The sequence below is a fragment of the Choristoneura fumiferana genome, chromosome 11 (genome assembly GCF_025370935.1).
Source record: "Choristoneura fumiferana chromosome 11, NRCan_CFum_1, whole genome shotgun sequence".
Lineage (NCBI taxonomy): Eukaryota > Metazoa > Arthropoda > Insecta > Lepidoptera > Tortricidae > Choristoneura > Choristoneura fumiferana.
Genome location: NC_133482.1, coordinates 7,970,540 through 8,042,628, shown reverse-complemented (window position 1 = coordinate 8,042,628; position 72,089 = coordinate 7,970,540). Strand labels below are relative to the sequence as shown.

Below are 72,089 nucleotides of genomic sequence, written 5' to 3'. Positions count from 1 at the left end.
TAAACACAAATAAACAAAACAACGCCTTATTTATTCTGACATCGAAGTCCATTATTAAATCCAAAATTCCCAAATGCCGCCTAATGAGTCCGAGATTCGAGCGAGCGTGAACGGCGCGGGAAAAACGGCCTTACACTTTAAGTTATAAGGTCGAGTTGGAGCGGCTGAGGTCGCCTGCGTCAGTGGATGTCAAAGAGCAGAGGCAGAGAGATAAAGCGGAGGAAAACACCGGCCGATACCGCGGAGACGCGCGAATTATGAAACGGAGCGTGGCCGAGTCGGTCTTGTCAATATCATCGCGAAAGACGAGCTCGTCTCCATTAGACGATCACGATATACGGGCGACCACTTAACACCGTGTCAACATTGGTATAGGATACACACGTATGGTCTATTCTGTACTGTGATCTTAGAACTAGGTTACGATTTTAATTAGGAGACTGATCAACGCGGGAAATAGACTAGTCCACTCGCAGAACAAGCTGCGACGTGGCACATTAAAATAATAAAAATAACATGATTGGCAAGATTTTTTCATCATCATCATCCCAGCCATCATCATCACTGCTGGGCACAGGCCTCCTCTCAGATCAAGAGGGCTTGGGCTATAGTTCCCACGCGGGCCCAGTGCGGATTGGGAACTTCACACGCACCATTGAATTGCTTCGCAAGTTTGTGCAGGTTTCCTCACGATGTTTTCCTTCACCGCAAAGGTCGTGGTAAATTTCAAATGTAATTCCACACATGAATTTCGAAAAACTCAGAGGCGCGAGCCGGGGTTTGAACCCACGACCAAGATTTTTTAATAATTAGCAATTTTTTTGGTAGCTGATAACTTATATAAGTCTATATTGTATGTATTCGTCAATATCTCACATGAGTGTATCGATGTTCAATTGACAATAGTAATTTTCCCGCCTGGCGGGGATTTCCCGCATACGCTTTGCTTCTATAGTCGGTAGGTAGGTATCGCGATATCATTCAGGCCCTATACCACGAAGTGCAAAATTCGAACTTCGTATCTTGCCGTCCCGCCGACGCTTATATTATTTTAAACGAGAGTGAGAGGGACGGTAGGGTAAGACACGAACTTCTAATTTCGTAGTTGCCCCCCAGTTCAGTATCGCCAGTAGTATTGTGGTATTGCGTATGTTTAAAACTGATTACTTTAAATAGGTGAAAATGCCTACCTATTTTTTTTTCTAATATTATGGGCTCTTTATAATTCATGTCCAGTCCAGCATTGAACAATGAAGCTAGTATTAGCATGTTGTGCTAGCCGTCTTGACTTGAGCCATACCTATTCGTCTCTATTGTAGGGACTACAAGAATCTTGGCTACAAAAAACATTGTAAAGCTAAATCATGCAAGTGTGAGTGAAAGCGACCGATCAAGTTAGTTCAAATTCACATATCGCTTCTTCATTTATTACAATGTCTTTAATGTCGCACTTTGATTATTCGATTCTGGATTAGGGTGATGGCAAGAACCAATAATGTTTTCTTTTCGTTAACTCAATTTTTAAGAAACAGAACCTACTTTTTTATACTATATAATTACACTAATGTTCAGGTAACCGATGACCATAACTAGCTAAGTTCATGAATGATGATGAGCTATAAGGCATTGTCCTTGTTGTACATTACTGAGTAATACAATGTCCACGATGGTGCCGTCATCTAGTCCGGATCACTCTTTTTCAACCTACGTACGTTGCAGGTGGTAGGACCTTGTGCAAGGTCCGCCCGGATTGCTACCACCATCTTGCTCGCTAATCCTGCCGTGAAGCAGCAGTGCTTGCACTGTAGTGTTTCGGCGTGGAGAGTAAGACAGCCGGTGAAATTACTGGCACTTGAGGTATCCCATCTTAGGCCTCTAGGTTGGCGACGCATCTGCAATCCCCTTGGTGCAGTTGCAGGTGTCTATGGGCAGTGGTGATTTCTTACCATCAGGAGACCCACTTGCTCGTTTGCCTTCCAGTCGAATAAAAAAACCCTCAGCTTTGAACCAAAACCAAATGGTGCAGATGACAGTGTATTTATTTGCTTGCAGTTAGGTACGTATGGCTCATGAGAAGGCTAAGGTTTTTTCGTTGTTGTTGTTGTCATCGTTGATAATTGAAATGGTTTAATAATCTAAACATACGGTTTAATGGTAAACCAAATAGTAATCATGCCTGACTGCCATTGTCATACCCTTAAAATATACCATTATTGATCAAAATAGGTACACCCTAAATATTCTAACAAGCCTAAACGCAGCTACAGATTACTTTGTTCTACTATTTAGATTACTTGGAATTCCAGCTCTACTACTCCCTCATCAGACCCAGAATACCATTGTTGGTGAAAGTATACCTTAAGATTATTCTTCCAAGCTCAGACACGGCTAGGTTACGTTGCTATATCTTATAGTTTCAGTCCCTATATTCCAGCTCTATCATAAAATCAGCTCAATGGTACTATATTATTCAATTGTCATCAGAACTACACATAGTTGTCAAGTTCAATACGACAGTGAGAGGTAAGTAATTGACGGCTCTGAGTCTAGATTTGCCAAAGTTTTATCTCCGCTTAACATTTTTCTCGACAGCTACCTTCCTTTTTCTCTTTAGTCGTTAGCGCTGATGTCTCATAGAAATCATTGAATCATATGCTATCGTCATACGAAGCTTTACTTGTCCAAACGGTACGATTAAGCAAAGTATTTTGTCTTTATGTTCCAATTTGACATAGCTTTTGTTAAAAGTAAACTATGAGTATAAGTCACCCCTGGTTATAAAATAGGACCCATCTCTTCTCATAGGAATCGTAAGAAGTGCCTAAAAGATTTGGTGTGAAACTTCGACACCATCACTCCATCACTACCATCACTTTACACCATCGAGCTGGTTAAACAAAGATACATTTACGGGTATTTTAACTTCTGAGCTCAATAGTTAGAGTAAAAATGACTCCAGAAATCAGGATACGAGTAAGAGGGCATATTGCAATAATACATCTAAGGCGTGATTCCTCAAAACGCAATCGCATTTACCAATCTCTTTCTACTGTCTTCATGTAACCATGTGATTGTAATTCGGAGTGATGTTCAAGTGGATATACATATTTAAAACCCAAAATCTATCAAGCATTATGCGTCGGAATTTAGCTCTACCTCCATTTAGCTAAGAACAACAATTTAATAATAGCATTAATTATAGCATTATTGCAGTGCCCTTACAGGGTTTGATTCAGTATTTTGTACTGTTTCAAAGCAAATAAATGAGTTTGAGTTTGAGTTTGAACAGTTTCGAAGCGGCAAAACTGGTGTCGCAAGTTAATACTGGCTGCTTTTTTAACCTATAGTTAGAAGTTCTAATAATTATAACAATAACTATATATATGAACTATATATCTTTGGATTCAGATGATATTTGATTGAAGCGACAATTGTATGTATTCTTCTAGATAGTTTCTTTGAAATTGTTAAATTGTTGTCACTCTACCTCTGTCACTTCCAAGAATATCTCATGAGCACTGGACATAGCCGAATAGTCATATTATATGTAAATATGATAGATCCGTTACTCAAGCTGGAAATATTTAAGAGATGATATTTCATATAAATATTCTCAGTTCCAACTGTCCTATATGAAACCGTGCCTTAGAAACCAGGGTTAATGATTTAATTTGCTAATCCTAGACGGAGCAAGTGGTTTTAAGTACACAACCATTGGTTAAGTAGGTACCAAGTCCTATTTTATTATGTAGGTGAACCTAGTATAGTTGAGTTAATATTTCTTGTGTTCGGTCGTCCAGCTTTATGACCAACTTCGTGCCATAAACTTTCTCAGAGTATTTATGTAGAATGAAACTGTGGGTAAGACAATATTAAAATTTCAGTTTCCGCTCGATTGCTTGTATTTTTTTAATTTATGCATTGTTCGTCTTTAGATGATTACATTGTATAATATATGCAAGGGCGGACCTCAGGACATTGTTCTTTGTCCACAAATGACAAACCACCAAAACAACATCGAGTCTCCTTTTCAACCTAAGTCAAAAAAGGAGTATTTTATTTTTTTACGCTTGTTACCTAAGAACTTCGTTTCAATCAAAGTCAAAGTCAAAGTCAAACACGGGTTGCGATTAAACTAAGAACTCTAATACAGTTGCGAAGCAATTTATATTACTAATGGTCAAGCACGTGAAAGACGGTATTTTTGTGTACCTACTGTGGAGATTCTTTACTTAGAAGCAAATCAAATTATCAGAGTTGTTAAAATATATTAATAAAATAACAGAAAAAATATTTTTTCTGTTGTTTATCAAGTTTGTTTCTAACAGTTATTGTTGATTTTTTTGTCTGCCTGTCCGCACCTTGTGCCCCTCCCAGAAAAAAAAACCTGGATCCGCCCCTGTCCTCTAGAATTAACGTATCTGTCTCGGGTTTTTTTTTCAAATTTCCGGGAGATTTTGTAAAAGATGACCTGCAGTTAACATTAAGCTATGGTAACTTAGATTAATTATTACATAAAAGGGAGATTCTTTATTAATACTTAAATAGAATCGATTCAAAACATTTATAAAAATAACTTTAAAAAAACTAAAATATGTTTCTATGTGTGCTTCCTTTTGATGTGTTTGATTGAAGTCGGTGCCTCAGCACGGGCCCGCAGGAGTGGATCTAATCAGACGTAACCTACATACTACCTATCTATTGGGCTCAGCACCAACTTAAAGCAGATCAGTAGGAATCGCACGTAGAAACATATTTTAGTTATTTTCTTTTTTTAGTTATTTTTGTGGATTTTTGGAGTCTGTTTAAATTTTTGTTAAGGAAGTATTTACTTTTATATTTTAAAATCAGTTTTAGAGGTAATTTAAGTAGCGTACCCACGTAGTCCGACTATAATTGAATTCAATAAAAAAAAAGATTTAAAAAAATCCTAAAAATTAACTAAAAACGTTATCAAAAACTACCATAGAAAATATCATCATCATCATTTAAGATAGTTCCATAGCTTAGCTTCCATACCTTGCCAGAGGAAGGTGCAGTAGCAAGGAACAGAACCAGGAATGGCGACATTTGCGACCATTTATAACTCTAGGCCACGCTAATCAACGCAATCAGCGGTGATGACAATGACGAAGTTGCCTTAACGCTGGCATGGTGAAGTAAGCGACCAATCAGGAACTACTGCTATGTTTCATCATCATCATCATCATCATCATCATCCTAGCCTAATTATATCTTACTGTTGGGTACAGGCCTTTCCGAAGAGAGGGCTTGGGTTGGGCCGTAGTTCGCAGGAGGTCCGGAGGTCCGAGGAGTGCGGAGTGGAACTTAAGGCGTCATGCGGTCAGTACGAACAGGCTGGAGCTTTAGGTTACGTTGACGGTACGCGTGGGTACGCAAACGATACGTTCAAAAATCCCTAATTAGTTTTATTTTAGTTTTTTGTATGTTTTTCTTATTTTTGTATTTTTTGTATATAATTTTAATTTTACAGTGCATTAGTTTTCTATCTGTAATGGTGTAATTTTTTATTGATAAATAAATAATTGACTACGGTGCAGTATTTGATTGTTTTTTTATATTAATAAATAAAGCTCGATTATGCGTGGTATCAATTGAAAAACTAATTTAAGCTATCTTTGCACTTGTATAACAGACTTATGATGTGTTGAAATTCAAGATTAGAGAGAGAAAGCAATACAATGATAGTATTGTTTTGTAGCGTCACACGCAAGTACTGTCATAATTACCGAATACTGAAAACCATTTGAGAAAGAGACTGAGTATGTAAATTTTACAAAATATCAATCATCATCATCATATCAGCCGTAGGAAGCCCACTGTTGGACGTAAGCATTCCCCATATACTTATCTCCAGTTGCTTCGGTTGGAAGCTGCCTGCATCCAACGTGAACCGCCTTCCGTCCATCTCGTTGGTGGATTGAACATTGCGAGGTCGGGAACGAGTTTGAAGTGGTGTATCGAGCGCAGCATGTTACTAAGTTTCTTCCACGATTATTATGGCAGGTATAAACTGGGCTTTAAAAGTGGGGGTGGAAATGTGACGGTGGTTACTACCACTGGTTTTGGTTTTACCAACCCTATACAACGAGAAATATCAGAAAATTACTTAGAGTATTGGTTTGGAGCAAACATATGGATTTATCTAACCCTCAAATGTACCACAGACTCTTCTTCCGACGTAATAAAGCCATGGTAACATATTTTTGAGTGGTTCGAATAGATAAATATTTTTGCTTGACTGTACATAAAATTCATTTGGTCAAATTTGATAAACATCAAAATGGATGCCAGCATCAGTAGTTGGGGTAGTTTAATCGCAGCAGTGGCCATATTGTCTAACGCGCGGGCGCTCTCGATCGCATTCACTATCCCTTTCTACTTTCCTAAACCACGAGACAGAAACAAGTGGTTAAAACGATTGTGATTCCGAGTACTTTAAACACTAAGGCCTCAGCTCTCTTCTGTCAAAATTCACCAAAATTTAAGAAAACAAAACAATCAAGTTCGCATGACGTCAACGGAGCAGTGCAATCTGCAGTTGAATTAGCGATAATAATATGCATCCAGTACAATGGCTGACGCAGCGGTCATTGTCAGTCGGAAATGACGAACGCTTAATAATGTTCCGTAATAACTAAAACCCTGAAAATTTGGTTTCAGTCGCGGGATAAAGCCCTTTGATTGAACACTAGACTACGCAAACGCAACGCATTCGATCCGCGACGGTGGTCAATTTGGTCTCAAGTCGACCAAGAAATTGCTTTACCATCCTAAGGTTTAATGCCATTTTTAGTGCTTATAACGTCAAAGCCTATTTCCACTCACAAGTCAAAAATAATAATCAGCCTTATTGTTTTATTTTTGAAGTAGTAACGGTCATTAAAATTGGTAAAGCACTTTCTTGGTTGACCATACCTACGATCAGCTCGAAGTCAGCGATGTCTGTCAACTTTTAAATAATGTCAACTGAATATTTCGCTAAAATCGAAGTTTTAAGTTGACAGACACGACATTATTGTCTTATGACATGCAAACGATAATGTACTTTAGGGTGGTAGACCACAATTTTGTCTGATGGTATAGAAGGCCTATAAGTGTACAGTCGCCGATAAAATCACACCGGTTTTTGGCGGATTTGTTTATATTGTTATTTTTCCTATGAAATTCCATCAATTATTATCATTTAAAAAGCTGTTTTGGATCAATTTTCAAGTATATTCACACATTTTTTTTCCATTTTCAAATTAAATTTAAAACGCGATTACAATTTACATCGAAATTACTATAGCAGGATGGTCAACAATTTCGATTACCAGGCAACCGTAGAACCCTACCACTTATTTATGACGTTGACAGTACCAACGTTGTAAGAGGTTTAGGTATTTAAGCGAAATCGCTGCTACGTCACAGTCGAGCGATACGAGTGGAGCGGCCTCGACCTAAGCCTACGGAAGCGTTTGCCGCATACGGCATCAGTAAGTATCGCGTGTGGTACGTGGGGTGCTCATTTTTTCACATAACTTGTTGAGTCCTATTATCGGAAGTCCGAAAATGTTTCTCATACCATTTTACATCATAATGATCACTCTTCATATTTTTTAATACTAACTATCGAAACTCATAATCATCGGAATTCATAATATATCTATTCATACACCTTGTTCATACTAATATTGGTTTTCATATATTTCTTAATCATAAGTGTTATATGGTGTTATTTATCCGCATTATTGAAATTCATAATGCCAATAATCATACATCTGCTTTATACATATTTATCGTCATATACCTTTAAATCCTTAGTGTAAATGAAATTGGATAGGTAACAACAAAAAATAGGCAAGAGTAACGGATGCTCGCAGGAGACAGGAGTGTGTACTCTCTTTTCGGCGAAATATGTTTCACCAAATTGTCAATTAACATTTGGCCAATTTTTATATTGGAAAGTTTTACTTCAAAGTTTGTGCGAGCGGGCGAAGCGAGCGAGCAAGACGGTTCGGAGTAGAAGTGAGTGGATAGTTTAGGTTCAGAAGGCTAAGGCGGGAGCGAAGCGGAGCGTAGCTATAATGACACTTGAACTATAGCCACCCTCGCTCTGCTCAGGTGGCTAAACATCCCGTGTCATTATGGCTTGTATTAGTCCCTTGTTGAACAATCTACTATTTTGACAAATTCAAAGCTGTCAACCACTTAAGTGACAAAACAGTCAAAGCATTGTCACTAGTGCATTTTGAAAATTTTATAAAAAGGTCCAGAAACAAAGTGACAGCGACAAGGTAGTTAAGGTCTCTTTCCATTACACCGTATCATACTATGACCGTAACAGCAACGTGTTGGGCAAAAAACAGGGAGGCAGATATGTTAGAGCCATATTCCCAAACATTAGTGAACTTGTGCGTGCGACTCTACAAGTACGATTTTTTTGCCTTTTCTTTAGCGAATATACACATTTTTCAAAATGAACATACGTTTTTTTACATTTATACTCACAGAATAATAATCACAGGTGCGGCCCTGGCTTGAAACCGCGACCCAGGGTCAAGCCAAGCCAAGCGATGTTTTGTTTTTATTTCGGATTCAACAAAAATCTGAATTTTATAGGACCCGAAAACCTATGAAGAATACCGATATTGTTTCAGGATATTTTAAATGTTATGCAAAGAAACCTACTTATTAAAGTTTAGATTATTTTTTCACTAGCCTCTAACCGCGGCTTCGCTTGGCTGCTTAATGTCTTAGATCTGGCAGTCATTGAAATTCTAGGATTTAACTACTAAATTCCCATTGGAATCCCTAAAAATTACATCGCGGACGTCATTTTTGTTTTATGACGAACACTAGGGTAAATTTTAATGTTCCTAGACTAAGCAGTTAAAATTTTAGAATTTTAAATGGAATCAGTGGGAAAATCGGGATCAGAAATATGTTATTCCCGACGTCCAAGTATATCCATACCAAATTGTGATACACGTGTAAAAAGTGATACATTTACGCACGCATAAGGTAAAGGTACGAGTGCTCGTCACTGTCCTATAGTTGGCATCTCTAATCTTATGTCATTAGCAATAGCGGTGATAGCAGAGTGTCGTCTATTGTGTTAAATAATTTAGCGTGTCGAGCACACGGACGTTTACCTTACAATAATATCGAAATGTACTTGTAATTTATTTATTACTTTCGCTTATGGTCTAGTTGCATTGTTTACGAAATATAATGTACTTACCATCAGCCAAATAAGTGGTCTATCAATTTTTAAACAAGTTCCTATTCAAATGAATATGTCGCTAAAGCCGAACTTTCAACTTGACAGACACGTCTATTGGCATTATTGTTTTATGATATCCAAACGATTATCAACTTTAGGGTGGTAGACCACATATTTGGCTGATGGTACATTTACATTATCAAAAATTAAATTGTATTCTCGGTCGTATGATTAACGATACGTTTCATATCATTAGAATTAACGATTGCATTTTCTGGATTTTGTACATAAGTAGGTTTACATTCCAATCTTGTGGCAATATAGGGACAAAAATAAACTATGGGACTATGGTCCAAATCCAAATTTCATCTTAATCCTTTCAGTTGTTTTAAGATGAAAAAGTAACTCAAGTTTAAAGTATCAACGGGCTGCGGGCCCAGCTTCAATCTAAGCTAAAAATAAAAGAGAATTAAAAATAATAGTTGTCTTTTGATATTTTGTGCTTTAAATTTTAGGAGTATATAAAAAAAATTGCTGAAAAGTTATTTAATTGCAACTTAGGATTTGTTACCATAATAGTATATTACTGTAGAGGGCGGGAAAAGTCATTTCGTGGATGAGTATGATTTTGAAGGACGAGGCGTAGCATATTATAGGTATTTATTCGACACAACATGTTTATATAACAATCTACCTACAATCTACACAAAATGAACACTTTAATAATAGTAATAAAAATAAACCTTACTGATAAGAGATGCTGCCCTACGAGTTAGGAGTTTGTGGTGTGCCCATTAGGATATTTTTATCACTACTTGTAGAACTAATTTTATTTTCGTAAAAATAACACGGCAGAAAATCTTTCACAAAATGAAATTCACGTTCCCGCCTCAATTTCGATATTAAAGATTTGGGTCCGAATCGTATATTTGGTTATAGGATTAGTAAATATAAATATTATACATTTTTACTTTTAGTTAAAGCGGCAATTCCTAAACGCACAACATTAAAAAAACATACCTGTGTTACATAATATTTAGCAGTCCGAGAAGATAATTAAGTCTAAATACACCTTATTATGATTTGGACACAATCATTATTGGCATTAGCAAAAACGCACAAAAAAAAAGTTTTTTTTAAATTCCGGATTTTGTACGTGATTATTGGACAATGAGGGCTATCGCGTATGAATTCGCCGCTAGAGGCGCTAGTGTAGCGTGAGGTCTCCGAAATGTCAAATCTCATAGTTTTTGGGTGAGCTTTGCGGGTTTATTTATAAATAGAATAATTTTGTGAATATTTGGCATTACCTGAAATTAATTATGGCAATTATGCGATAGGGGCAATGAATGTCTGTGTTTTGAGACAGTTTTGTCTTTCAAAAACTTTTGTCCTCCCTTTTTTCCGAACAAAACGGAACTACGCAAGACTGGTTGCTCGATATTTTTATGGTACGGTTTTAAGATGTATTAAATATGATTTTAATCTAAACTTTGTTTTCACGCCCGTAATAACAGACTTTGAAAGCCACACTTAAAAACCTCACGCAACAGTGGCGCTATTTAGAAAGACAAAAAACGATAGCCCTCATTGGCTGGCTGTTTAGTGAATTTTCGGTTTTGGATGAAATTAAAAGTAAAAAAACCTGCACAAAAATACATTTAAAATAACACATAATAAATTTAAAAATACTTTTATTTAAATTTATTGTCGCATCAACGCATATAACGATGGACTTCCCGGTCGATTTTTCCAACATTAATGAGAACATTTCCCAGCAAGTTTGAGAAAAATATTTTTCTGTGTGTATCTATATCGTGATGGATACTTTTTTGTATTACAAGGTAGGTATTAGGTATAGAGTGGTCGTCTGGACTAATATAAATGATGTGGGACAAATACCTAATCAATATGATTGCAGTATACTTAAAAAAAGAATGTTTTTTTTATTTCATAGAATTACAGTTTATTTCATAGAACCACGGTACTTCCTGTGGTCGTCTACGGCAAGATCGTGGATTTCGTCGAGGAAATGGATCGATCTAGCAAATATTCGATCCAGTAAACAGTCGAGCTAACGAACACTCGACAGAATGATATTCCGCAAACTCGAATTCGAGGTTATAAACTTATGATTGTAGGTATAAAAAACTTACACTAAGGATTCAACAGTCATTTAATCCCTCCTTATAAAATTTGGTAGGGATATAGTTCGAGACCCTGGAAAGAACATTTGCGACTGTTTATCCAGGAAAGTTGCGTAGTTCCTGCGGATACTGATAAATTAATTCTTAGCAGATGCAGTCGCGGGTAAAAGCTAGAGGTATATAATAAGAATAAGAATAAGATATAACTAGTACATAACTTGCCCGGGAGTAACCAATTATTTTAATCTGGAATAACCATGGTGAAAGGACTTTTAAAATTGCCCCTGTCTTATCACAGTTTATACTCCTACATGCAAAGAAACACACAAAGTTCTCGTTAGTATTGATTGATAATTGGTTGGTTGGTATTGAGTGAGGTGCGACTTAGGTATAAGTCACAAATATCAAATTGAAGTGCGATTCTTTTACTGATATATACCTACCTTACATGGCCTGATTCTTCGTAAGGCGACACCGCAAGGCGTCAGCGCCGTTCCTGCCAACTGCAGCGAAATGCTGCCCCTCGCCTTACTGCAGCCGATGCACTTGTGAATAGGGTTGCCAACCTTAAATGTATGCAACAGCTGGAGTTATATGGTGAGCTAGGTTCTGCCCGCGAGTCTGTTAGCGTTATGTAACTCGCTGAATATTTTATCAGAATACATTGTTGCCTATGGTCATGATAATGAGGTTGATGCCTATGGGCCAATCTTAGCCGAAGTGGTTTGACAGATCAATATCCACTAATATTATAAATCCGAAAGTTTGTAAGTCTGTTTGTTTGTTACTTCATCACGTCTAAACCGCTGAACCAATTTAGATGAAATTCGGTATACAGATAGTTTGAGTCCCGGGAAAGGACATAGGATAATTTTTAACCCGGAAAATTGCATAGTTCTTGCGGGATAGCGATAATCGACTTCGACGCGAAGTAGTCGCGGGTAACGACTAGTGCAAAAATATAGCTAAAGTTCAAACAGTCTAGTTCATATTGATGTAAAAATAAATTGGTAACCGTGGTTTAGCTTATAAAATACTATAGTGGTGTGCTTCAAAATTGAACCAATTTTTTTTAAACAAACTATGAATAGGAAACAACTGATTATTCTGGTTACAAAAGAATATTGAGCGTGTACGTGGGTTAGTTTTCACGTACCTAACTTTCACAACGTATAAGTATTATTTGAATGAGGCAACGTTTTCTGTCGATTGTCTAGGTACATTTAGTTCATCATTCGACCGTTTTCTACACTTAATTGTTATATACTGAGTTAAACAAATAATACTTCATCCATATTTACCTATATTTACCTGTGACTATAAATACTATTTTTTCTTACGTCTGGCAACACTTTCATCTGTCAAACTTTAGTTCGGTTAATTTTGGCGGCGACTTTTAGTGCTTCTGCACTTGAATATGAGCTGACGTAGCACCCGCGCGTGGGTGCGAGAAGCGACAGGATTCACTTGCTTTTGGTGACTTTTTGCAGACGGTCTAATATCCAATAATATACATAATTCGATCTAGAGTCTCTTATATCCAATTATTTTTTCTATTAAACCTTAAGGCGCGCTTATAGAAGAATTTTCGGTATTTGAGGGGGTGAAGCAGACGACGCGGCGGAGGCGAATGCGGGGCGTCCAGCGCAACGCACCGCGCGTCTGTCACGCAGCCCGTTGACGGCCTTATTCTGTTCGTATCCGTATTCTGGTTAATGTGAGTTCCGGATTTTTCGTAAAAATTATAATTACACAATTTTCGGTTTAATTAAGAAATTATTCGTTTAATGTAAATAGTCTTGGTAATAAAGAAATAATTTATGCCTCTTCATGCCCACAGTTTAATTTGTAATGTAGGTAATGGATAGACATTAAGACTGAATAGGTAGACAGACGAAATGAAAATACATAGGTAAATCAATACAAAAAAAAAAAAAATATTTTAATCTGAAAATCTAGATTACAAGCTAGGCAAATCTATACATATAATAAAACAGTAAAGAAAAAGTTGTCTGTTCACTTTTAACAAATCAAATCAAATCGTTTATTCAGTAAATAGGCCGCAATGGGCGCAATTTTTTAAACTACCAGCGCTTTCGGAAAGACCATCATTGCCAGGAAAAATGCGCAGCAAGAAACTTGGCAGAGAGTCACTTTTTCAAAATGTAATACTTTAAAACTACAGTATACAACCCTTACCCAAACCATACAGTCAAAAAAATGAATGTAGGAACCATGTTCTTAGTACCCATAACACAAGCTTTGCTAAGCTTACTTTGGGACTAGGTCAATAGGTGTGAAATTTCCCGTGATATTTATTTTATTTTATGTTCTAAGAAACATGTGCGAGCTGTAGCCAAAGATAAAAAATATGTCTTAGCGCACAGAACAACTTTGACAGATATAAAGATTATGAGTATGCGTAAAGAAGTTATTGCATCAATACAAAAATACAAGTCAGAACACCAGAAACCAGAAGCAATAAGAGGTTGCATGAAAAAACATTTTTTGCAACTCACACGTAGCTGTTTTCCACGACTTGGCCTCACTAATTCGCGGAGGAGCAAGACAGATATTCCATTTTTTTTATTTTTTTTTTTTCAATAAGAGGTTTTAGAAACGCAGTTAAAAACTCCGAAGTTCAGAACTACATCAGAACTGCGTAAGAACTGCACTCCGATTGCCTAAAATGGCAGTCCTCTGACAGTCGGGTGCAGTGGTGATGCAGTTGCACTAACTGCGCAATAACTCCCGTTATGCAGCCGGATTCCAGTTGGAGTGCATGTTTTTGTCAATAATTTACTAGTGCAACCAAATGCGACCATCTTATTTTATTAAAATAATTTATGTTAAATAACTTGGCTGAATGCAAGATATTAACCTTTGCCTGCAATTAAATGAGAAAATTGAAACTGTTGTGTCACTATCAGAAATGTCAGTGAATCTGACAAAGGGATCAAGCAAGGCTACTACGAAACTTGAAACTCGAAGTTCGTGTCGTGCGGTCCCTCTGACACTTATACTATTTAATACGAGAGCGAGAGGGACGGTACGATACGAACTTCGAGTTTCGTAGTAGCCGCAAGGTTCGCCGCATGTTCGCCGTGAGTAGTATAGGTTATACAACGTGCCTACAATTTGTACCTATGGCAGTCGCGGTAGAATCTGGACGAAGCCGTCCGCATCCGTGAGCGCCAACCAGCTTGCGGTCGTAGTACGAATGTGAAATCCGCTCAGCAGGGCTACTACGAAACTCGAAGTTCGTGGGTTGCGGTCCCTCTGATACTTATACTATTTACAGTGGCGTAGCTACCAAGGGGCTAGGCGGCGCAGTGCCCGGGGCCCTCAAGCTCAGGGGGCCCTCGAAATTCTGCTTTATAGCTGATGATAAAGTTGCTTAGAAAGTATTTGTATATAATAATGATTTTACTTCAAAAAACCTTACCAGTTTTGATAGCAGTGGGCCCCATTTTTTTATTTGCCCCAGGGCCCTAGGTTACCTAGCTACGCCACTGACTATTTAGTACGAGAGCGAGAGGGACCGCACGGCACGAACTTTGAGTTTGGAGTTTCGTAGTAGCCTGCTGACTCGGCCCGACTCCGGCCGGTCGATTAGTGTGTGGTAGGTACTTACCGTTTAGGTACTCTAATGCTTCTCATATGTGCTCTGATTTCACTTATGCGTTTCGTCTTTCGCTTAACTTTTTTAATACTGCGATTACCCATATTATTTGCTCTCAAAAGTAGTACTAGCGCGTTAGAAAAATGTGCACAGGTCCGTCGTCGACTACGTACACGCGTGTACTGGCGACTGGGCAATACTTCGCCGCCGCCGCGCGCTAGAACCGTTTTATTTTGCCAAAGACGAAATAAATTGGTATGATTGATGTACTCAACCTATCGAAAATCTATGAAGCATAAATCTAAATCTGCTAAAAAACTATTTAATAAAGCAAATTTTGTGTTGATATTCATAATATTTTTCATAATATTTGGTTTAACGTGTAAATGAAGGCTCTTTTTCAAAAAAATAATCTATCGAGTTTTTGTCAGCAATCGTGTTTTTGATGAAGTCAAAACTAGCTAATTCAATATACATAAAAATGGTTGTAACGTGTAAATGATTTAGTGCTCTTTTTCATATTCATAATCTTTTTTTGTCAGCAATCGGTTTTTGATGAAGTCAAAAACTAGCTAATTAGACTGTAAAATCAAATAAAGTTGCGAGTTGACGTAACCTTGTAAAAATTGTAGTAAATACTACGTAAATTTCAGTTTCACTACGGCGCCTTAAGAGCACCTATGGCGTGCATTGATTAGGCAACTACCATTTGCCTACCCTGGCATCTATTCAATATTCAATGCCGTATTGAAAAGGTATAAACTATTAAAAGAGTATGTATGTATGTAAATACTTTATTGTAGGTACATAAAACACAAAAATAATACAAAAGGAAACAACAAAACAAAAAGAGTAGAAAGGGGAACTTATCCCTAAAAAGGATCTTTTCAAGCTAACCTAAACATTGAAAAGGAAAACTTAAAGATAAGCAAACAGATTATCCATATCCTGACTGTTTTTTGGCCAGCTGGAGTTCGCTATTAGCCATTTTTGGTAGGTATTTGTTGGAAAACATTTGTTTACTTATCAAAATTATGGCAACCCAGAGTACTAATAGTATGCTTGTGCAGCGTTTCGAGCACAACAATCCTTAATTAAATATGATGTCCGAACATGGCTACGGAATAGTTAATTCATTTATTAGACAAAAGGCGTAAAAACATGTGATCTTATTGTAGCTCTAAGCTTAACATTCACCCTTCCTGGTATAAAATATTCATCATATTTTATTGGTATATTTGGTATCTTAATATGACCCGACCAAACTCATATAAGGTAGTATTATACTTGTTATAAAAACTTTAAAGCTCTATTTAATGGAAGCTTACAAGACGCAAACAAATTAGGCGACTGTCCTTCTATCCTTCTGTCCTATCGTTTACTTCCCCGAAAAGATCATAATAAATTACCAAGAGTATTTTCGCAAATACTATATTTCGGAAAAATCAGAGGTCTCGAAAAACTCACGACCCTCTGCATGACAGGCTAAACAATTATGCTACTGCGTTTATTAAAACAAAGCAGTTTTTTTTTCATACATTAATTTCAGAAAACCGCAGGAGTTGTGTGTGAATTATTTGCAGAATAAATATCCTAAAAAACTAAATACTTCGCATAGTAACCATTCCTCACGGACGAAGTCGCGAGCAAAAGCTAGTTATTAGTACATAATTATGCGAGTAAATATTTTTTTTATTAGGACTAAAATGAATATTGGCACTTATCAGTTCCTAATAAACAATCGTAGGTACCTATAGCATCTATTATTTACACATTAAAGTGCTATTTAGTATAACATGCTCTATGACCAACCACTATCTTATTCGTCATTAAGTTAATGGATATTATTTATTAATTATTTTATCTAATGGTAGTACTAATGCCTAAGTAACAGTATCGGTGAATTTTTTTGCTAGCACACTTGACATTACAGCACTGATTCGTCACATCTAACTTGTTTATTTGATAATAGCGCAATGTATCACGTGAAATTTTTCTCGTACCGTAATTTCTAGAATTTGCATAATTACAGCTTTCTAGGTACAGAGATCGATATCTACGGTCAAAGATACAAAAATATAATATATAATAAACGACTTTATTCATTTAAGATTTAAGGTCGCGTATAGATTTGTAACTGTGGCCCTATCGATATCTTTGTGGTCGACTGTACAATGCGCCCTGCAGCTGATATGAAGATGATGATGATGTATAAGGTTTTAGGCTGGGCGCTGCTGATCTTAGTCAGGACTTTTTTTATACTCAAAGAAGAAAGCTAAAAAAGAGTGCGACGAATTCTATTCCATACTGTCGAAGTGATATCGCAGCGGCGCTTAAGCTAGACGTGTATTTGATTCTATATGTACAGAAAACGTTAAAATTTCATAAATGTGGTTTTGGAATAACAGTTTTAGTTTAGTTTAATTTCGATAGGCATTAGTTGTTCCACTTAATGCTTGTACTAAGTTGTAAGCGTATGTCAATTGTCATCTGGGTAACAGAGATACAAAGACTAAATAAAAAACCGGCCAAGAGCGTATCAGACACGCCCAAAATAGGGTTCCGTAGCCATTACCAAAAAAATCAAGTAATATTTTTCTAAGGATTTCGTATTTTATACGGAATCTTCTAAGTTTAGGTATATTTTATACCTTAGGCTGCTATTTACTCATAAACTACTAATAATTCTCAAGCAAACAAAGCACTGAATCGAAAAATTGTCTTAGCGAACCCCTAATGGTTTTAAAAGACCTATACAACGATACCCCACACTATTTTCAATGTACTATTTTGTCGGCATAGTTAACATATATTATATCCGTGCAAAATTACAGCTTTCTAGCATTGATAGTCCCTGAACAAAGCCGCGGACTGACAGACAGACATGGCGTGTCCGACACACTCTTGGCTGTTTTTTTTTTATTAAGATTTTAACTTCAAAATGTAGAGCTCCCAGAGTACTATGACTTACCATTGAAGTAAATAATCTGAAAACAATATAAAATATATTTGCTAAAATTTGAAAAAGTTGCTTAGGTGACTAGACACGTTCTTTCCGTGGACCCTTCATTTGGAAACGCATTGTCATATTTTGTGGCTCGAACAGTGCCCTCTAGTTTCCGATAAGAGAAACAATGAGGAACCTTAAAAGCTAGCAGATAATTTCGTGTCAATACCCATGGGGCGGCCGCGGAGTCGCCACTTAACTAACTTGGAATAAGTTTTTCAAAGACGCATTGCAGTATTCGTTGTTTTAGTAGATTCTTGAGAATCCAATATGGTTATTAAACTCTTAAATTATTAAGAACGCGGAGAAATTCGAAGAGAAGCGGTTATCAGTCTAGTTAAGCAGTATTACTTAGGTTAGTGTCTCTATTTAAGGGTTACATCTGATCTTTTTGTTTAAGGTTAGCTGAAAGAGTTCCTAATTCATTCGCGTATTACATTATTTATTCTATTTCGCCGTGGTTGTCTAGTGGTTTGATTTACGGCTTCTCGAGCCGTAAGGTCGTAGGTTCAATCCCGGGCTCACAGATTTGAATGATTTTGGGATAAAAAATAAAAAAAGTTAAATAGTTTATTAAAGTAGTAAAAGTAAGAAGTGTGCATTTGAGATTTCAAATTTAAAATAAATAAAAGAGAAGTTTCTCTTGTACCACAGATTTAAAATAAGCAAAGTAACGCCTGATTCAATAAATTATAAGGAACTAAGTTACTTTCTGTGACTAAGCTGTCTAAGTATACACTTGTCCATCATATAACAACTAGGGAGTGGATTATTTGTTCGAGCGTTTCAATCGCCTCAATTTTCGTGGTCACATTTTGTTATGAAGGGCTGTAGAATTTGATGACATTTTCGATTATTTTTTAGACGTTCTGTACTTCTACCAGATAATCTGGAAACTGTAACAGAATCCTCTACCATGTCAATAGAACTGTGCCCACGAAAATCAAATAAAATAAACGCTCGCATAATACGTTGTTACAACATAAGTATTATATATTTTCGCCTTGACTATTCATTTAAGTTAGAAACTGGTATACAAGTTAATTTAACTTGGCATAAAATTTGTATTTAACCCGCGGGAAAAGTCAAGGACAAGATAATAGTCGAGAGGCTTAACAATGAAGCCTACCAACTTACCTACTTTATCTCTCGAAAATCTTGGTCCTCAAAACTTAAAAAAAAAACTTAGATACATACTATATCTTTGTTTAGTTTACCAGTTGCCGTGATAGTATAAGTCGAATTTTGTACATGTCATTTGGTACACATTTGTAGGGTAGGTTGAATAAATATAAACTGATAATGCAAGTATAATCACTATAATCAACAAAAGTAGTCATGTTATAATCCCTCTATTTCCACATAATATTATAAATGCGAAAGTTTGTAAGTTTGTTTCTTTGTTTGTTACCTCATCGCGTTTAGACCGCTGAACCAATTTACATGAAATTCGGTATAAAGATAGTTTGAATACAGAAAAGGACATAGGATAGTTATTATCGGAAAATTGCATAGTTCCCGAGGGATAGCGATAAAAGAACTCTACACAGACGGAGTCGCGGGTACTATAGTAATAATGTAGTCATGAGAATCATGCGCAGACGACGCGTGTTTCGCGAAAAAGGCGTTTAAAGCGCCGTTGATACCCAAAAAATATAAAATGTGTCTGAATCTACGCAGATACAGACAGCAGCAGAAGTATACGCGAGCGGTTACGGTGCCCAAAATGATCTACATACTGACTCACTCCCATGGTAATAAGAGTGTTTAGATCACTATAACTGCTGATTTACATCTGCTGCTGACTGTACTTAGTTTGATACGCGTTAACAGTCGCGCGTAAAAAAGTTAGCGATCCAGCAAAGATACAAAACATATTCTTAATGATGTCCAATGTCGTAACATATACCTTATTAAGATAGACAAAATAAACGATATTTTTTGTATCTTGTGATAATAATATATAAGTAGATACCTAGTTAATTAAAACAAGAAAAATAATAAGGCTAGCAAACTCACGAGTAAAAGCTGGGTAGTTTAAGGAAAAAAATAGCGAAATGATTTTCGGAAATAAATTCAAAACCGTCATGTAATTTTAATTAGGTATTTAACGATCCCACCCTACCTTTCTACCGTGGGCACTGTTTTGAGGATTTTGTAGTGAAATGGCAAAAACAGACCTATTATTATTAAAAAAAAAACCGACTGCCTTAAAAATTAAAAGGAAGAAAATAAGTATAGTGATCTAGAACTCTGTCAATAGCTAATTTGAAGTTCAACAGTCGGGACCATTATCAAATATTTTTAAGCTGGTCTCGATTTCAATGGGTTCCGACTGTTGAACTTTAAATTGGCTTCTTGACAGAGTTCTAGACCACTACCTAGACTTACTTTCTTCCTTTTAGTTTTTAAGGCACACTATTTTTTGATTTTTATTTACCTAATGTTTTATTTTACAATTTTTTGGTGTTTCTGTGAAAAAGGTAATTATAGTAGATTATTCAATAAGGGACTAAAAAAAGCCATAATGACACGGGATGTTTATTTAAATAGCAAAAAAATTGTCCTCGGTTTTTTTTTCTTTACTTTTTCTTGTAATGTGTCGCTTTAAATGCTTGAATATTTAGCCAACAGATTCAAAATTATTAACTATTTTAAAACTAATTGGACTATGCATAATGTAATGAATTTATCCTTAATATAATTATTCATATTCGTAATCATTTATTGTGTTTCACGAAATAAAATTGTTTTTTTAAGTATTTTTGCACAGTTGTCATTTTGAGGTTATTTCCACGCCCCTAAAGTTGTCTATTTACACAATCACTGAAAATGGCGATAATCCTACATTCACAAACACCGTGCTTGGCTGTTTAGGAGTTTCCAAAGTAAATTAAAAAAATAAACTTTAATCTCTAGAGATTAATGAGGAGCTTGTCCCGATATGCAGAGACTAAAGTGACATTTTAAGAGCATAAGAAGTGAAACAAGTAAAATAAACCCAGATTATATTAAGAATTGGCTAATTATTAGATTTCATTCGATATTCATATTGTTACAATACATTTTTTTTTATTCCTCCGCCACATTTTTTTCGCAAACGCCATATTGAAATATTATATATCCTATCGACAGGAAAAATCCAATGATAGGTACATGTATACCTCATATGTTAAAATCCGCCTAGCCGTGTAGGCTGCGGCGAGGACCAAAGAAATGGACCCATATAGGTACATAAATATATACTTACATAATATACATACAATATGCATACATACGCTCGAAAAACATAACCCTACATCTGGCAGTCGGGTAAAAACTAACTTGATATGGATAACCTCCGAAATAAAAGAATATTATTATTATTATTATTAAAAAGCCGAGGTGTACTAGTGGTTTGACTTATGGCGTCACAAGCAGAGGATCGTGGGTCGTGGGTTCAAACCCCGGAACGCACCTCTGAGTTATGCGAAATTCATGCGCAAAATATATTTGAAATTTACCACGAGCTTTACGGTGAAGGAAAACATCATAAGAAAACCTGCACAGACCTGGGAAGCAACTCAATGGTGTGTGTGAGACGTTCCCAATCCGCACTGGGTTCGCGTGGGAACTATGGCCCAAGCCCTCTCATTCTGAGGCTGGGATGATGGTGATCATGATTACTTTTCACTGTGTCTGTCCACAGTTTAATGCGGCGTACACCCTGAGAAATAACAGTTCTTTTTTTCTTTATTTAAAATATATAAAAACTCGACCGTATGTATATGTATACCAGAGTGGTCGTGGTCGTCAACTAAGGATTGGTCGAATTTCTTTAAAAAATAATGCGGTGCTTTCCTCTTGTCTTCTACACCGCAGTGCTCGAGTCCACAGATTTCTTAATACGTATGAGAGAGCGCTGCTACTCTGACATCAGGGGGCTACTACGAACATCTAAATTCGTATCGTACCGTCCCGTACCTATTAATTGGCGTAAGCGGGACGGCATGATACGAAGTAGGGTCTTCGGTCGCTTTTTACGACCGCCTGGCACGACGCAATAATCAAAATAGTACATTGTGCATTAAGGGTGTAAAAAGCGGATTACTAACAAGAGTCTATTAGAAGCCCGACACCGAAGGCGGAGGGACTTTAATGATTCGAGTTTGTAATTTCACAGCTCGGCAAATCGAATCGAAGTCCGTATCGTATTGTCCGTGTCCCTCTCACTCTTGTATTGAATAACATTAGCGTCAGCGATACGATACAAACTTCGATTTTCGTAGTAGCCCCCCTGATTGTCACTTTTTTCAAGTCGTCTACCATAGATACCTAATGCTAAGAACTGTGTTTAGTTTAGAACTCGAATTGTCATACGGCCAGATTCTTCCAACATGCTAATAAAATATTTACTAAAATTATTGCAAAAAAAAATTGATAAAAATGTAAAATATAAAAATAACGAAGTTTTATGAAGCGTAGATTAATTTTGTCGTGTTAAATTGGGTCATAGCTAAGTTTTAAAGATATTAATAAAACGTTGGCCGACTTGAAACCTCTTTAGTCTGAAATGATGTACCTACTAAATTGTTTGCAAATTTAAAAACTAAACTTTTGCCTCCCTTGGGATGAAAAACTATACGTAAATCGGGAACTATTTTGGCCATTGTCCTTTAGTAGGTATACAGGGAACATTCATGGAATAAAATCATTGACGAGCAAGTGTGATGAAAAAAATGTAACGTATTGATATTGGGTGAATATTCGAGCGTTTCAACCGGTCGGTTAAACGTCATTACCGTCCCGCGTTTATTAGCACAACGGAAGAAGTTGCAAAAATTTTGATCACGCAAGATTTTGGATCGGTATTGTATTTAATTTTGCAAAAAAATAACCACGAGCATTACTTCTTTCAATAGTAATTGCCGAAACGGTAATGACGAAAAAAAAAACGCCACAAAAACACTGAATATTATAGTCATAAATTGAATACTGAATCGAAGCCTAACACTCTAGTGGTTAATTATTTATAGCACAGGTTGTTGCCATTTCCAAAAAGGTTTCGAACCCCAGCAAAACTGAGCGCGGTGGAGCTTTATGTTGATCGATATTGTGATTTCGACTTTAAATGGTGCGAGCCAGCGTACTAATTTCATTGTTGTATTTTAGCTTACGTTTGAAAACAGTACGTAGACGAGCTTAGGTTATTTTAGAGAAAATTATTTTTGATTATTTTGGTTGTTTTCTTGTATCATCATCCAGCCTATATACGTCCCACTGCTGGGCACAGGCCTCCTCTCAGAGCAAGAGGGCTTGGGCCATGGTTCCCGGCGGGCCCAGTGCGGATTGGGAATTCATTCACTTCACTTTAATTTCTTGTATAATACTACTATTAATATTAAACTGCGAAAGTTTGTAAGCGCATGCGTGTGGGTTTCTTCACGCTAAAGCGGCTGAACGGATGCGGATGAAATTTGGTAAGCGAACTAGACTTCGGGTATCAAATGAAGGCTATTTTTTTTATCACGATATTCCCACAGGACTGAGATGAAATCCCAAATCATCATTTTTAGTTGTCTTTTTGGCGGCGTTTTTTTTCGGGGTTTTTTTCGATATTTTTGATCACCTAGGCTGCTCCGAAATATCTGATGGCGACTGTACAATATGAGTTTCTTGTCGGGTTCTTCTCAACAAAGGTTATTCCGAACCGGTGGTAGATAGTTTTGATATTTATAAGAGCTTGTTATAACCTAAATTGAAAAGATATTTTGAATTTGACATGCCTTATTCCAGTTTTGTAATTAGCACTAAAAGTCTGAGTTAGGCAGATTTTCAGATTTTTGGAGAACAATAAAAGACCAAAGGGCCGGCAACGCATCCGTAACTCAACCTATGTTATGGGTGCCCATTGACAGCGGTGATTACTGTTCATCAGGTGACTTGTTCGCTTTCCCCTATCATATAAAAAAAGAATTCAATTGAAACCGGATTTCGGGTTTAAAAGCGGTATAACAAAGTGCACAGTGCACCGAATCCACACATATTGTAATTCCATTCCAATTAGCAAATAAATTTGGCGTTTATTCCACCGAAAACGCAATTAACCGATATCGAAAATTTTAAAACAGTTGCTACCTCGGTACTATAGTGCGTTATATTGAGCCGCCCACGACCAAAACCTCCGTCATAATTCCAAGCTATTTGTATTTTTACACTTATGGAACCCTTATTAGTGTAGTTACACAAAAGTACCTGGGCGACCGAGCTTTGCTCGGGCTAAAACTCGGTAACAAGCGTTTTCCCAGAGATAAGACCAAGTTAGATCGATTTTTCATCCCCGAAAACCCCTACATACCAAATTTCATCGAAATCGTTCGAGCCGTTTTTGAGATCCCCGAAATATATTTATATATATACAAGAATTGCTCGTTTAAAGGTATTAGATATTATATAGGTATATTTTATATAGATTAGTTAGATAGATTTATCATTGCCAGTTCAAAATATTACGAAATGTTCAATGTGGGACAGAGAATTAACCATACAATTGGGCAATTCTTATCTCTTTATACAATCAATAGAGGTTAAATATCAAGTTAAAATTAACATCGAGAATTATGTCTATAGTGACAAAGGACAACAGAGTGTAGTCATTTAAAGCTGTAAATAAATCAAACTTCTAAGTGAAAAGATACGGCCGTTTTAAGCCCTGTATGAATTGCTTTGTAGCAAACAAATATCGATAATCTACTTTTCACTGATCTGTGTCCGTGAAATTTCATGAAATGCAAAATATAATCTGAAAATTGGTAATTTTTATTATCTTACTAAGAAATCATACACAACATGTGGGTAGTTTAAGATTTGATCGACTTGTATAAAGCTGAATAAAGCAGTTTATCTTGTTATCTTGTTAAATTCTTCTGTTAGTGCTGTATATTTAATGCAAGTTTGTGAACTTGAGGAATTAAAATCATTAGACACGGAGACCCTCGGTGTACGAGTTCGATTCTCACTTTTATTTTATTTTCCAGTAGGTATTTTAAGATCACATATCACATAGTATAGGTATTGAAAAACCCTTTGATTTAAATGCTCGTGTTTTTGAATAAACAATAAACAGTTGAAAATCGGCGCGGGTTTTCCAACGCAACTACAACGCAGTATACAACGCGATCGATCGCAGAGTGTTACATTGCCACCGGCGCACCGCGTCGCGCGCTGCGCCCTCAATTTTAACAGCAATGAAAAGCGAAGCGCTAACGGCTCTTTCGTCAGCGGATGATTTGCAAAACGTAACACGGTAAGGGCGTAGTCGGCTGCCAAGCGAGTGGCGCACTCTCGTGAGAGATGAACGAACAGATAAATCTAAGACTGCGTTATGTAATTTTTGTTAGTATCGCTTAGATTAAAGTACAATGCTGCGTTCAGTGCGTTACGGTGAGACCGTGGTCGATCAGACGCGGCAACGTATCAAGTATGGTTCGGTGTTACGTCCGCGGTGGGTCGGCTGTGGTGTGGGGCGCGGGTCGCGCGCCAGCGGCCTCGCGGCCCTCTCCGCGCAAATCGTTGAAATCAAAACTTTCACGCTACGAGAGCGCTACGAAGTTTTACTGCTACGAACTTTCTGCTACGCGGCTGTAGCGCGGCGCACTCAAAACTTTGTTCAAAAAGCTTTTTTATTTTGTCACTTTCTGTTATCAGCCGGGTATAAACTTGAGTTCTTTATGCCCTACCCTGTCATGACTAGGGCTGTGTTTGCCTTGGTTTGCCGTATGAATCGAGGATTTGAGCAATCATGTCGCAATCTCATATAATGTGGGTAGGTGGCTGTTTGGATTTCAATTCAATACTATGTACCTACCTATGATCTTATGGAAAGAAATACCTGTTGGCAGTGCAGACCAAATGAAATTTTGTCAACTCCAAAGGTGAATTAAACGTGAACCGTATTCCATCGTACCCAATAAGGGTGGATCGCGTTGCAGAGTGAACGTGGTGGGTAGGCATCCCGTGTTGCAGGCATCGCATTGTGCTGGCGGAGTCGCTCGGTTTTGTTGTTCGTGGAAGCGAGTCGCAGGTGGGCGAGCCGAGCGCGGCCGAGCGCGGCCGACAGCGCCCGAAGGCGGCCGCGGCTCAGAAGGCCCCAAGCGCCGAGAGCCGAGCGCCGAGCCGAGCGCTGACGGCCGAGCGCCGAGCGCCGCCGACCCGACCGCTTCAGTCTGCGATCGGCCTCCACCTTGCGCGCTTGTGTCAGTGTCGCCGGCAACTACATTTTGACAGTTTGTTATCGTGATCGTGTGATGTTTTCATATCGGAACTATGGTGTATCCCCATGAAAATGTGGAGTGATTTCCAGGTGAGTACATATTGTAAAGCAATGTCGTTGTTATTCATGGTTTTAGCCATACTTAGTGATGGTTTCGACTTGTGTTCGAAATCAGCCTTGTTCGTACGGAATTCTCTGCAATGTTCTCGGAATTGAAGCTTTTCAAGAGGGTAGACGTTATTCTTTAGATTCTAAATAATGTTCTTTTGCAAAAGAAAATCGTTTTCCTAAAGTTTTTCAACTTTTTGTCGATTTCCAAGTTTAGTGACTTAGTCATTTCTGATCAACCAAATTGTATATAGTGTTGTTTTTTTTCATGTCTAATCCCTTCTCCGTTTCTTTGTAAATTCATTAGATAATTCAGTTTCATTTGATTTAGTGTCCTATCATGACTTTTATATTTATTTACATTTAGATAAATATGTAATGACAATGCTGTTTTGAGGTATTGATAGACATTTTAAATTTTAACTTATGTTCGTCATTTGAGGGTACATTCTTTGAGAGTTCTTGCTACTTAAACGTTATTAATATTAAAATCTGGAAATATAAAATTCGCCTTATGAAACTTGTAAACTGCGAATTAAAACCTCGCGCCTTTTCAAATCTGACAGTTGGCATTTCCGGCGATCTGTCAAACGCCATGTGATGGAAGGGTATAGAGTTTTAATATCCCGTGGCGCGGTTGCCGTCTCGCTCGCGCGGCGCGCGCCCTCTCGCTCGCACGCTGTTTTTGCCGCTCGGGTTTTTTGTCAGCGCGGCTGGCGCCGCTCGCCGCTAATTACGAACTGCGCGGACGCACTATAGCTATACTTTCTACATCGCCACGACTGTTGTTCGAGCGTTTGTAATAACGTTGGATTTTTATCAGCTGCCGTGAAGCAGCAGTGCTTGCACTGTTGTGTTTCGGCGTGGAGAGTAAGACAGCCGGTGAAATTACTGGCACTTGAGGTATCCCATCTTAGGCCTCTAGGTTGGCAACGCATCTGCAATACCCCTGGTGTTGCAGATGTTCATGGGCGGTGGTGATCTCTTACCATCAGGAGACTCACTTGCTCGTTCGTTTGCCATCCAGTCGAATAAAAAAAAGAAAGCTGAAGTATACTGAAAGAGGTTGAAGAGTTAGGATTTTTAGTAAATAAGATAGGTATTTGTTGTGATTTTACTGATTTTGGGCATTTTAAAAAACTTATTGAAAGACTACTTCGGTATTTAACACGTTCATATTTAGGTCAAATTGTTTAGTTTCACGAACTTTGGATATACGCTAACGAATATTTTAGCTAACACATCACATAGTATTAAATAAATAATAGACCGGCCAATTTTCAAGGTTGACAATGCCTTGATAAAACATCAGGGAAAACACCGTCTTAAACATGATTGCCAATTGATCAATGGTTGATTACTGATAAGGAAATGATAAGGAATGCAGAGAATTTTGTTATAATTAATTGTTAATGAAATTGTTGAAACCAAGCAATCATGTGTGAGGGTTTGTGGGGCGGGCGGGGCAGGGCGGTTGCCGTGGCGACGGCTGGGGCGCCCCGCCCAGCGCCGCCCCGCTCCACTTAGTGAGATTTACTCTGAGACTGGGATCGCCAATGGCGACTACACGAGGCCTGCTATTTTCTAAATAATCCCAGTTTTGCGGCTGAGGCTAGAAACTTTATCGTATGTAAAGCCCATGCTTCGACTCTACCAGTCTTGCAGTTATTTTTTTAACGACAAGTCAGCTAAAACTTTTATCTCTGCAGCTTCTCTTTTAATCCATACTTCCATACTTAATATATTATAAATGCGAAAGTGTGTGTTTGTGTGTATATTTGTCCGTCTTTGTTCTTGATTTTTGGCATAGAGATAATTTATGGGCCAGAGAGTGACAGAGGCTACTTTTTATCCCGGAAAAATGCACAGTTCCCGAGGGAACAGCGCGCGATATCCGAATTCCACGCGGGCGAAGCCGCGGACAAAAGTTATTTTGTATATTTTTCAAAAGTAAAGATATGCAGTCATGACAGCAAACTGAGCTGATAGCAATGAATCCCAATATCTCGATATGTCCCTTTCTTAGGTATGTCCAACCCTAGAAATAGAGTCGTATCGGATGCTTATGCGCGCTTTATTGTGCTAGATACTGTTCAATTCGATAAATCTGGCAATTATTTTACATAGTTTTAAAGTTAGGGTTAAAAGCTGGTTAAAATCTATTACATTCGTTATTTCGAATAATAATCAGTAATATAAAAGCAAACCTCGTTGCATTTTTAAATACCACGTTGGCACGATTTTCGTTGTTCCACATTTTATAAAATTTTAGATACAAAGAATAATGAGAATTTACTTTTGTCTTCTAATTTAGTAAAAAAGATATTTGTTTTACTTCTAACTAAGTTTATTTTCTAATTCTTATACTTCATTGTCAGCCGGAGAACATACTTAATTTACTTTTATCCTACGATTTAATTTTCCTTAACTGATTTATACAAAGAGTAGTTGAGTTAGGGAACATATTATTCCTTTCTCATTATATATTTTTTATCTAATTTCTTGGGAAAACTATAAGTAAGATTCTAGCAAGTCTTACGAAAACATCTTGTCTGGAAAATCAAACCTTACTGATATTTAATTCATCAATTGTATAATGTTTAGTAAAATATTAATTTTAACCTTTTTCTGAGCGAGATATCAAAACATGGAATACGTAGGGATAATGTGGCCCTGAAGTAATTAAACATGGTCATGTTTTTACTAAGGCTTGGGCATTTTCTATTTTCTACCTTCAGCCTTGGAGATCGTACCGAACCACTCCCATCTAAAGAATAAGGCGTTTTTAGCAAGAGGACTTAAGGCCTATCAGAAGGAGCGAATAACAGTCTTATAAATTGGTTTATCCGAAACACAAACCCATGTAAAAACTTTTCTCTTTCATATAAAATACTCATAATGTTTTTATTTAATCTGACGAAAAAAACAATATTGCAGACAGAGACAGATAGATACAAACCGAGACACTTTGTACTGTCTTGTTTTTGTGGCCTAGTCCGTGGAATTCTTAAAATATATCCAATAATATTATTTAGTACAACAAAAATAGCGAATCGTGGCATTTTCCTATAATACGCGCTCCACTGGACTGTAACTAATTCGTTTTCTGTTTATTTATACTTAGGTTGGTCTTTAATTTGATTAAACAACTAAATCAACGTCCCATAAAATATGTCTCAGTAAAAATGTTTATTTCATACATATCTATGTAGGTACTCAGAATCCAAAATAAGAATACAAAAATATGACAAAAAAACAATTTAATAGTGAAAAAAGTTCTCAAGACCACTGACTCGTAACGTAACGAAGTACTCCGTAGTTTAATGAAGATGCCTTTTTCGCCTAACTTCTTCGCTTGGAAAAACTACCTTTGTACCTAATAAACAAGTCATTTGATAAAAAAAATCTAAATGAAGTCTTTAAATGAGTCAAGATAAGGTTTCGCTTCGCAGCTTATTCTTTATCTTACAAAAGCTACTACTACTATAACCTCTACTAATGCTTTTTTAGTTTAAGTAAGAACTACTTAGAGCTCCTCTTAATCCACCCAGGCTTGTATTTACATCTCAAACAATTAAATTAACAAAAAAAATATCACGAGAAACTTGATACTAATTGAGCTATTTTGAAAAGCAAAGCTTGTGTTATGGGTGCTAAATCAATAGTTAAATAGATAGATCCATTCTTAAATACAATTATTAAATACCCAAGATTCGAGAACAAACATAGTAGCAATATTAATGATAACATTGATATCAAACAAAAATATGCCTCAAAAACCTGGTTGTATTGCACCAGCACGTTTCCGGGTTTGTATTTATTTACCCTAAAAGCACTGCTGAAGTTGCTCACGTGGTTTAGGCCTAAGGGGGGAGGCGCAGGGTGCAATGAAAATGCGACTTGTTGCAGTCACGTGCGGTTGCATCGCTAGTGCACTTATGATGGCCCTTTTATCTACTAGGTTTATTCAGCTGTAGCGCTTCTTTTACCATAACTACCTACATGCTAAATGGGAAATCTTTGCGAAATTAGGGTGATCTAAATTTATTTCCAATGTTAGAAAATGCATTTATTAGATAGTATAGAGTTAAATTATTAAGCTAAATATTGCTTTATACATATTTTGTTATTAGAGAAGGAAACAATATTGTTTACCTGATGACCATAAAAATAATTTGATGTTTATACGGATTTATGACACAATGTAAACAAATTGGAAATAAAAACAAGGGAGATGAACTTATTGGATGTAGTAGGCAGGTAATAGAAATATAATTTTTGGGACACAATTCATAACCACTGTACACTTTAGTTAGGTAGGATATAGATAGACATTTATAACTATATAGCTCAAAAACGTAGATTATTTCAATTCATAGAACATTGTAATTTTAGACATAATTGGGATACGGGCTTTGTAACTGCAAAATTATATGGTTAAAAATATACTGAATGAAAATCCATCTCGCAGCGCAACCTCGAGACCGTTGTGCATATTCTAACCCAGTAACGAGCGAACCACATGATTCGGTTGCCAACAATTATGATAAGAAGCCGTTGTTACTTTCAGCCGCGGTAATTCAGCGCTGTGTGTAATAAAGCCGCCGCCACTGCGCTCGCGCTGGCCGCTATAACAGTGCATCTCGTAATAACTGCTTTTACTACATTTCGCTGTTAAATCCTCGTAGTAAACAATCGCGCACGTGGTTAATGTAATAAATGCTGGGCGCTAAATGAATGAATTAGCCATAGCGCAGCGGGCGTCACAGTCATCGTCGAAGACACGCATAATAATCGCTTATGCAAACGATCCTAATTATGTAAAGCATTATGAACCGTAGCGAGTGCCGGTGTATTTTGACATACACGCTAACGACCAATTATATGCCCATTGTGTGACTCAATGAACTTGAACGTGCTATAATAATATAGGGCATCGACATCTATGAATGGACGAACACCTGTTCCGAAGAAACGGGCGGCTTTACCCAAATGTCAGGTGCGAAGCGCCGAATTCAATGCACTCTATTATGTTTTTATTATCGATGCAATCCATTTGCAAGCGACACCATTGCCCATTTGTTTGTTTACATTTTTTTAGGATTACCGCCCTTTCTTTGATTTATTTGGTGCGTAAAATTGGCTTTTGGTTCAGGTTAATTTACTACAGTATAATCGGAAACAAGGTTAAGGAATCCTGTGCGTCAACGTAGTTTGCACCACGGGTGATAAATAAAATCCCGTGTGCTGTCTCGCTCCGCATAAATCCCGTGTGCCCTCGAAGCCGAACCGCGACCCATTTACGTCTCGCATAAAACAATATATGAGTCGTTGAACTCCACTTTCGTGTACCGATGCCTATGTAAACACTGCATATTTTGGGCAAATACGCGGCCCAGCCGAGACGCCGCGTCGCCAATAATTTATGTAAATTCACATCATTGTATAAGTGATGTGTTTATTGCCATCTTGTTTTGGCGGTCAAGTTCGGATCAGGAAAGTTTATCAACATATAATATAACTACAATCATTCTTGGAAGTTTCGCTGCTCGCGTCGCTTGTGCTCGGCCGGTGTAAGTTTGCAGAGACACTAACTTCGCGTAGACCTGGGAGAGTTCCACAACTAAGCCGTCTGTAACCGTCTTACAAATCTATTAAGGGCCGTTTAATTAAATGAAATAGGACTCAAGTCTTCAATAGACTAAACTGTTTAACTATTAGATAGGCATTAAACTTATACCATCTTGGGCCCGAATTAATACATTGCAGGCAGACAGGTGCTGAATTTGAGAGAAGATAACATTAGGTATAGAAAAAACGGCCAAGTGCGAGTCACACTCGCGCACGAAGGGTTCCGTACCATTATCTATAAAACATTAAACATTCGCAAAAACGGCAAAAAAACACTTTTGTTGTATGGCAGCCCCCCTTAAATATTTATTTATTTTGTTTTTAGTATTTGTTGTTATAGCGACAACAGAAATACATCATCTGTAAAATTTTCAACTGTCTATAGCTATCACGCTCACGCTTCATATGAGATACAGCCTGGTGACAGACAGACGGACAGTGGAGTCTTAGTAATACGGTTCCGTTTTTATGGGAATAATTTCGTTTGTATAGTTGTGGTTCCTTTTTCGTCCGTTTTGTACATACAACAGCGTTTACTTCAAACAGGGTAGGTAAGTACATAGATATTTGATATTTCTTTTGATAATAACGGAACATCACATGCGGTATAAATACGATATTATACTATACTCATAAGTACTTGAGTGAAATGTAGGTTCGATAAAACTAATCATAACGTATTGAAGTAGGCACGTGCGGACATTGAAATGTAAATAAACAATTTACTACAGGCGAGTAGTAGCGTAAAATCTTGCTCTAATTACTATGATAATACTTTATTAGCACTACAAATCTGTTCTGTAGATAGCTGCCGAACATTAATCACTCGTAAATTGTGAATGAATGCTATTATTATACAGCAACCGGTCAACGATATCAGAATGATGTAAACGTCATTTTATAATCATAAGCTCATAAATAAACATGGTGACGTTTGCGGGCGATCGCGATCGGAAGCATAACTCGGAACTGCGCGTGTCGAACGCGCATAATTACGCAACATTGTTTTGACATTCGACAGCAACGACACATTTAGCGCGAACATTAAGTGGATCAATGAACTTGAGCCGTTTGTAATGTGCTCAATGTTACGCAACGATCGCCGTTTGAGTGAGATTAATGCGCGCGGATTATGGCACACGATACGTTTCAATTTACGTTCCGTTTCATTCATGAGCTGAGATAATGACGACGTGCTCGTTCCGCTCGTTTGTTTGTTCGGCCGTCAGTTGTCGTGGCTCACGTGTGTTGATCGACTCCTATCCTACCGCATTGCATTTCACTTCGGCGAGCGGCGCCGGCGAGGACCGCTGCATGCGACTGCATTCCGCAACCACGCATCGCCTCATAAAAGTTTCGCTTTTATACATTTTTATTCACATGCCCACTAGGCAATTACCGTCAAGTCTCGGCACATAAAGGCTTAGATAACTTTGCTTTACTTTGACTATCGGTACATTCAGAAATTCCCAAAAGTCCCTATTTGTCAAGAATTAAAGTAACAAGCTGAGTTAATGCTGGCTGTAACTGTGGAAATCCCGACGGTATGTTATTGTAAGCGAGCATCCGAAGACGTCCCGTACTATTAGCTGCAAGTTTACAAGACGGCGGGGCGAAGGGTGTACGTCTTCACCCATTGACGGTTGAAGCACCCCGCGACACTTTCACTGCTCCGTTATTGCAGTTACTACGCGCCTACAGTGCAACGGGAAACGGGACGAGGCCGAGGGGGCCACCCCAATGCATTCACCCTACCCCGCGCAGGGCTTACACAAGGGTGCAAGCTATACTAAATTTAAGAATACAATCTTCTACTATACGATCTATCATAGTCCTTTGGCGCATTCGTGCGTTCCACTCGGATTTGCTTTGATCATACATTTTTAAGCCATGTCTGCACGCCATCTAAAGGGTCGTCGTCTCTCGTATAAATATTCGCTACAAAGCTTATCTGTCCGCGATTGATGCGCCAGACGAGTTAGCGACGGAGACATTGTGTCGTTGATCTATGATGTAACATCGTTTATTCGTTAATCGTTCGGATGTGAGACGTCTCTGTGCCGTAGGAGTTTATAACAACACGTTAGCGAGTATCAACGATCGTATCTCAAGTCTAGACGGTGGGGCAGTCGAGTTTAAGTGGGACAATGTCAGCGGTGAGGGCTCGCTATTATTTGCGTAGACACGTGTGCCGAGGAGCGAGTGACAAGCACTCGTGACGGAAGTTTGTAAACAGCGACGGCCTTGCTCCCGGCGACCTGCACCCGATAGTCACGCACGGCGACGCCAATACCGATACAGATTACTTTCTCAAATCCCCTCTATCATTGAAAACAATGATAAGCATCGCGCGTCAATGAACTGCGAATGACTTGTTGATGCAACAAACGTAGCTTCGCTTTTCAAGGTGCCTTGTAAAGCGTGAGCTTCTTTACATTTTAGTACGCTCTCAAACGCGAAGGATTTCTGACGTACGTACTCTGCTTTTTACCTCCGCCGTTTAGGCACACCTGTGCGTAAGTAAATCATAAACCGTCACGACATCAAAGTCTTCAAAGCATAAAGATGGTGTAAGTATGAATGCGACCCGACGTGAAACTGGAATGATTGAGATCGAGTGCACATGGCAACAGCGTAAGGCCCGCGACTCGCATCCCGCGCGGCTGATTGATGGCCGATAGATAGTCGACATTGAACCCGACCACTGTAAATATATCTAGTGCAGACTACGGACTTCCGCCCGTGACGTGGCAGCGGTGACGCGCCCCCACTGACGTAAAGCCCGCGTAACACATTTACATTCTTTTGTTTACACTATAAAACTTGTATTATTGTTTCGTGGGGTCGTCGCCTTATCTTTTCACTGCTTTATGGCTCGTTTGCGTTTACGCGCTACCTGTTCCGGTCTGTGGACAGTTTGGACGCCGGTTTTTTGCTAAAGGCTCTAGTCGCGTGCCGTACGTATCCGTAATTCCCCAAATACGAACAATAGAGACTATTATTTCTTAGACTGAGATTATGTCTTAAAGTTTAACAACTTAATCTGTTATGTAACGGTGTTTTAACAGGTGTTTTTCAAATCAACGCTGTACTACGGTTCTTGTTAATACTTACGTTGCGCAGTTCACCTTGGGCATTTGCGAAAACATATTCACGCAACTATAGTGGCGACACATAAATTCGGTTAGCTCAGCTGACGTACGTTTTTTTTGGCTTTCAAATTCTAGACGAGATGGAAGAGGACCTAATATTGTTTAACAGCAAGTGTTAGGAACGTGGCTGAGTTGTGCCGGGTCTGGCCGGCATCACGAAGGCTGGCAGCAGGCGGTTGTTAGTAAGTTAACTAGCTGGCTCTCGGGACTAATCTCCTAAGTGCGTACCCGCCGGAGTAGGGTTCGCCCGCTCGGGAGGTTCATTAAAAATTCATTCGTATTTCGAAGCTCCGTAATCAGCCGCAGGGGGAGGAGGAGGCACGTCCCACTGTTTTCTTCGTTATCTTCTATCATGATTTATTGCTAACGTAAATAGTTTTTGTTTACACTTTTTTTTCACGTCATAATCATCTATTGGACTGATAATGATGTTATTGTGCCACAGTATTTCGAAGTCATTAACCTTAACCCATTGTTGTGGCTTTAATTTTTCATAATTGGATAATTAACGTGGCTAATGTAGTGGGAGTGCGAATGTTGGTTTCGACATTTTTCCCTATTGGGTGGTGGGAGGCCTCCCCTCCACCCCCACTGGTCTCTTTGATGTCTGCTACTATTGTTCTCGTTACTAATCAAACTCGAAATTAGAATTGAAATCACTTTTGACGCAAATAAACCAGGTCTTAAATGAATACCAGTTCGTTTCTGTACTAGTCTCTACGCGTCCAAAATATTGTCCTGTTGCCTGTTATACAAGACTTAAGAAACAAAAGCACTAAGATATTGCTTTCTCAGCAATAATTCCAATGAAATACGTATATTTTTGACTCTACCAACCTATAAAGTTTCTCTCTCCTGCGAGTAAGATGTGAAATGGTTCCTGTGAAATGGTCACAATAACATCAGCTATCTAACTACAGTCTAATTTACTTCACCTTTCATTTAATTTATTACGAAGTCGCTTAGTTCGCGTTCGAGTCGAGAGCCAGTGGTAGGGCGGTGAGGGGGCGACCCCACGTACCCCCCCGGCCGCCTAATCCCCCCGTGCCCCCTCGTGACGTCACCACTCATAGGTTTTTTGGCAATGAAAAAGAAATGATAAAACCCTCTCAGATTATACCTTTTCACTTTTTTCAAACAGCCGCAGACGAGACGAGACAACGGCATTATATAGGTCATTGTTTTGTTTGTTTAAAAAATACATGTATCTATGCGCATATTGGGTTGCCTTTGGTTCGGCATATGATTAAAATTTACATTCCCAATGTCGAACTAAATAAAAGCGATGTGTGTATTTGCTCAGTGATTATGCTAAGTTTGTTATATAACCTCTACGCGGGCGACAAGTTCATAATAGAGGCAGTGGTCTCATTTTATTCAATTGAAAAACCGTCACAATATTTTAGTATACGTACTAAAAGTGCGAAATAATTGGCAACCTGGCTCGTAGCCCAAGAAAACTCGCGTGAGCGCGATTTCAGCCGGAGCGTCGAAAACAGTCGTTTTTTATTTACAGCGGCAACATCTCGATCGTTTTAATTGATACCCGATATGAACGGCCATAAACATTTTGAGATATGCGTGATTTTTTATGTTAACGGGACTAAACAGGTTTATGAATGGACGCGTGCGGGGTGTGATCGGGTGCCAGCATCAATCAGAGATCAGCTGATCGCGGTCGTTTTCCTTTTCATCTCGTACTTTATATAATTAATCTCTCGCCACGGGCGCCGCGGCCGCCTACCATCTACATCTACGTAAGTATACTACAGTAGCACGTAAACGCGGCTTGGGGTCTCCGAACTAGACGCACTCGATTTATGACAGTCACGTCGTGATTACATGAATGAACTGCGTTATGGGATCGGCTCGAACCTCCACTGCTTAGCAGTTGGAGTACTTAACGCCCGGCTCGATTATTGCCTGCTTTTTTATCGTTTTTGTTTCTTATGACACAAAAAACATTTACAATACAATGAATAGCATCCTCAATAACCAATGCTGGACAGATCCGTTACAATTAAAAGAACGTACCGTTGCACATCTTGCCCTCATTGTTATTTTTTATGTAACATTTGCGACGCTCCGGGCACGAGCCACAGTTTTTATGGCACTTACTGCAAACAATCTTCTTTTCAGAAGTTTGACACGTCCCTTTGTTCGATTTATACTCCGAGAAATACGCAGCCTAACAGGTGTCCGATTAATGGGATTATATTTAGTCAGTGACTGCTACCGGCGAGGGATCATGAATACGACCTCAACAAGTGACAGTAACCCGCATTCATAACGAGCCGCCCGTATAAGTATCAATTTATGGAGAGATTGGGGAAGGCCAGTATCCTTCGGCCGGCGTGGCGGCCCGGCTGTTGGATGTTATTTCGTCGTATTTTTTCCGAGTCACTCTGTTGGGTAACGGAACGTGTTGAGAGGGGCCGCGACGTATCGCCGCTCGCCGGCGCTGTTTCTCATGCGAGTGTTGCAACGCGCTGGAGGCTACGGCGCAGGCAACCGCGAGTCGCAGGAGAGCGGCGCGAGCGTAAGCCACGCGTGAGCTGCGCGTGTGTGGGTGACGTCAACGCGCCACTTTCTCCATACTTTCGTCGCTGGCGCGCTAAAAAACAGAGCGCACTAGACGAAGACTATAAATACATACGATTCGACGTCGCACGCTCTGTCGGGCGAAACTAGAGGTATACACGATTGTTTTCTACATGTACGAGCTGCTCGCATGCCAGCAGTCCAATTGAATCTACTGCGATCACTGCTTCAAACTCAGTGCTCTTGCATATCTGCATCTAAATTGTTAAAAGCTATTATTGCGATACTATGTGGCTTAAATTTGAAACGAGTAAGTCCATAAAGTAATGTAAATCTGAGGCACAGGCCAGCTCTGGCTCGTGCGGTCGTAGCGCGCTAACTCGACGCGCAAACACGCGCGGCCGCCGTCGCCGCTGCGTAGTCCGCGCCGCGCTAATTTGAAGCGCCAGATTTACTTTAGCGACATTAATTTGAACTTTAATTCGCGCAGAAACATCGAACAAGTAAAATCCATTTGTTGCCATCGCGCGCCTGTCTAATTAAGCTCTGTCATAGACTCTTCGGAGGCTCTATTACGAACCGACTCCGAACTTAGAGTAGACTATCAACACATTTGGTATTCGATACTGCGGCGGCAGATATTGAGTTTTATTTTATGGCAGTAAGGTTGATATCGTGGGGTGGATTGTAATTCAGCTCGGTTCGGTCGGTGTGACAATTACGGCGATGTGGCCCGCGGGCCGCGGCCCGCCCTCGCGCCGCCGCAATCGATAGGCCTAGCGCGGGCGGGGTGGCGGGGGCGGGCGGCGGCTCATTACTTATGCAAAGCAGCAGCGAGCGCACGACCACGCCGCGCCGCAGCTCCGCACGCAGCACCAGCCCTGGCCAGCCTGACCTTAACTCCACATCGATTAATCGACCGCTAGACTTCCACCGGACTCCAAAACGAACATTCGAATGTCAACAATTCGGTCAACCGATAAAGCGGGATTGAAAACTTTTCATTCAGGCAGGGTTATAAAGCGTATAGGAAAGTTAGGAAGGGCCCTAATCTGCAAGTTGGCAATAGACTAACAGAGCCCATTACTGAATTCGGGGGCCGGTCTTTGTGCGCGCCCTCCGGCGCGGCCCTTCGTTACAGTGCTGCAGGAAGGGTCGCCCCTGACTTTTGTCTCCTCTCGCTATTCAACCCGCCGCCCGCGCCCGGCCGCTTCGCTACAATATTTCATTTGCGGAATACCCGCGCGTTAATATTTATTCGCGTGGACCGCTCCGCTTCGAAACTTTGGCGTTTTCTGAATAGATGCAATTTGAATAAAGCTAACAATAAATTTCTATATTCATCTCGATCATTAGTGGCTCTACAAAGATTTGCCAAAATAAACAATGAGGTGTAGTCGGTCAATTCCAGTTCATAACCGATCAAAGCTTCAAACATGTTTCAGGCACATTATTCAATCAACATGCCGCATTTTTTTATATCCCACTGGGGTTTCAATGCATACCAGAAAGTTATTTTAAAGTTGTCGTAAACTACGAAATCATGGTGTATCGACACTGGACGTAGAGCTGGTCAGAGCTTCTGCGATAAAGTTTGCGCGGCAAAACTCATTCCCGCGCTTTATAACCCGCAAGTTTTGTGCGGGAGGGCATGTACCTCCCCCCGTATACCCCCATATACATAATGTAAATTGGGAGGACGACGCGGACGCGCCCGAGCATTGCGGGCGCACGCCTCGTCGCTGCCGCACGCTCCGCGCTGCCAACCCTACTTAACACGACTCCATGGTCTTAACCAACTTTTTCCCATGACTATACTATAAGTACTTACTTAAGACTTTCGTATACTTTAGAACCACTTGCGTTCAGCTTGCTAGCGTTAGTAAACAACACAATCTGAAAACAATATTTGGGAGATCCACCGCGTTATCTCACTACATCGGTCCAATGATTCAAATAATATCTTTTAAATATTCAATACGATTTTGAATCAGCACCTTCGGCATGTAGAAGTTATACGCACTGATACAGTGGTATCACGGCTTATCACGCGTTATCGCTCGCCAAGGTGACGGCCCGATGTAACGATTGCTCAGCGCCGCTGATAGCACTGCACAATGATTTCTTAGCATTTCAACATTAACATTGTCAGCTGACTTAATAATGTCTTCCAAGGACTTGGCTAACTAAAAATGTGAAATACTTCTACATTTTTTAGATCGATAGATCGATGACGTGTAGTTTTTGTGGTTTAGATACTTCGTTTGATTACAAAAACATACCAAATTGGGCTTCAGAATAGGACCATAACGTAAAGACTTTTAACATGTTCTTTGTTTGTAGAAATATGTATTTTAAAGGTAAAAATGGTGACTTTTGTCATAAAGACAAGCTATCGCAATACTTTGATAAAAGGCAATATAATCAACGCGCACGAATTCCTTGGCTGGGAAATTTCTTTGTTTCGATATCAGCTCTATCAAAGTTTCAAATCACAACAAATACCTAACTACCTAATAGTTTTCTTGCAATCTTAACCTAAGAGGGCTGGAAACTTTGCGAAAAAGTTCCACAAACAGCGCGGCGTCGACGCTGCCAATTATGTACCAAAGCTGTAGGTATCATATCGGCGAAGGCCACGTGCTCTGTTGACGTTAACAAAGTTTCTCGATGCGGGGAAAACTTTGTGACATGTGAGTGGTAGATACTTACAATATGAACCCCCTCCCCGCCGCGCTCCGTGAGTCAGCGGCGCCCTCGCGCGACGTCGCCCCGTCTACCCCCGTGGAAAATTTATACCCACCCTCTAGCGAGAGCATTACACCCCGCCCGACCAAATCCGACCTTATCTCGAGCCATCAAAGAACGGTTCGCTTCGTATCGAACGTTCAAGACAAAGGAGCAGTGGCGAATCCGCCGAAAACGAACCGTAACTCCAGAGGGATATAGTTTGTAATTTATGTGGCGGAGTGAGTCATATGCTACGAAACGCAGCCGTGACGTCACGAGCTCGTAGCCACCGAAGTGACTGTGTTATTATCAACTTCTAAATTAATTCATTAGATACAACTTGGACGCTACGCCGCTATGTACTCTTATATTATGCCTACGAACTTATCTAACTATGCAATAACTCATATCTACACCAAGTTACAAATAGAAATATACCTACGTAAACCGTCGCATTAGAAATCCTACGCTAGAATAGGTTTTTCGCTAGCTCGGTTAGACGTAGAGGAGGTGGATCTGGCTAGGCGACAACAGCGCTCAGATCGCTCCCTTAATTCCCTGGCGCGAGGTGGCGCGACTCGAGAGCGTGTGCTCTCTCATCTCCTTAATTCGTCCTTCGCCGCAGCCCCCGCGTCACCCGGCGGGAGGCAGCGGGGCGGCGGCCCCAACCCCCAGGCCCCCCTTATTTATGCCCGGCGCGTGGGGCGGGGGTCGGCCGGGGGCGCTCTATCGACGTCCGTGTACGTGGCGCCCGTGTGCTGGTGAATTAAGAGCGAGTCGGCTTTCATTTTGCTAAAGCTCCCAAGCTCGTGTGCTCGCCTTTCAGGCGCCCCGCGTCGGTGTGCACACCACCGACTCGACATACTTTAGACTTTATGCCAAAGTGATAAGGTTTTAAGCCGCCCACCCAGACCCGTCTGCCTTCAGTATTTTATAACTTCAGAGGAGGCAGTGGAGTTTTTGTGAGTGGAAGGACTTTTTTGACGTACGTTTTTTATGTTTTACTCAGTTAGGGTTCGCTAAGATAACGACGTCTCACAGAGGGTGAAAAGCGCTCTAGCAGGAGAGACATGTTTGGCTGCATTGCTGTTTTATGAAAAAAGAGCAACTTGCCGTAGCTTCCAGAAAATGCTCGCTAGGGTGTGAGTCATAGTTATGCCGCAAGACTGAGGTTGAAGGGAACATGGGCTTAGGTCTCCAAGACGTAGATACCTAGAAAGGAGCCGTTTCGAAGTTAGTTGGTAGGCACGGGGGCAAGTGGGTGGCTAAGTCTACGCACAGCGTCTTCAGAGAAAGTGAAATTTAGCACAAGTTCGGAGAAATATAACGCTGCTAGCGCCTCCCCACGCCTCCTCGGCTGCGGGGTGGCAGCCCGAACGCGGCTTATAACAATTAAATTTATTCGCTCGCAGGCTTTCTATTTGTTACCTAAAACAAAAAAGTTTGTCGCCAAAGTTGGGCAAAAATACTTAGTAGATGTTAGTCTTTTTGAGCTAGAATACGTCTATATTTAAGTATGCAGTGGGTTCATCACGTACGCTGAGATAAAGGAGTAGCTCAGCAATCGTCTTTTCTAATCAAGCCAATAAAGTTTAAAAGCGGGGTTGCATTGTATATTAACGTTGGCCTCTGCAAGTTATAGCGGGGTGAAGTGCGGCGCCGGCGTCGTTCAGCTCAGGTTCCGAATTCGATTGAAAGACCTATCGTAGGACTGCAGAGGTGTTAGTTCGCTTGCGATGCATCGTCTCATGTGGTGGGTGGAAAATCGCGACTGTTTCAGACGGTTGAACGACCTTTGTTAAGGTGTCGTTTTCGGGCAGGTTATTTAGTACGGGCGCGGGGGGCAGGTGGGCGGCCCGGGCAGCTCGCAGCAACTGGGTCACTCCGGGCCAGCCACCCACCAATTATGTACACGCTCGTTACCGGACACGCGTTTTTCAATCACATACATATTTAATTGGGCATCACGATGCTGAAAATGTGTTTCAAACGCCGTGTTTTACTAGTATTCGGTATTCAAATTACGTTTTAGATTATGTCTGGCTGACCCCCTTTGGGATTGAGTCGGGGCTTCTTTTGCGTCGGCGTAATCTGTCTGGGATTTTCTATTCTTTTGCAGTTTAGAGTTCATGAATTTTATTTTAACGTCAGCATCGAGACGAACTGATTACCTAATTATAAACACGCGTATGTAGGGTGTCTATTTTCAATACATTCTGCAATGTTGACATCGCCGCCCCACTTAAGTCAATGACACCGCATTCCTGAGCGAACTTCAATCACCCCTATATATCTCGGCGCGTCCTAACTTCCGGAACTCCTTACAAGACGGAACGTGAGCCCTAACTTGTTGCATGGATGCACCGAGGGCGCGGGTGGGAGGGTAGGAGGCGGGTGCGGGGGGCGTCTTCATAGTGAATGGGCGCGAGATGTCGTGGCCGGCCACGTGCGCGTATGGAGATCCCACCATTGATAACCGCAGCGTTATCGCGACCGCACAGATTCCGCGCCCGGCCGTGGCCCTTGGCCGCGCTCGCCGCGCCGGCCAGCCCTGTTCACGAATGCCACATCTGACTGAGGCCCAGCTTATTGTGATGTGCTATAAACTCGAGTAATTTTCCATAGGGACTTGTATTAACTAGATAGCATAAGATTTGCTGTTTGTTTGCAATAAATTTAACATGAACTTTTCGGTTGCGTTGCCGGCTTGCCACTGCAATTTTGAGCCTAGGATAAGTAGTTTTTTTTTTTAACTTAGTAGTAAACACAGAAAAAAATATAGAGAATGTAAACAAGTGGCAGACTGGCGATATAAAATTACATGAAAATTGGAAAGGCGGTACTTGAGCGTAGAGAGCTATAGGACACAGGTGAGTCGTACGTAGCGGCTCGTAGCAATTAGCGGGACAGCGCGTAGCGATGCAGCCTTGGCAATGGCCCTCTCCCTGTCGCATCGTGTCGGAATGCAAACACCATCTTCGTTGGACAATAATAATAGTTGTGAAGCGATGAATGAACACATCAGCGGCGGCGCCGGCGGCCGGCCCGGCGCCAGGCGAGTCATTACGCGCCCCCATTAATCACTGCAACAATCGGCCGATATCTCGCTATTTACAAACGCGGGAGCACGTGCTCGCTCGTACTACGCCGAGTGTATTGACCCATTTAGATAGCTCGACCTTCGCGCGGCCATTGTGTGCGAAAAACATAAAAATAAGTTTTATTGCGGCGTCGTTATGCGTATCGCCGCGCGGGCCGTCACGCCGCGGCGCCCGACAGCTGATCGCTACGTGACATTTTTATTTTATTCGCTCTCTTCCGGGGATTCTCCGAGATACGTGCCGGTGACGTCATAATCTGCTCGCGTACGCCCGAGGCCCCTGATTTATTATCTTAAAAGCTAGCGGTAGCGGTGTAAACTTCCACCCCGTGTGATTTATACCGCACCCGACCGCAATGTCAGTGTTAATCGCAGTGCCTTGAACCGGTCCGCGCGACACACGTTGTCTCGCCGAGACACCTAATCAATTTGTTAACTGCAGAGCCCATTTATCAGCTGTTCAAATAAGGGCTCATTCAAGATCTAAATCTGAGAGAGATTGAGGACAATTTGCTGAAATGTTAGCATTTGATTCCCGAAACCTACCCACTCGTGTATCATAGTAAAATAGCTTATATGGAAGTTTGAATCTAACTGCAGCAGAATATATATATACTCTGTTAAACCAAGGTACTAAAGTGACAGTATGAAATGTCAAATGTAAAAATAATGTGGCCAGCATAGTACGAATAGTGCTGCTCTCTGATTTCGATTTTCGACATACGTAATTGCAAATAATCGATAAAACATAATATTTTATGGATATCGAAAATACAAACTGAGAGATCGCTGGGAATCGAACCCAGGAACCCGTAAAAGTAACAAATTTGGAGTTGAAATAAAAAAATACAAAAAGACTCCAAAAAACCAATCATAATTTTACGGATACAAAAATAAAACAACAGCATTCAATATTCTAAAAAGCCGTAGTGGCCTAGTGGTTTGACCTATCGCCTCTCAAGCAGAGGATCGTGGGTTCAAGCCCCGGCTCGCTCCTCAGAGTTTTTCGAAATTCATGTGCGAATTCACATTTGAAATTTACCACGAGCTTTAGGGTGAAGGAAAACATCGTGAGGAAACCTGCACAAACCAGCGAAGCAATTCAATGGTGTGTGTGAAGTTCCCAATCCGCATCGGGCCCGCGTGGGAACTACGGCCCAAGCCCTCTCATTGTGAGAGAAGGCCTGTGCCCAGCAGTGGGACATGTAAGGCTGGGATGATGATGATGATGATTCAATATTCTACTTTCCATAAGCATTGAGCTTTTAGGCAGTTCTTGCTTAGAATCAAAATGAAAATTAAACATCAACAGAAAATATCGAAATGTCTCCTAAACGGTGACATTTTAATTACTTAGACCCATTTTACCTTCTTTAGTTAGAATGTCTTAAGTGCGTTCATATCTTTTTATACGTATAACATACAGGTGCAGTCCGTATATACGTATAACATACGGGTCACAAGGGACATGACCCCCCCCCCCCCAAAATCGTATACGTCAAAATGAAAAATCATCTTTAAATTTACAAAATATAAAAAAGCAATTTTTGCCCCTAGCCGCGATGTATTATTATTAGTGACCCCCTCCAAAATTTCGGTCTGCGTCCGCGCCTGATAACATAGGTATTACCGGTTGTGGCACATCACTATTTATGACATGTAAAAAACAGGTAACACATGAAATGTCATAATAGTATCATGGTTTAATAAACAGATTATAGTTGGATAAGGCTTGTGCTTACGTATGTTGGGTTGCTGGAAGAGCACAGGCTGGGGCCAGAGGAAACGCGGTCCGACATTCCGCGCGGGCGCCGCTTCGGGGAAGCGTGCGTCATCTCATCTCGCGCTCTACCGACAAAAACTACAATTTTCCCTTTCGACGCATTGAGTGGTCGCAAGTTGCTGATCATAAAATAAAAGCGCATAACACAGCGTCTCGCACGCGCCCGTGCACATTGTAAACAATGCATTTCGGGAATTCCCTCTTTTTATGCGGCATTCCTGAGGGATTCCTTTTGTTTGTTTTTCTACGGTTTATTTGTTCCACTTTTCACCGCCGTCACCTTGAAACCCTTTGACGCCGTTGCATAACGGTAAACACGGATCGGTAGCGTAATATTAAACAAACAGACAAAAACATGCTCACTCATCTGAATACAACGGTCGGAGGTTTGACCAGAATAAACAGCAAAAACTACTGGCAATGTAACGTCGTCGTGTGTAACTTTTGCGCAGAGTCGTACCGTGTATTTAAATTTCGTTTCATAACACGTTGATTTCGTTGTTTTGCACGCCTAGCTTGACTTCTCAAACGGCGGCAGTGTAAAAATAGCAAAACAAATCCTTATTAAAAGTCGACTTGGAAGCTAAATAAAAAAGTGGTCCCATGGCTGGCAGTGGCCAGAGGCGTGAAATAAAAAGCTCGTATGTTGGTCGGGCGAAGCTGCGCGCGACGGGCCACCAAACAGGATGTGGGACTGGTTCTGCGCACACAGCGGCGCAGCGTATGCGCACGGCACACAGCGACGCGCGGCCTCGCGCCCGCCGCTCACGGAAATGTGCGTGCCGGCGCGGGAGTCGACTCAACTCGACGCTCAGGGTTCTGCTTGCGCTCTCTCACTATAGTTGCTCTACCTGCCCCCTGTACCACAAAAGTTACAAGTGCTACAAAATTGTAACATTTAACTAAGATAAACTTAACAATTTTGTCGAATTAGCACTTGTAATTTTTGTGGTACAGGGGCTATCAGGTTGTTAGACTGCAGTAAAAGTACCGTCAGTTTTACATCTCTACTTTAACTTTATGACGATAAAAATCTGTTTAACAATCCAGTCATCATTTCGTTCTATACGAACGAATCTACGTCTTGAGTACCTACCTAGGTACAGTCAATTTCTTATACTTTTTAGCAAACAATTATGAAAAATATGTAAACTCGACCCTATTATCAAAGGCATAAGTGTTGAATACACATATGAACTGAACTGTATTTAAACAATTAAGGCAGTTGTCGAATTCCATCACCAAAAGCTGGTGTTTTGGATAAGAACCTTCTCATCCTCAAAGTAGAGCGCAGTTTTAGTACATTTCTATCTTACGAAATCATTTTGGACCACACTTTTAGGGTTCCACTCGAATAATTTCCGTTTATTAGTACGAAAACTAACAACGCGCGTGGCCTTTTTCAATTCTTAAAAATTTCTTAACACTACCCGCGTAACAGTTTTAAAGAACTGAACTGACATCATAGACGAGACTGGACCTCGGTATTAAGTGTCCAGTTTAATGGATAAAGTCTCAATTAGCAGGCTGCAGTAAAGTGGTAACACGAGCTTTGCAGGGCTGGCCTCTGATCCAAGTTGTGCTGCAAAGCTAAAGGTTGCTTCTAAGGTTTCCGGACAAATAAAAAGGACGGGAACTTCTTACATCTAGACTAGACCACTTCAGTTCTAATTATAAGCAGAACTTTATTATCAATTCCAAGCAGTATACCACTCAAAGATTGACTGGTAGATCCCTTAATAGGATAATTTCACCTTATGTATCTCAACGTTTGTCGGTTGCATTTGTTTCTTTTTTGGACAATAAAGAGTTTACGTACAATACACATATATTTGGGGTTCCAACTATAGTTGTGAATTATAAGTGGCTTCAATTCTCAACCTCAAAATCTTCAGGCAATGAAATCTAAGACGGTCAGGCAGGGTCCATTTCGCGAGGCACCGGTGCCTTTTATGGCATCATAAATGCATCGGATTCCCGCTAGCTAATTAAGCTAGAACATCATAGATAGCAGTGCCGGAACGTTCATACGCGAGCGGGCCTTATTGTCTTACGTACTCGGAATCCCGATTGTTTTCACCACTTCTTTATGTCTCACGGTTTATGATGAGGATAGAAAGGGATGGTAAACGCGATCGCGAATGCCAAAGCGTTAGACAATACGGCCTGGAGTTCACAGCTGTAGGGCTACTACGAAATTTGAAAATCGAAGTTCGTCTCGAACCGTCCCGCTGACGCTAATAATATTTAATACCAGAGTGAGAGGGACGGTACGATACGAACTTTGATTTTAAAATTTCGTAGTAGCCCTACTGTGCAAGACGTCAACAAAAGATAATAAAAGCACACCTGTAGATGTCGAGATCCGGGCAGGTCCATAACAAACCCTATGCTACAGAATTATTGAGTGAATGAAATTACCGCGCCCTACTCCAGCTATTGTACGCGTTAATGGTTAATCGGTCATTCCGATCGCTGCCTCCGATTTCGATATTGCGGAATAAACATTCTTCACGGTTAAATACGATTTTATGAATGAACAGCGGAAAATAAAAGGTCTACAATTGTTTGATGATTTGCCTACAGCTGATTACGACGAAAATGTTCTAATCAGCTGTGCATTGTGTAGGTACGGATTTGAAATAATGGAGTTAAAAGATTAGTGGATTCTTAGCCACTTGAGAAGGTAGAGCCGGAATTAGATTTATTTTAAGCATACAATCTCGTCTGTTATATAAGTATGGTATCTACAGTAATATCATTGTATCAGTAAAAGAGTCAAATAAAAGTTCAAGACCGATTTCGGTATTCAGATTTTAACAACTCATCTTAGAACTGAAAACTCGTCCAGTTAATAAGTACTAAAAAATTGGCTCTATTTTAAAGAAGCCATAATTCCGTAAAGTACGCAGCAATCCTCGAAGTGGCCAGGAGCTTCGCGTAGCTCGGAGCTGGCAGCGGCACCCCACGCTATCTACCCCATTTTATAGTTGGCTATAACAACGCTCGCCGGAGCGTAGGTAGTTGTGTAGCGCTAGATAGAGCGCGCTGCGATGTTATTAGCGCGGCTGTGTGTGTGCTGCAGTCGACGCACACAGCCGCGCGGCCCCGCCCGCTCCCCGCGGCCCGCGCGCTGTGAGGCAATGCCGTCAGCCGACCCGCCATCTATTCTGTCTCTACAATGCCATAGAAAGTCTCCGTTGGACTCGCCTCGCCGGCCCAACTTTTCCTACCTTCTCGGACGCGAGCGGCGATTACTTCGAGCTCCGCTACCGTGCCCACTGTCCACGGGCACTCCTCCAATCTTAAGCAACGCATTTATACCTATGGAGTGCACATCGCAGTGCTTTATACCTAGTAGTAATTCTGAATAAGCAGTAACTCCTCTCCTCGACGCTATTGCCAGCGGTACGGTTATAAAATGCCGCATATCCGAGACTAGCGATAAAATAAACGTCAGACGTTTTCAAGTTTCTAGCGGAGAGAACGAGCGACGCGCTGCGCATCAGAAAAAGAACTTTACGACAAGATTAGAAAGAGCGAGCGGAGCGGCAACGTAGCGCAGCCGCGTTCCAGGGGCGCGGAGCGGCAACGTTGCGCGCCAACGTCATTTACTAAATTTATTTTCATGAGCGCCAACTGCCAGCGCTGGCAATGCGATGACACTGCTACGGCGCTCGAGCGCGGCGCGTGATACGATACCGCGAATAAACTCCGTGGAATTATGTAGATATTCTATTTCTGCATATTGAAACTTGTGGTCGCTCGTAATTTTTGCCGCTAACAGGGTCGCTTCGGAGAGTCCAGGGAGCACAATGCGGCTCGTTGGTACGTTTTACCGATAAAGGGGTGACGCAAAACAGGCAAGCGACCAAGTTAATGATTATTTGCAGCGCTGCGATGAGTGTCCGCTGAGTCAACGCGCCCGCTCGCTGCGCCCGGCGCCGCCTAGCACTGTTTTGTCCCGCATTCCAGCCGTACTGCGCTACCGCTACTCTAACCTAACCTATCAGCCATGACATGTCTGACTATAATATAATCAATCAACATTATAAATTCGTTTCTATTTAGATAAATAAAAACTTGCTCATGCTGTACAGACGTTCTAGACATGTCTACCTACATAGAAATGGAAATATTCCAGACGGGTCGTTACGATATCTCCTTGTTTTCGCTAAAGCCTACGCGTTTTCCACCTTTCGCCTGTCATCAGATGTTTCGTAAGACTAAAAATAAGTCTAAGTAATATATTTATTGAGCCAGGCGGCGCTAGTGTGCAGGCGCGTGTTTCCTCGTAATTGTCACGCAGGTGCAGAGGCATCTGCCGTCTCCTGGACTTTGACTTTTACCACCTTATTTGTTATTCGATGCACATCGCTGGCCGCATCGCCGCGCACGATGTTCATTGACTCGAAACACTGCGAAATTCCCCCCGGCTGTTAACTAAACTAGAAATGTATATGGGACAGTCTAATAGCTGGTATTACCCGCGCCCCCTGTCGCCTCGCTGTCATTATGTGGAGACGAGCTGCAGCTGCCACCATGATACCTACGTACTAGTATTTCTAGTTTGAAATGTTGATAAGAATTGCGTGTCAGCTTATCCCAGTTAAAAAACACTGGCATCAAGAATTAGCGACTCTATCTAGAGCTTAAGATTTAATTCGTCTAGTCCTTAATGCAATTTAGTCAGTTTTCCATGGGGGTATATAGATAGAAAAACTGCCACGAGAACAAAGAAGTGTAAGCAAAAACCCAAAACCCATCCTGAAAAGACTCCCCGATAAAGCTAAACTCAATAAAGGTTTTGGGTTCTTTTTGTTGTAACATTCTGCATCTTTCGCGTAAAGAATGCGTGCTATTCACGGGCCCTGGGTCCCAAGCGTCGCGCTACCTGGGCGCGGCCGGTGGGGCAATGGGGCCCGGGACGCATTGTTACAAAAAAACTGAGAAGGGTCGCAGCACAATACGCTACCCCAGGTACCCGGCCGGTTGGCGCTGCTGCTCTTCTGTTCTCGACTCGGCTTTACTGTTTTGTACTTAGTTTCGATATCAGAAAGTTCTTGGAATTTTACACGGCAGTGGGATTAAAGCAACAAGTTCTTGATGTAGTTTCAGGATTTACTTGAATAGATTTAGTGCAAGACAAGTTTTTAATTTGAATTGAGTTCTCAGGGAAATTATTGTGATTATTAACCAAATAAATAAATAGCATTAAATATTAATCAAATCGAAGAAGTACTTTGGTAAAACTTTTAATATTAATAATTTGTAATTTTCCCATCCTACTCCTTCCTTGGCTTGCATTGACGGTTCCCATGCTCCAAACCTACGTATTGGTTATAACCTTATAACTTCTCGAGCGAGTGCGCGGCACTACGGCGGGCGAGCAGGTTACGGTACTTTCGTCGCTGCGCGTAGGCCGCGGCCGCGATCGCAGCGAGCCTCCGATCGTGCGCCTGAACCAAATTCTTCGTTGATTTGATCGACCGTTCATATCTCACTATTGTTTCTGGGTGTTGGGCAAATGAAAGAGGATATGATTTTCATATTTTACTATTGGTGTTTTTGATACGTGGGTTATAGGCATGAATGTGCGCTAATATTTTTTGTACTCTCAAGTTAACTATATTATGATGCATTTAAACAATGGCACAAATAGTCGGCTCGCGCTGGGCGACCTCGGCGCGACCTCGGACCGCGGTTAGTTTATAACTCGTATAGGCGTTTTACCAGAGTTAACTATAAGCATGTTCTTTTTGGTATTGCAGGGCTCGGGCGGCGGGTGCGGCGCCAAGCGGCGCGGCGGCTCACCGTGCGAGGGCGGCGGCAAGGTCGCGCGCTGGGAGGACTCGATAGCGCGGCTCGAGGCCGTGGCCGCCGGCGCGGGCGGCGGGGACTGCTGGCGGGAGGACGAGGAGCGGCGCGCGTGCCGGCGCCGCTGGTGCGGCGGCTGGTGCGGCGCGCACGACACCATCCGCGCCGAGAACGGCAAATCCTACCTCGAGCTGGGCGGCGCCGCGGCGCGCGCCTGCTGCGACGGCCGCGCCGCCGGCCGCTGCGCCTCGCGCCGCTGCTACCGCGAGAGGCGGCTCAAAATGATGAACCTGTGCGCGCTCAAGCTGGCGCGCTTCCGCCAGACGGCGGACCCGTCCCTGCGGCGGTCGGTGCTGGTGTGCAACACCCTGCGCGGCATCGAGCGCGAGATGGAGCGCGAGAGCGCCGAGGAGGCGCCCTTCGAGCCGGCGTGCGGGCCGGGCGGCGCGGGCGGCGCGGCGCGCTGCGAGCTGCTGGGCGCGCGCGACCCGGCCGCCGGGCGCGCCACGCCCTTCCCCGCGCCGCCGCCGCCGGACCGCGACTCCGGCTACGGCGACGAGGAGCAGCGCACCATCGACTGGGGCTCGGTGCTGAGCCTGTCGTCCAGGTCGGCGCTCGACCCCCCCGAGGACGCGTGGCCCGACGACTGGGGCTGGAGCGAGGACAGCTTCGTGCGGCTGCTGGTGCCCACGAGTTAGTGCACGGTGCGCGGGCAGGACGCGCCCGCGCCCCTCTGAGCGCCTGTGATACGGCCGCGCGGGCGGCGGCGGCGGCCACGGCCCGCGCCGCCAGGTGAGGCGGCGCCGCGCGGCCGCCGGCGCGCCGCAGCGGCCGCGCGGCTCTTCTAGTCGGGGGCCCAGCCCCGCCGCCCGCCGCCGGCCCGGCCCGCACCGGGCCCGGCGACCGGCGCCCGGCTCCTCACGAAGCGACGCCGACGCGACGCATACACGCAGTCAGTAGTTAGTATTATATAATTGCAAAAGGGAAGGTGCTAGCTTCGGACGTGACGCAGGACTTAAATGCGAGCCGAGTTATTTTTGATAGTTTTATTTCTTTAAGTGAATTCCAAACCGAAACTGAAGTGACTTAGCTAATGACGTTATAATCGTTTAAATTAAACTCGGGTGTTTAAAATTTTTGTTGAAATTATTGTGTAATTATTAGGTAAAATACTATATTTATTATTTCGTTGAAAGGGTAAAGTAATAGGTTGAAATTATTTCTGTCTTGACATTTTCAAAGATGCATCCGTACAACGAGCATGACTGATCGGGTTATGTATGTAGTGGCGCGACGCCCCGCGGGAGGGCGGTCTTCCATCGCTGCTGTTTCCATGCAGACTCTATAAACGTTGATACGCTACATGCTAGGTACCTCGAGACCCTGTTAGTTGGGAGACCGCGCCTGGAGCCCGCACTCCCGCGCCACGCCGCGCCGCGTGTGTGTGGACACATGCCGACGCAGAGCACAAAGCTAGCGCTGCAGTCGTATGCGACGATTGGCTACACTAACCATGATGAACAAATTATCTTATATCTATGAGTATGTACTTAAAACTGCTGAACTTTCATTAGTTTTGCATCCACAGTTTCGTGTGACCGCAAGTAACTGGGTGTCAATTAAATAGCCTTACCAGCTGTGAACAATGAAAGTTTAATGAATTCAGCAGGAACGCGTATTAGATTGCCTAATTGGAATCGGTCATACCGATTGTGCGGAAAGGACTACTGCTGGTGCTCCTGCCCGAGACAATCATCTTCCATTCGGAATTGCATATTAACAAAGCTCTGTCCATACGAGGCGCCCTCTAATTAATGACTCTACATAACAACTCATACAAACTGACTAGGATGTTCTAATCGAATAAGCGACCTTAACTATAAACTATTTTAAACATAAACATTGACAAACAGTTCCTATACCTCCATAACTATAAACATAGATAATTCAGGATACGCAGTGCTAATCGTGATTTAATTTTAATGTCATCTACATTTATTAGAGGGCGCTCGATTAGATTAGGTAAATAGTTCATTTCATCTATGAGAAAATGTAGAATTTCAAAACATTGATAAATAGACACGCATCATATTGGTTACCATGATCATTGTGAAGATGTTGCAATAGAAGACCGGCCGTCCTTACATAGCGGGTGGACGGACGCGCGCTACCCCATCGAAGCGCCTGCGTTGATGGGGCAGGAGCGGCGTCTCTGCGGTGACTCGCGGCCGATCGTACTCGCAGCCCTCCCTACACCCGTTCTGCTTAAAACTGCACGAATAAAGCTCGCGTGTTGCAAAACTGTTTGACCAATGAAAACGCATATTATTAAGTTGACGTCAACACTCGGTTAAACGCGGTCTTTAAGTAGAAGGGCTGTAGCTGAGCGGGTGTCGCGGGCCGAGTCTAGTTTGCAGAAAACGGTACCGCGAGGACTTGTGGTCGGCTGAAGAAGCTACCTCTCAGTAAATACGAATGAATTGTATTTCTTGCCAGCCGAAGTGCCGACCACACTGCTCGCGGCGCCGCGCCTGCGCCCGCGCACCTTGCACACAGGACTGCACGGACCAAACTACCAAACACAACATAAATAGAGCAAAGTACAAATTTCAATAGAGTAAAATGCATTTAGTGCTCCGGCGCGTGTTTGTCCACCGTTGTCAATTACTCAAATATTTGAATTGTGATTCGGTAGCTAATGAGAGAAAACTCTATGTTCTTTAATCTAGTGTACATAATATACGGAGTTGGGCATTAGGCGCGGCGACGCGGCCGTTGTAAATACGTGTAAAGTAATAATTTAATTGGTATGGACGCGGAGCCCCGCGACCAGCTGTTCTTCACACCCTCTTCTGTCCAGGACACCAGCTACTACCAGTTACGCATAAGATGTCACAAACATTGCCAGTACTGAATACGTGAACAATATTCTATGTGAACGGGGTTCTGAACCCCCTGGATGACTCATGTTCAGCTCAAACCGTATTATTTTTGAGTTTATTTTTAAATAATACTTTTGTTAAACAAGTCCGTATGGTTGTGATGGTTTACTTAAGTAAGTTAACTTGTCGGCAAACTGCCATGTTCTGACCTATGCCTAATATTTATGGACTACTGCAGATAGTATGTATAAGGAATTCAGAAATTCATGTGTTTGCGTCCCATTGTCTCACGAATCGTGGGACTTTTGGAAGGTACTTAAAATAATAGTCACGTGGAATAAGTTCTTGACCATCATTTTTGTAATCATCTTTTTCAATCATTTTACATACTGTGTTACAGAAAGCCATATGAGAATTGGTAATAATTGTAATAGTACGAACTACCTTATCATCCTGTCATTTTCTTGAAAATAGTCACCAATATTTGTATACATACCTAAGTGTTAAGAATTGTGAAATTCATGCTCAATGCAAAATTTAAAGGCTTTTACTGTACTTTTTCCTGTCTATTTCGTCGGCTTAACACGCGAGGGGCACAATGTTAGTATTAAAGTTGACGAAACATTGAAGTACACATGTGGAAGGCGAGGCATGGGCACGAAGCCGATGCTCCCGGCGGAGTCGACCGGCTGCCATCACCACGCCCGCCTCCACTTAGCGGAGTTGTGACCTCAGCAATAATTGTTATAACGACTTCTAGAGAAGCCCGTCTTTTCTTCCTTGCGATGTTTCAAAGAAACGTTCGCAACACCATACGTAATTATAAATACACGTAAATGTGAATCCTTAGCGTTTTTCATTGCCATTGGTTACCAAAAATGACAGGATTTTTATTGATACGTTTGTGTATAGATATTTTAGAAAGAATACTCCCATTAGGAAATTGTGAAACCGATTTGAATAAACTTAATCGCACATCGAATTGTTGAAACGTTCCTCGATTTATTCAAACGCGTTTCGCGGATTGTCTAATGTATGATATATAATTGTAATATATTATTGTTTAAGCTGTTGTGTCGGAGATAACATGAACAGGAATAATTTTGTGAAACAATGGCACAAAGAATGAACATAAAAATTATATATATTATAAAAAACAGAAATGTCGCTATAAGAGCAATTTTTATAATAAATATTTACTGTTGAAGAACCTGTTAGTTTTATTTTGGTGTCAGTAGCAGGCGAGTGTCGCCCGCAGCACTATTTATTGATCAAATGGCAAATTAACGAACTCTGCGTGCGAACAGCTTCCTAGAAAAACAATTCCATTTAATCCAGAACATTTTACGGTTCAGGCACGTTCACCGGTGCCGCGGCCTGTGTGGGAAAACTAGGAAAAAGTCGAATGACTTTGCTAATTCATTGAATCGCGCTATACAGAAACTTTAGTATCTAGAATAGAACTGAGCTTGCATGCAGGCTTTGTTCATTTTTTGGCCCAGAATGCAAAAGTGTTTAACGAAATAGCGTAGCTTATCTCTTTCTACTAATTAAATTGATGATTAGAGCGACTTGCAACTAAACTTGCACATTGGTAGAATAAAAGTTCAACAATACACAATAGCATAGAATAGGTTACACGATTAAATTATGCTGAACATGTTTCGAGTTAATCCGTGGCTCCTCCTCAAGATGAGCTCGTTCAAACCATAGTCTCACGGTACTTTTAATTCAAATGTACTTGAGTCCCACCGGGTCGCCTACATTTTGTAAATTAGACGTCAGTGATGACAGTATGGTAGAGTTATGCGTACACTAACTGAGAGGTGGTCCATCTGATAATACCTATGCTTAGCTCACGGTTCTCACACACTACAAAAGCCTAAAGAAAATGTTCACTCCACGCCACTGGCATATTATATGTATTTAGCAATTTGGTAGTTTACTGGTTAAAAATATAGTACCTATTCTATTTACTCCGACGCGACGTCAATGAAACGAAAAATGACAACGATGAAGCGTGTTAAAGTTCGGGAGAGGCAGCTCATGACGTCACGCGGAAATTTAACTGACTAGGTATATCCATACTAATATTATTAATTGCAAAAGTGTGTGTGTTTGTATGTTTGTCCGTCTTTCACGTCGAAACGGAGCGAGGGATCGCCGTGATTTTTGGCATAGAGATAGTTTATGGGTCAAAGAGTGACATAGGCTACTTTTTAACCCGGAAAAATGCACAGTTCCCGAGGGAATAGCGCGCGATAACCGAATTCCACGCGGGCGAAGCTCCAGGCAAAAGCTAGTATCTTCATATTTTTTTGTTAAATTGACGAAAGAAGAAACATCGTATTTGATGATTACTTACGAGTAATAAAGGAGCGACCACACCGCAGCTTAAAAACGGTGACGGTACGGAATCGCAGTGACGCATCGTATGTGCACCGTTTTTATGGCATGCCTCCACACCGATGCTCAAAATAGGTACTCAGACGGTGCGGGATCGCAGTAACGTGCCGTAAACGTCACGACTTTTGGTGGAGAGCATACCTACGGTAAAGTCCTGACGTTTACGGACGTCACTGCGATTCCGCACTGTAACCGTTTTATAAGCAGCAGTGTGGCCAGTCCTTAACTGACGGACTAATTAATTAGATTTTTTAGGACATAAGTAGCCTACCTATTATCAACATCATCAGTTTATGCCTGTGCAGCTGCTACTTCTGGTACGCGCTACCTGCAATATCATCAGGAAAACCGAGCGAGAGAAATAGATAAGTAAGTAAAAATAAAACTATTCTATTTTTTCCTTAACCTTATCCAAGCTCAAATCTATGTATGAATTTCAATACGTAATGCTCTATTGGGTTATACATAACGTAATAGATGGTACAGAAATACGACCTCTGCCAAAATTAATCTCAATTCTTGACCTCCTGTAAACTCGCTAATGCAAACAAAAGTTATACCTTTGTTAATGTGTAAGAGGAGTTGATAGGAGCCTAAAATGCAAAAAGGTTCTTTTATTGTGTTTAGGGAGGATTAGCGTTTAGCGCCAGAATTAAAATTAAACTGACGTTTTACTGAGTGTCTGTAATCCAGAGACCTTAGGGCCTCTATCTACTACACCGTAACATGCCACGACCATAATAGGAACGAATAAATTTATGGGAGCGTTGTTTAAATTCAATGTTTTTAATATTACCTATTATTTTAATTTAAAAATAACCTTCCTTCTTCGCAGTCTGGTAAAAAAGTATTAATGTGCTTCTACTCATTGGGTAACGTATTTTCAATATCAGTTTAAAGTATTCTGATATCTGTTATATTTACATACACACTACCCTTAATTTGGCAGTGGTTACCACAACGTACATGATTCAAGACTATCATTTTGATTTTTTTTTTATGTAGAAGTTTTTGGACTGTAAGGTAACGAGGAGGTTTGAATCATGAACTTTTTTAATTTTGTCATATTAAGGGAACGATTAAATCCTGTATAGGTCGAGATGTGGCTATGACGTGACTACACGGTGACCAAATTGTTGAATGTATGCCGTATGCCGAAGCTTAAAGTCAGGTAGGTACGACTATTGTTGTATTAACTGTAGAGGTAGAGAAGATTATTCCAAACCTCCGGTGCATCGGTATGAAAAACTCTGTAGAATCTGTTCAATTTGCGAGAGTCAGGCAGAACTGAACCAACCAGCCCCTAAGTCAACCTTCTGTAGCTGTGACACTATTAGAAGGAGGATTGTTGCTGAACATGGCTTTCTACTGTAGTAGGTATAACGAGAGTGCAATTTGTCGAGGACACTTCGTCCCACGCCTGCGCAGTGCGCGAGTCAGCGTACGCGCATAGTGACATGCAGCTGGTGAGATCATTGTACTTACTGCTATTATCACTGTTGTTTCACCTGCATCCTCGCCAATATTATTAATACATTCTATTCTATTCTATACAAAATTAGCTCTATCTGTCTGTTAAATACCTCTTCATACTTAAACCGCTTATCAGATTTCGATATGATGATTGTTTAAGAACCTTGGAAGGACATAGTATAGTTTTTATGCCGACATATAATATAGTTCCTACCGGATAGTGATAATTAGAGACCGGATTATATGCAATTGCATATTTGCATATGCATTTGTATATTTAGCCGGTTATCATCGGTTATTGCATATTTTAGCTAAAATCTTGTGTGTGATGATGCATATTTTAACTATATTTGCAATATTTTTGGATAGGATAAGTTAACGATTCATATACGTAGCCAGAAGCAATAAATGCTGAAGTAGCACTCAAATTCAAATACCTGCCCAGTTAACTCAGTGGACGTGGAAAGGTATTTTTCCACTTTTTGAATTATTTTGAGTGATTGAAGACACAATTTTAGTACTGGACATTGGGAACAGCATCTTGTTACAAAATATAAATATTTATTTTTCAGTGTCGATAGGTATTTAGTTTTTGAAATGAATAAAAATTAAAGGTTTTTTTAAATTGAATGTTGGATTTTTTAACAGTTTTCATGCATCTTCCTAGCATTTATCATGCACATTCGCATGCATATTTAAAGCTTTTTATGTTGCATATAATCCGGGCTTTAGTAATAAGCAAATTCTTCGCAGATGGAGTCGAGGGCAACAGCTAGTCTAAAATAATGATAATTTTAACTGCGATTCTGCACAAAAATGATCGCAGAATTTGCACCAAATTTATCACCTAAAGGCTAAAGCTGTACAGAAATCGCTTTTGATAAAAGCACAGACTTTTGCATACATACAGAAAACCCTCGGCATACATGACCTTATCCCTACTACTATATAAACACTACTATGCAACTAACCTGTTTTGTATTCGATTCATACATTTTTTCAAATGTTTACCTTCATCATCATCATCTTAGCCGTAGGACGTCGACTGTTGGACTTAGGGCTCTCCCATATACCTCCAGTTGCTTCGGTTGGCAGCAGCTTGCATCCACCGTGAACCCACGGCTTTAACCGGGTCATCCGTCCATTCCATCTCGTCGGTGGACGTCGCGGTCTCCACTCGCGTTACCATGACGTCAAAAAGTAAACAAATCCCACTCATAGCAGTGGTTTTAACGGTAAAACTTAAAGATTCACCCTTAATAGTTCTTACTAATATTAAAAATACGAAAGTTCTGTCTGTCAGTCGATCTGACTGTTACCTCTTCACGCTAAAACCACTAAACCGACCCTAGAAAGGACATATGATAGTTTATACCGGAAATTGCATAGTACCTGGTATCTTGCGGCATAGCAATGAGCGTATTCTTTGCAGGCAAAGTCGCGGGCAATAGCTTTATAGTTCTGTAATACCGATTTGTTATTTTTTTCTACACGGTTGGGCGTAGCTTCAACACATGTCACAGCCCTTTGGGCTCCTTATGTTAATAATAGGTAATGAAGTTTTTTTTTGTAAATTGTATTCTATTCCTATTTAAGTGGTAACAAACAATAAGGTAAAATGAGATCATTCAGTTATAGTAAAGGCACAAATATCACAAGACTAAGCAACTTAAAGCTTAATCGCTTCTCTAATGGATCCAATCCAAACTCTTACAGTTTAAAATCTTGCACAAAAGGTTGCCAGCCTGAACTAGGTCTTAGGGTTCTAGCACGCTAAAGTTTAACGACCGTAGAGCTTCCACCACCTTTGGAATCGCATTCTGGATGCTTGTGCTGTGCTCATCCAAAAACTAGCATGCTGTGCACACAGAATTCGTCCTAGCTCTTTCCATCAGCTTCATTGCTTCCAGCTTGGATGCCGTGTAGCGTCCTCTTATGCTTCCACATGTCACCAGAACGCCTGAAGAACAAATAAACTTAGAAACCAGACTTTTCCTGGGATTCCCAATCTGTGCCATAGCCAAGCTGCACATCGCATCCAATTTTTGTTTAGCATGATCACGACATCGTCATTTGACAGCTTGTACATCTTGCCTCCATCATGCGTAGAAAGGAACGATGTCCACAGTGTTGAGAATTATTTGTATTAGCTGCAGGGCTACTATGAAACTCCAAAATCGAAGTTCGTATCGTACCATTACTCTCATCATCATCATCATCATTATCATCAGCCTATGTTCGTCCACTACTGGACATAGGCCTCTCCCATGGCACGCCACTGAGCACGATCCTCGGCTACTCTCATCCAGCTCTTGCCAGCCGCCCTGCAAAGATCCGAAGATCCCTCTCACTCTCGTATTAAATAATAAAATTCGAACTTCTGACGCTTATATTATTAAATACAAGTGTAAGAGGGACGGTGATACAAACTTCGATTTTAGAAATTTGTAATAGCCGTGCGTCCCTGTGGCCACAGTTTCGTTCTTTCCCACGCAGGATGCAAGCATGCTGCACAAGCGCATATTGACGATGTTATGCGCATGAGGTGCGGTCTGCGAGGACAGTAAACCAAACGTATGACTTGCTCACCTGAAGCTAGTGCCGCATACGTCGCATTCATGCGGTTTCTCCCCCGTATGTATGAGCGTGTGCACCGTGCGGGCATACGGCCGCCGGAACGCCGCGCCGCATATGTCGCAGCGGTAAGGCCTGGAATCAAACGTTTATTTGAGTCTTACATCTGGTAGTATGATAGATAGATAGATAAAAACTTTATTCTTTCACAACACATGCACACACAAATGCAAACAAGTGAAACAATGCATCATCATCATCTCAGCCGTAGGACGGCCACTGTTGGACATAGGCCTCCCCCATAGACCTCCAGTTGCTTCGGTTGGCAGCGGCCTGCATCCACCGTGAACCCGCGGCTTTAACCAGGTCATCCGTCCATCTTGTTGGTGGACGTCCTACGCTGCGCTTGCCGACATAGCCAAGCGAATTAGCTCGTTGAAGTGGCAATGGGCGGGCCATATAGCACGGAGAGCGGATGTGGAGGCCGCGGATCGGCAAGCGAAACAATGTAAAAAACATAAATTTTGGTGAACGCAACCGTTGCTCTGAAGATGAGCTCTGGGTGAGTTCGAAACGCGTCGGTGTAGTGAGGTGGTGGTCATAGATAGATATGTGTGATTTGTGTCTGTTTTTATAGTGTGGGAGGAACTGCATGAACACACATTTCTTGCATATAAACGTAGCTCTATCATAAGGCAGCGGGTGGGTAAAGTACAGATAGCCCGCAGTGGTTAGAGACCAATCACCTCAAGCTTCGTAGTCCGGTTCTCTAACCACTGGGCGATACGGTGTGACAACAGAAGTGGTGCATCCAATTTGTATTCGTCAAATACTGATTGAGTCGACTAGCTGAATCTAGCAGCTTCCTTGGATCATACAAATAATAAATAATATTAAGGTTTCAATTCAGGGTACCGATTTTTTTAAATCTTAATTAATCTTGTGTCAGGATTTTAAAACTAAATCTGTATAGGTAGTTTTGTAGCAATAAACAGCTCTCGTCACTTTCTAATGGTATTTTTAGACTGTGATTTCAAAAATCTGCTCCCAATAGCTAGCCACAAACATTTTGCCGCATAGGATTACTTAAATAAAACTCCATGAAGTGGTATGTAGTGTCCAGAAATTGGAGGCGATAGAGGAAAATAATTAAAGGTTGAAAAAGCGAAATACGAGAGTGGGAATACGGACAAGTGGTACTTTATTATTTTACTAGGTAAATAATAAAGGTCAAGCGGAGAGTTTACCGCTCGAAGCTAATAGAGGCTCTAGGATATGTTTATTTTCCAAATCATAAATAAACTGATATGGGTTCCCTTTAACTTGCATAATATTGATTCTCCGAAATACACTTCCCATAACAGGTATCTTATATTTTTTTTTAGCCGAATGATGCTTTTGCATAATCATAACTTTGCATGATTATCAGTTCGAATAATAGTCATTTCTTAGAATATTGAATAGCAGAACACTCTTATCGCCGAATATACTTCTGCAGAATATTAAATAGCAGAAAATTTGTATCGCCGATTTTTATATGGCATAATTTATTATCCTTATACAAAGCAATATTATGAGATATGTCTTTCTGCGTAGCAACTATTCGAACATATAAATATTATTCTCATCGATATTATGTGATGTTATTATTATGATATTATTGTGCTATACAAAATTATGAGAAATGATAGTGTGATATGATGATTCTGCTAAAGGTTGTTATGAGGAACAAAATTATGTGATTCGATTTTATGGAACATATTAGTAAACCTCTCCATACATAGCCTAAAGTGCCAAAGTTCCAATGTCTCTTTGTTAGAGGTTCAGAGTAGGGTATGTGGCGCCATCTCTTGTAAGTTGTTGCAACTCAGTCGTTGCGAAGCTAGCCGCATGGCGCTGCTCGCGACACAGGTCGATGTAACACTTTTGACGATTAATTAAATACGCTATCGTAGCGTAGTGGTGATAGAGAATTGTTACAAATATGTTTGATTTTGATAATCAAATAAAACTAATAAAGATACACTAAACAATGTAGTGCAATTGGTGGCGTTTAACGGTTCCTACTTAGGTACTCATCAGCAAAGAAATAAGAACGGTCACTAGATATTTTAACGCTCAATTTGATTGGGTAAAGTTATAAACTTCGCTAGTTTCAAATTTAACTTATTTTATTATTCCTTTTTGTACCTTATGGGACTTACTAATTCATTGGAAGAGATTTTTTTATACACTAGCTGGTTTCCACGGCTTCACCCCCGTTCCAATCTTTTCGTGACAATAACGAATAAATTAAGAACGAACTAATAGATACATATGTAAGTAGGTACCTAAATGTTTTAAAACTTGCAAAGTTCTAAATGGGTCTTATAAACCCGATAGACAATCCATTTTATTGTGCAGAGTGAAACGGTGGAACTAGGTACACATGGCACTGCATTGAAAGAAAGGTGCGAAACATTACATAGAATTACAAGCTGGTCATGTCGTTCTTCGATCTCGTCATTTAAGAATAAGACAAAGCGTTTGTGACGGGACTCGATTAGTAAAACTATTGTAATCTCAACCCGTAGTACAACCGTGTCCCAATAAGCCATCATTGTATCCATTAAAAAGAGTTATTAAAGCATTTGTTGTGAAAAAGGTATCCTGGCTTTATCCCGACCAAAGAATTAGACTGACTCTGAATCCCATCATCAATGTGGTCTTGCTTGTGGTAAAAGAATATTTTTAGTAAGTATACTAAGGCCGTCTTGCAGGAAAAGATAAATCTTGATTTAGTAGTTAAACCTAGCTTAAGCTTGACAGTTCCATACATTTTGATACTACTAAACTGAGCTTAAGGCTAACTCGAGATTTATGTGTTTCCAGCAAGTAGCCATTAGTGCACTAGTGCAGTAGGTACCGACTTAGAAATGTTTGGTAAAGATGTTTAACAAAGCATGCAGGTAAAATCTCCCGAATTACCCTTTAACCTATACTTACATAAGTATGTAAAAGTATAATACCTACTATCCCATGGGTCTAGTTTGATAGGTATTTATATTCTAGATATCTATGCATAAAGGCTATAAAAGCGCTGCTGAATTACGACTTTAAGACTACACACGACGTGACCAAACGCGATGTGGTAATTCAAAGAATTGTTTACCAAATAGTTTTTTTATGTTTTAGTTTTTGTATGAGAAATCTGTCATTTAGACAGTAAGTAGTTAGTAGAAACCTCGTGTCTACGAAGTCATCGCTGCACTCGACAGACAATCATGGCTTGACGAGGTCGTATTGTTTCACGAGTAAGTATACGTCTCTTTCTACCCTAATCTTACGTGACAGAAGTAATGATAAAACCGGCCAAAAGCGCCACGCCACGCCCAATATAGGATTCCGTAGCCATTACGATTAAACATCTTGCAAAATTAGTTGCAAATCTCCAACCAAAGAATCCAGACGGTTTAAGGCAACCGGAGTGAAATAACTGCGACGTGGGTGTACTACGCACGAGCTGCCTACACGACACGTGCGCGTGTATTTGTTTACGGTCCCACATCTTTCCGCTTTCCACGCGGCGCGTGTAGGAAGGCCTTTAATAGGAAATATAATGTGATAAAACGGATAAAAATTGGTTCTTTATATTATGCCTTAAAGTAGGGTAACTTCAATTGTCTTATTGTGCAATTTAAATTACATAAAATTACCATAGTTTCTATGGATTTTGTCCAAAATAAATGGCTTATTATTATTATTATTAAGTTTTAACGTTCTTAGAATTGTTTGTTTCTTTTCTTTTGCTCCAACAATAAAACTTTACATACATAGAGATCTAGTGAATAATATTTTCATCTCTCCTGTTCGGAAAGTTTAATTTTCATGGGTAGATAGCCGGGTGGAAAATTGCGTTTTCATCTCTAGGGTGGAAAGTATTTTTTTTTAATTTTTCGATTAGCCACGGAGTCGAAGATTTGACCGTAAACTCACACTTTTATAATTCACGTTTCGGCATGGCCAACTAGATGCACGTCGTGACCAAGGAGCTTATAATACAACACTGGAGGTTGAACGCCGAACATACGTTTAAAACAAGAAATTTGATCTTTATTACGTCACGAACATATTCCATCTCTTTCTTTAGTTAGGTTAAGAAAGAGATGGATGTTATTCGTGAAATGTAAAAGAAAGAGATGGAATATATAAATAAGTAATAAAGGTCAAACTTCTTCGTTCGGCGTTCAACCTCCAGTTTTGTACGTATATAAGCTCCTTGGTCCTGACCAACTCGATTTTTTTTTATACTCGGTCGTGGCAAGTGGCCAGGTCGAAAAGGTACCGTTGGAGGTTGGATATAAGTAAATTCAATTTACTGAATACTGAGATTCAATTTAATGTTATTCTCATTTTTAAGTACCAAGTATTTTACTTTCCACACAGTTGAAATGAAAAGTAGAGTGTCTAACTCGGGTGAAATTACCCATTTCCCCTCGAACTACTGCGCCAGAAATATCTCAGGTGAAATGGGTCACTTTCCACACTTGGTTATCAATCTACTATTTCCATCGTATTTTGTCAGAAAAGTTTGTATTTAACTTTTTTTTTTTTTTTTTATTTCACTGGGTGGCAAACGAGCAAGTGGGTCTCCTGATGGTAAGAGATCACCACCGCCCATAGACAACTGCGAAACCAGGGTATTGCAGATGCGTTGCCAACCTAGAGGCCTAAGATGGAATACCTCAAGTGCCAGTTATTTCACCGGCTGTCTTACTCTCCACGCCGAAACACAACAGTGCAAGCACTGCTGCTTCACGGCAAGATTAGCGAGCAAGATGGTGGTAGCAATCCGGGCGGACCTTGCACAAGGTCCTACCACCTGCTTTCTCAACTAACTTACTGAATTTTACTGAAACTAATTGAGAAAGCAAGATAAATACAAATTTTCCGACAAAATACTATAGGTACCTACAGCAAAACATTTTTCACTAGATCTGTACCTACATACACCTTGTTCACTTAAGTCGCTGACCACACCTATTACATTGACTTTGCTTCAGCAGATTTTTAACAAAAACCACTTGATTTGGCAAAGCAAAATAAAATATATAAGTATTCATTATATTTACGTTACGTTACGTACTCTTAGTTGTTTCCAAATGATCTTTAAGGCAACCGACAGTAAAGCTGCGCGGCCACGGCAGGGCTACTACGAAACTCGAAACTCGAAGTTCGTATGGTACCGTCCCTCTCGCTCTCGTATTAAACAGTGTAAGTGTCAGAGGACCGCACGACACGAACTTCGAGTTTCGAGTTTCGTAGTAGCCCTGCTGCATCGGAGTCGGAGCGTACGGAGCGGACGGATTTGTTGCTTTGTATAGATATCTATGGTACTGTGTGCCTGGATCGGTATTTCTGCGCCATAGAAATCTATACAAAGCAACAAATCCGTCCGCTCCGTACGGTGCGTAGGTACGCTCCGATTCCGATGCAGTGGACGCGCAGCATAAGTGTGAAGAGCGGCACCGCTCAAGGCCATTGACGCATGTCATATCGTCTTAAGTAAAACCGCCCTTTCGTACCTCTGGTCGGTGTGTATCCGAGCATGTTCGCGCAAGCGCGCGGCCGCCGTGAACGTCTTAGGGCAGGCGGCGCAGGCGAAGGGCCGCTCCCCGGTGTGCGTGCGCCGATGGTCGTCGCGCTCCACCTGCGCGGGGGCATGTGGGGTCAAGCAGGGCGCAGGTTGTTGGACCGAGCATTTAGCATCATACTTATTTCGTTTTTTTTTAAAGAAAAGTGACTACACCAACTTGACCATTTTTTGGTTGGAAATCCCACTGTTTTTTATACAATATAAAAGGGGGAAAACGAGCATGCGAACCAGCAGTTGTGAAGCAATCACCGCCGTCCATGGACACTGCCAATACGATGGGTACTTATCGCAGGTGCGTCACAGCCTGCTATTCCACTAATACTATAAATGCGAAAGTTTGTAAGTCTGTTTGTTTGTTTGTGTTAAGTACTCAATGACGCGTAAACAGCTGGACGGATTTTGACGAAATTTTGCACATAGTACCTGGGTAGGTACTACCTAGGCTAAAACATGGATACTTTTATCCCTCCCGCGGCCAAAGTAATGTGTTGTGTAAAAACTAGTCATTTATAAAATAAGTAACACCAGTAACAAATTATTTGTAATGTGACATAGACATAAATCAGCACTAAAAAATATTTGTTTTAGGACCATTTTCTTAAAAGTTGTACCCAAACTTTTTTTTTGGGATTTTAAATTTTTATGTTATACTCGTATCTACTCGGAATCAGGAGTAGGTAGGTACTATCGATTTTAATAGGTGAAAAAAAGTGTCAAAAATTTTTCTATTCCCTTCTGTTACCTTTCCCATATACACTTGTATAGTAACGGAACGGAATTACAAAAAATATATGCAAATTTTGGGACACTTTTTTCACCTATTAAAATCGATAGTACTCCTGATTCCGAGTGGATATAACATAAAAAAATCAAAATTCCAGTAAATACTTTGGGTTCTCTTTAAAAAGTACCTTGACTTTGAAAGCCTTGGGGCAAAGGTCACAGGGGTAGGGTCGTTCCCCTGTGTGCATGCGCATGTGAATCGCCAAGTGCCCCGATTGATTGAAGCGCCTCCCACACACCCGGCAGGGGTAGCCCTAGAGTAAAGAGAGCTTTGTTAAAGTTTAACTGTAAAATGTTAATAAAAATTAAAGCCTGGTCTCCACTGAGCGAGCCGCCTCGCGCGCGAGGCAAGCACATTAATTTTATTCGAGGGAGGGCCCGAAATCGCACCAAAAATGGCTGTTGCACGAGGCGGCACGTTCAGTGGAGACCGCTTAACATTTTGTACTTTGAACAGTTAGGTAGTTTTCTGGGTAAAAATAGTTATTTGTGTCACAAGGGAGCAAAATGGTGTACCTATTTAATGCAGAATGTAGCGAGGGATTCTAAAGTAGAATCATGAGCGTAATGAGGGATTCAAGTGTTAACGCCCAAGATGAAAATAATTTTGCTCTCGAGTGGCTCATAAAACTTTTCACACACACTTTCCTTCTTTCACACACTTTTCTTTCTCTTTCTTTTATTATTATTTTTTTTTCAACTTTTTCTTTTTTTGCACAGCATTATAAGAAACTTGAAAAAAAAAATCAAAATATTACTAAAAAAACAACCAGCAAAGAAAATGGCGTGGTTTTACAATGATCAACTTCAAAAAATTGCATTTGCAAAAAAAAACACTTAGAAAAGCCTTGAACAGAAAAGTTGCACTTTGATCCCTCTCTTCAGGGAGGAAAGTTACTTTTGTGAATGAGAGGTGTGAAAATTATTGTTCCGTTTAGTCAGTCAGATTATCAGAAAATATTGGACACGTATTTTTCTCTTGTCAATTAAACAAAAAATAACTGTCACATGTCAAAGTTTGTGAATATGTTTGGAGGTTTGGATGTTTGCTACTCAATCACGTCTAAAACGCTGAAACAATTTAGATGAAATTCAGTATACCTACAGATAGTTTGAGTCCCGGGGAAGGACATAGCACATAGGATAGTTTAGTATCCTGGAAAATTGCAAAGGTCCCGCGGGATAGCGATAAACGAATACTACGCGGGCAGAGTCGCGGGCAACAATTGGTATCTTCATAATCGTTTGTTTAATTGACAAAAAAAAAAAAGATACGATTTTTACGAGTATAAAGAGGACTTAATTTAATAAAATGAAGTATAATAGTGATATTAACAATAAAGGACTATGAGTATGAGTATGAATATGAGTATTCACGTATAATACTAACCGGCTTCGTGACTTTGTGCATCTTCTTATGCGTGTGTAAAGCGCACATGCTGCCTAGAACCTTGTCGCACTCCTCGCAGACGTACGCCATAAGCGGCGCACCGGTCGGACGGTCTTCACCGCGCTTGTGGCGATACAACTCTCTGCAAGAGAGAAGTTTGATCATTGTTTGAATTGCAGAGTACCTATAGTTTAAATGTCCAAGGCGAATACACATAGAAACTGCGGCCAGGGAACTGGAGACAGGTAGGGCCAAAATTACAGCTTTCTAGCACTAACCGTTTCTAAGCTAAGCCGTGGACGGACGGAATGACGAACGGACATACTATAAGGGATCCTAATACGACTACGGAACCCTAAAAAGTGCAAAGAATATTCACCGGAGGAAGCGTGATCAAAGAAAACTTGCCATTCCCCTCATGTGCCATGGAGTACTTCCGCGGTCTTTCTTTTTTATTCGACTGGATGGCAAACGAGCAAGTGGGTCTCCTGATGGTAAGGGACAACCACCCGCCCATAAACATCTGCAACGCCAGGGGTATTACAGATGCGTTGCCAACAATACAATACAATACAATACAAATATTCTTTATTGAACACCATAAAGCAGTACAAAAAACCTAGAGGCCTAAGATGGGATACCTCAAGTGCCAGTAATTTCACCGGCTGTCTTACTCTCCACGCCGAAACACAACAGTGCAAGCACTGCTGCTTCACGGCAGGATTAGCGAGCAAGATGGTGGTAGCAATCCGGGTCGACCATGCACAAGGTACATACCACCACCACCACTACCACCTGCAAAAAATATTAATAAGAGAAACATGTAGAGCTGGTGCTGGAAATCAAACCGAGGTCATAGGCGAGGGTGGCTCCGGGTGGGCCATGTACTCAGCCCCGGATCTACGATTTTTTCGAACCGGGGCAAAACCTTGATGGTGGTGCCCTCTCCCTTTAGTGTTTGAGCAAAAACTGTTAAAATTGAGTAGCATTTTCTTCTTCATTTCTTGTCTCAAGGTTTTGGCGCCCCCATGAAACTGCCAGACGAGTTTTGGGCCAAGATAACCACCGAGTGGATGCCCACCAACTCGAAAAGGCGACCTACCTAGACGGCGATGGCGGGGATGAACTGGACTTCTTCTTGAAGGACTGGCCCTTGTATGCAGGGGACAGAGAGCAGTGGAAGTATTGGGGGGAGGCCTATGCTCAGCACTACTCAGCAGTGGGACGGGATAGGCTAACAATAATTATAATAATGAAACTGCCGCCCTGGGCAAGTGCCCCGGTTTGCCCCCCCTTAGATCCGGGGCTGTACGTAATAAGGCGTAGTCCCTATATACATTAGCCAGGAAATGTATCGTGATTTATAACTACGTCGAAAAGGCTGGAGATGCGATTGGCATTGAAATCAAGTTCCTCTTAAATAAACTGGCCACCCTTTAGGACAATTTTCCTTCTCGAACCATTCCCGAGGTGTGAAGACCTCTCTCAAAATGGTTGTTACCTGGCGGTCGCGAATAGCTGATTACAGGACCCGCAGTTCCACATCTTGCTACTGCCGCCAGAGGAGTACGAGCGTCGGTCTTTCTTGCCCATGGTCTGGCACCCTATTGCGTGCATCTTCAGCTCCTCGATGGAAGAAAAGCGTTTCTCACAGATGTCGCACGCGCAGAATATTTGGCCACATTCTTTGCTTGCTACGTCTTCGGCGTGATCCTGTGTGTTGATTAATGATTGTGTAAAGCCAAAAAACGAGAAAGTAAGTAAGTAAGTACCTTTCTTCAGTCCATTTTTTGGCCACTCTTTGGACATATCGGGAGAACATTGGGGAGAAAATATAAAATCAAATTTAACTCACCTACTCATCCTACTAACTAATAATATAAAAAAATTCGGAATTTTGAGAGTATGTGTGTGTGTGTGTGTGTGTGTGCATGTTTGTTACTCCTTCACGCTGAAACGGCTTGACAGGTTTGGATAAATTTACTATGCAATTGGCTGGACATCTGGAATAACACATATATGCTACTGCTTATCCCGATATTCCCACGGGATCGGGATAAATCTCTAAATTTCAAACTCTAGAATTAGGCATGAAATGTGACGTCTGACGTACTTAGGTGTTTTATAATGCGACGATGTAATTGTTGGGAATTCCCAAGCGAATTTAGTTCAATCTCGGAATACCAATCCAACTACCGAGTGTAATGGTTACGCGTGCGAAGTCGCGGGTAAACACTATCAAGTATGTATGTATGTATCTAAAAAGTTTATTGTACATAAAACACGAAAATAATATTTAAAGAAAAAAACACAAAACAAAAAGAGTACATGGGTAACCTTATCCCTAAAGGGATCTTTTCAAGCTCACCTGGCATGAAACGGAAACAGTAGTTTATGTATAGAGAGAGAAAGGAATATATATTATAAGATTTAAATAAATACACAAAATAAACAACAATTAGGTACCTACTGTGACAAATATACTTACTTTACACTGAACAAAATATAATAAACAATACATCTAATATATAAAATTCTCGGGTCAAAAGTGTTTGTGACCAAACTCCTTTGAAACTGCTTGGCCGATTTTTATGATTCTTTTTTGTGTATATTCGGTAGGTCGGCGAATGAAAACGATTATTGATTCTTCTACACGGACGAAGTCGCGGACAATAACTAGTATCTTATAAAGAACACTCTTACGTCCACAGTTTCTTGAACGCGGCCACAGACGGGGACTCCCTCACACAGGTGAATAATATGTAGGTAGCTAGCTAGCCTTAGCCCTAACCAGCAAAGGCAACTCGTTCGACAGTTTCACGTTCCTAGTTATAAATATTTTGGTACCTTTTGCGGTGGGCTAAAGCTTTGACTTTGGTCTTGCACGTAACAACTCGAGCGGTGTCTGTCCAGTGCCCCGGCATCAGCGAATAACCCGCTGCAGAAGTCACAAACATACATGGTGTGAAGCTTCTTCGGTGAAACACTGCTTTTGCCATCGCTGGTTGCGCAACAAAGTTGTTCTGGAAACATGTAAATGTTTTTCATCTGTCCGTTGCCTGTTTCCATAGTACAAGCTTTGCTTAGTTTGGGACTAAATTGGTGTCAGTGTCCTATAATATAATTATTATTATCTTAATATTAACTACAAAGGCACGGTGTAGCTAGGTACCTTCTAGGTACAATCGAGGAAACTGAATCGTGCACCAGAGTGAAACCTTTCAGTTTCTTTGATTGTACACAAATAAAAAAATCGTGTCCAAGTGTAATCTACTTAGTGACCACGTTTTAGTGTACCTAATACGGACGAAACGTCGAGATTTATAAAATATGCCATTTGAATGATACTAAATACCTTGTCAGCATTTTTAGGGTTCCGGAGCCAAAATGGCAAAAACGGAACCCTTATAGTTTCGCCATGTCTGTCTGTCTGTCCGTCCGCGGCTTTGCTCAGGGACTATCAATGCTAGAAAGCTGTAATTTTGCACAGATATATAAATAAACTATGCCGACAAAATGGTACAATTAAAAATTAAAAAAAAATTTTTTTAGGGTACCTACCTCCCATAGACGTAAAGTGGGGGTGATTTTTTTTTCTCATCCAACCCTATAGTGTGGGGTATCATTGGACCATTAGGGGGTTGTTAAAACGATTTTTCGATTCAGTGATCTGTTTGCGAAATATTCAACTTTAAAGTGCAAATTTTCATTAAAATCGAGCGTCCCCCCCCTCTAAAATCTAAACCGGTGGGTGGAAAAATTTGAAAAAAATCAGAATGGTAGTAAGTATATAAAACTTTCAAGGAAAACTATAACGGCTAAGTTTGC

General features: G+C 40.8%; 2 protein-coding genes across 2 annotated transcripts in view; one reads left to right on the top strand and one right to left on the bottom strand.

The window, feature by feature from the left end:
* The first annotated feature begins 25,997 nt into the window (after window positions 1-25,997).
* On the top strand, window positions 25,998-51,937 carry tara (SERTA domain-containing protein 2 taranis). Its single transcript, XM_074094364.1, has 2 exons — window positions 25,998-26,346; window positions 51,073-51,937. Exons 1-2 carry the CDS (start codon window positions 26,323-26,325, stop codon window positions 51,814-51,816), a joined length of 768 nt encoding a protein of 255 aa, XP_073950465.1. The 5' UTR covers window positions 25,998-26,322; the 3' UTR covers window positions 51,817-51,937.
* Window positions 51,938-59,512: 7,575 nt separating this feature from the next.
* Window positions 59,513-72,089, bottom strand: part of LOC141432351 (uncharacterized) — a 15,993-nt gene continuing 3,416 nt past the window's right edge. Inside the window, exons 5-11 of the mRNA XM_074093890.1 lie at window positions 71,109-71,284; window positions 69,763-69,974; window positions 68,262-68,403; window positions 67,000-67,125; window positions 66,018-66,142; window positions 60,469-60,588; window positions 59,513-59,839 (exon numbers count right to left, since the gene is read on the bottom strand). Coding sequence (XP_073949991.1) covers window positions 59,758-59,839; window positions 60,469-60,588; window positions 66,018-66,142; window positions 67,000-67,125; window positions 68,262-68,403; window positions 69,763-69,974; window positions 71,109-71,284 — 983 coding nt within the window. The 3' untranslated portion in view covers window positions 59,513-59,757. The remainder of the gene's footprint in view (window positions 59,840-60,468; window positions 60,589-66,017; window positions 66,143-66,999; window positions 67,126-68,261; window positions 68,404-69,762; window positions 69,975-71,108; window positions 71,285-72,089) is intronic.

Bases quoted from the DNA above. Each gene is read 5' to 3' on its own strand.
- tara (XM_074094364.1), top strand. From the start codon at position 26,323: ATGAAAATGTGGAGTGATTTCCAG. The intron at 26,347-51,072 runs GTGAGTACATAT...TTGGTATTGCAG, and splicing joins AAATGTGGAGTGATTTCCAG to GGCTCGGGCGGCGGGTGCGG.